Consider the following 72089-nt stretch of genomic DNA (forward strand, 5'->3'; position numbering starts at 1 on the left):
AGCGAATGGAGCACCAAGCTGCGGCGAGTCTCATTACTTTCTGGACACATACTCTCTGTGTGAGAATAGTGCTTCAGTGCGTTAAATTTTGGATCATCCACCAGAATCCCTCCGGGTAGCTTGCTTCTAGCGAATAGAGCGCCACGCAGTGGCGAGTTTCATTACTTTCTTGACACATACTGTGTATGAGCATAGTGCTTCAGTGCGTTAATTGCTTGGATCATCCACCACAATCCCTCCGAGGAGCTTGCGTCAAGCGAATATTGGGCCACGCAGAGGCGATTCTGATTACTTTCTTGACACATATTGTGGGTGAGCATAGTGCTTCAGTGCGTTAATTGGTTGGATCATACACCACGATCCCTCCGGGGAGCTTGATACAAGCGAATGGAAGGCCACGTAGCGGCGAGTCTTATTACTCTCTGCATACACTTTATGAGGGCATAGTTCGTCAGTGCGTTAATGGTTTTGATCATCAACCACAACCCCTCGGGGTAGCTTCCTTCTAGCGAATGGAGCAACACGCAACGGCGAGTCTCATTATATTCTGCATACATTTTATGAGGGCATAGTTCGTCAGTGCGTTAATTGTTTTGATCATCCACCACAATCATTCTGGGTATCTTGCTTCTAGCGAATGCAGGCCACGAAGCGGCGAGTCTCATTACTTTCTTGACACATACTGTGTATGATCATAGTGCTTCAGGGTGTTAATTGGTTTGATCATCCACCACAATCCTTCCGGGAGCTTGCTTCAAATGAATGGAGCGCCACGCAGCGGCGAGTCTCATTACTTTCTGCATACACTTTATGAGGGCATAGTTCGTCAGTGCGTTAATTGTTTTGATCATCCACCACAATCCCTGCGTGTATCTTGCATCTAGCGAATGGAGCGCCACGCAACGGCGAGTCTCATTACTTTCTTGACACATACTGTGTGTGAACATAGTGCTTCAGTGTGTTAATTGTTTTGATCATCCACCACAATGCTTCCGTTTAGCTTGCTTCTAGCGAATGGAGCGCCACGCAGCGGCGAGTCTCATTACTTTTTGCATACATTTTATGAGGGCATAGTTCGTCAGTGCGTTAATTGTTTTGATCATCAACCACAATCCTTCCGGGGAGCTTGTTTCAAGCGAATGGAGCGCCAAGCAGCGGCGAGTCTCATTACTTTCTGCATACACTTTATGAGGGCATAGTTGGTCAGTGCGTTAATTGGTTGGATCATCCACCACAATCCCTCCGGGGAGCTGGCTTCTAGCGAATGGAGCACCACGCAGCGGCGAGAATCTCGCTACTTTCCAGACATACTGTGTGTGAGCATAGTGCTTCGCTGCGATAATTGTTTTGATCATCCAACTCAATCCCTCCGGGTAGTTTGCTTCTAGCGAATGGAGCGCCATGCAGCGGCGAGTCTCATTAATTTCTTGACACATACTGTGTGTGAGCATAGTGCTTCAGTGCGTTAATTGTTTTGATTATCTACCACAATCCCTCCGGGTAGCTTGATTCTAGCGAATGGAGCGCAACGCACCGGCGAGTTTCATTACTTTCTGCATACACTTTATGAGGGCATAGTTAGTCAATGCGTCAATTGTTTTGATCATCCACCACAATGCCTCCGGGTGGCTTGCTTTAAGCTAATGGAACGCCACGCAGCGGCGAATCTCATTACTTTCCTGACACATACTGTGTGTGAGCATAGTGATTCAGTGCGTTAATTTTTGATCATCTGCCACAATCCCTCCGGGGAGCTTGCTTCAAGCGAATGGAGCGCCACGCAGCGGCGAGTCTCATTATTTTCTGCATACATTTTATAAGGGGATAGTTCGTCAGTGCGTTAATATTTTTGATCATCCACCAAAATCCCTCCGGGTAGCTTGCTACTAGCGAATGGAGGCCCACGAATTGGCGAGTCTCATTACTTCCTTGACACATACTGTGTGTGAGCATAGTGCTTCAGTGCGTTAATTGGTTGGATCTTCCACAACAATCCCCCCGGGGAAATTGCTTCAAGCGAATGGAGCTCCACGCTGCGGTGAGTCTCATTACTTTCTTCACACATACTGTGTGTGAGTATAGTGCTTCAGTGCGTTAATTGGTTGGATCATCCTACACAACCCCTCGGGGTACCTTGCTTCTGGCGAATGGAGGCCACGCAGCGGCGAGTCTCATTACTTTCTTGACGCATACTGTGTGTGATCATAGTGCTTCAGTGCGTTAATTGTTTTGATCATACACTACAATCCCTATGGGGAGCTTGATTCAAGTGAATGGAGAACCACGTAGCGGCGAGTCTTATTACTTTCTGCATACAATTTATGAGGGCATAGTTCGTCAGTGCGTTAATGGTTTTGATCATCCACCAAAATCCATCCGGGTAGCTTGCTTCTAGCGATTGGAGCGCCAAGCGGCGGCGAGTCTCATTACTTTTTGCATACACTTTATGAGGGCATAGTTCATCAGTGCGTTAAAAGCTTTGATCATCCATCAAAATCGATCCGGGTAGCTTGCTTATAGCGATTGGAGCGCCACGCAGCGGCGAGTCTCATTACTTTTTGTATATATTTTATGAGGGCATAGATCGTCAGTGCGTTAATTGTTTGGATCATCCACCACTATCCCTCCGCGAAGCTTGATTCAAGCCCATGGAGCGCCACGAAGCGGCGAGTCTCATTACTTTCTGACACATACTCTGTGTGATCATAGTGCTTCAGTGCGTTAATTGGTTGGAACATCCAACACAATCCCTCCGGGGAGCTTGCGTCTAGCGAATGGAGCACCAAGCTGCGGCAAGTCTCATTACTTTCTGGACACATACTCTCTGTGTGAGAATAGTGCTTCACTGCGTTAATTGTTTGGATCATCCACCAGAATCCCTCCGGGTAGCTTGCTTCTAGCGAATAGAGCGCCACGCAGTGGCGAGTTTCATTACTTTTTTGACACATACTGTGTATGAGCAAAGTGCTTCAGTGCGTTAATTGGTTGGATCATCCACCACAATCCCTCCGAGGAGCTTGAGTCAAGCGAATATTGCGCCACGCAGAGGCGATTCTGATTACCTTCTTGACACATATTGTGGGTGAGCATAGTGCTTCAGTGCGTTAATTGGTTGGATCATACACCACAATCCCTCCGGGGAGCTTGATTCAAGCGAATGGAAGGCCACGTAGCGGCGAGTCTTATTACTTTCTGCATACACTTTATGAGGGCATAGTTCGTCAGTGCCTTAATGGTTTTGATCATCAACCACAACCCCTCCGGGTAGCTTGCTTCTAGCGAATGGAGCAACACGCAGCGGCGAGTCTCATTATATTCTGCATACATTTTATGAGGGCATAGTTCGTCAGTGCGTTAATTGTTTTGATCATCCACCACAATCATTCTGGGTATCTGGCTTCTAGCGAATGCAGGCCACGAAGCGGCGAGTCTCATTACTTTCTTGACACATACTGTGCGTGATCATAGTGCTTCAGTGCGTTAATTGTTTTGATCATCCACCACAATCGCTCTGGGAAGCTTGCTTTTAGCGAATGGAGCGGCACGCAGTGGCGAGTCTAATTACTTTTCTGACACATACTGTGTGTGAGCATAGTGCTTCAGTAGGTTAATTGGTTGGATCATCCACCACAATTCCTCCGGAGAGCTTGCTTCTAGTGAATGGTGGTCCACGCAGCGGCGAGTCTCATTACTTTCTTGACACATATTGTGTGTGAGCATAGTGCTTCAGTGCGATAATTGGTTGGATCATAAACCACAATTCCTCTTGAAAGCTTGATTCAAGCGAATGGAGAGCCACGTAGCGGCGAGTCTTATTACTTTCTGCATACACTTTATGAGGGCATAGTTCGTCAGTGCGTTCATGGATTTGAACATCCACCACAATATCTCCGGGTGGCTTGCGTCAAGCGAATGGAGCGCCACGCGGCGGCGAGTCTCATTACTTTCTGCATACACTTTATAAGGGCATAATTCATCAGTGCGTTAAATGTTTTGATCATCCACCAAAATCCATCCGGGTAGCTTGCTTCTAGCGATTGGAGCGCCAAGCAGCGGCGAGTCTCATTACTTTTTGCATACACTTTATGAGGGCATAGTTCATCAGTGCGTTAAATGTTTTGATCATCCACCAAAATCCATTCGCGTAGCTTGCTTTAGCGATTGGAGCACCACGCAGCGGCGAGTCTCATTACTTTTTGTATATATTTTATGAGGGCATAGATCGTCAGTGCGTTCATTGTTTGGATCATCCAACCCAATGCCTCCGCGAAGCTTGATTCAAGCGCATGGAGCGCCACGAAGCGGCGAGTCTCATTACTTTCTTGACATATACTCTGTGTGAGCATAGTGCTTCAGTGCGTTAATTGGTTGGAACATCCACCACAATCCCTCCGGGGAGTTTGCTTCAAGCGAAGGAAGCGCCACTCTGTGGCGAGTCTCATTACTTTCTTGACACATATTGTGTGTGAGCATAGTGCTTCAGTGCGTTAATTGGTTGGATCATACACCACAATCCCTCCGGGGAGCTTGATTCAAGCGAATGGAGAACCACGTAGCGGCGTAGCGGCGAGCGAATGGAGTGCCACGCATCGGCGAATCTCATTACTTTCTGCATACACTTTATGATGGCATAGTTCGTTAGTGCGTTAATTGTTTTGATCATCCACCATAATCCTTCCTGGTATCTTGCATCTAGCGAATGGAGCGCCACGCAGCGGCGAGTCTCGTTACTTGCTTGACACATACTGTGTGTGAGCATTGTGCTTCAGTGCGTTATTTGTTTGATCATCCAACAAAATCCTTCCAGGTTGTTTGCTTCTAGCGAATGGAACGCCACTCAGCGGCTAGTCTCATTACTTTCTGCATGCACTTTATGGGGCATAGTTCGTCAGTGCGTTAATTATTTTGATCATCCACCACAATCCCTCTCGGTAGCTTGCTTCTAGCGAATGGAGCGCCACGCAGCTGCGAGTCTCATTACTTTCTGCATACACTTTATGAGGGCATAGTTCGTCAGTGCGTTAATTGTTTTGATCGTCCACCACAATCCCTCCGGGTATCTTGCATCTAGCGAATGGAGCGCCACGCAGCGGCGAGTCTCATTACTTTCTTGACGCATACTGTGTGTGAGCATTGTGCTTCAGTGCGTTAATTGTTTTGATCATCCACCAAAATCCCACCCGGTAGCTTGCTTCTAGCGAATGGAGGGCCACTCAGCGGCTAGTCTCATTACTTTTTGCATACACTTTATGTGGGCATAGTTCGTCAGTGTTTTAATTGTTTTGATCATCCACCACAATAGCTCCATGTAGCTTGCTTCTAGCGAATGGAGCGCCACGCAGCGGCGAGTCTCGTTAATTTCTTGACACATTCGGTGTGTGAGCATAGTTCGTCAGTTCGTTAATGGTTTTGATCATCCACCAGAATCCCTCGGGGTAGCTTGCTTCAAGCGAATGGAGCGCCACGCATTGGCGAGTCTCATTATTTTTGCATACATTTTATGAAGGCATAGTACGTCAGGGCGTTAATTGTTTTAATAATCCACAAGAATCGTTCCGGGTAACTTGATTCAAGCGCATGGAGCGCCACGAAGCGGCGAGTCTCATTACTTTCTTGACATATACTCTGTGTGAGCATAGTGCTTCAGTGCGTTAATTGGTTGGAACATCCACCACAATCCCTCCGGGGAGTTTGCTTCAAGCGAAGGAAGCGCCACTCTGTGGCGAGTCTCATTACTTTCTTGACACATATTGTGTGTGAGCATAGTGCTTCAGTGCGTTAATTGGTTGGATCAACCACCACAATCCCCCCGGGGAGCTTGCTTCAGCCAAATGGAGCCCAACGCAGCCGCGAGTCTCATTACTTTCTTCTAATATACTGTGTGTGAGCATAGTGCTTCAGTGCGTTAATTGGTAGGATCATCCGTTACAGTCCCTCCGTAGAGCTCGCTTCAAGCGAATGGAGCGCCACGCAGCGGCGAGTCTCATTATTTTCTTGAAACATACTGTGTTTGACCACAGTACTTCAGTTAGTTTATTGGTTTGATCATCCACCACAATCCTTCCGGAGAGCTTGCTTCAAGCGAATGGAGTGCCACGAAGCGGCGAGTATCGTTAATTTCTTGACACATACTGTGTGTGAGCATAGTTCGTCAGTGCGTTAATGATTTTGATCATCCACCACAATCCCTCCGGGTAGCTTGCTTCTTGCGAATGGAGCGCCACGCAGCGGCGAGTCTCATTATTTTCTGCATACACTTTATGAGGGCATCGTTCGTCAGTGCGTTAATTGTTTTGATCATCCACCACACTCCCTCCGGGAAGCTTTCTTCTAGCGAATGGAGCGCCACGCAGCGGTGAGTCTCACTACTTTCTGCATACACTTTATAAGGGCATAATTCGTCAGTGCGTTAATATTTTTGATCATCTGCCACAACCTCTCCGAAGAGCTTGCTTCTAGGGAATGGATCGCCACGCAGCGGCGAGTCTCATTACTTTCTTGACATATACTGTGTGTGAGCATGGTGCTTCAGTGCGTTAATTGGTTGGATCATCCACCACAATCCCTCCAGGGAGCTTGCTTCAAGCGAATGGAGCGCCACGCAGCGGCGAGTCTCATTACTTTCTGCATCCACTTTATGAGGGCATAGTCGGTCTGTGCGTTAATTGGTTGGATCATCCACCACAATTCCTCCAAGGAGCTAGCTTCAAGCGAATGGAGCGCCACGAAACGGCGAGTCTCATTAATTTTCTTGTCACATACTGTGTGTGAGCATAGTGATTCAGTGCGTTAATTTGTTGGATCATCCATTACAATCCCTCCGGGGAGCTTGCTTCAAGCGAATTGAGCGCCACTCAGGGGCGAGTCTCATTACTTTCTTAACACATACTGTGTTAGACCATAGTACTTCAGTTCGTTAATTGGTTGGATCATCCACCACAATCCTTCCGGGGAGCTTGCTTCAAGCGAATGGAGTGACACGCAGCGGCGAGTCTCATTACTTTCTGCATACACTTCAGGAGGGCACAGTTCGTCAGTGCGTTAATATTTTTGATGATCCACCACAATCCCTCCGGGGAGCTTGGTATTAGGAAATGGAGCGCCCCGCAGCGGCAAGTCTCATTACTTTCTTGAAACATACTGTGTGTGAGCATGGTGCTTCAGTGCGTTAATGAGTTGGATCATCCACCACAATCCCTCCGGGGAGCTTTGTTCAAGCGAATGGAGCGCCACGCAGCGGCGAGTCTCATTACATTCTGCATACACTTTATGAGGGCATAGTTGGTCAGTGCGTTAATTGGTTGGATCATCCAACACAATCCTTACGGGGAGCTAGCTTCAAACGAATGGAGCGCCACGCAACGGCGAGTCTCATTACTTTCTTGACACATACTGTGTGTGAGCATAGTGCTTCAGTGCGTTGATTGTTTTGATCATCCACCACAATCCCTCCGGGTAGCTTGCTTCTAGCGAATGGAGCGCCACGCAGTAGCTAGTCTCATTACTTTCTGCATACACTTTATGAGGGCATAGTTCGTCAGTGTGTTTATTTTTGGATCATCCAAACAATCACTTCGGGGAGCTCTCTTCAAGCGAATGGAGCGGCACGCAGCGGCGAGTCTCATTACTTTCTTGACACATACTGTGTGTGAGAATTGTTCTTCAGTGCGTTAATTGTTTTGATCATCCACCAAAATCGTTCCGGGTAGTTTTCTTCTAGCGAATGAAGCGCCACTCAGCGGCTACTCTCATTACTTTCTGCATACACTTTATGGGGGCATAGTTTGTCAGTGCGTTAATTATTTTGATCATCCACCACAATCCCTCCAGGTAGCTTGCTTCTATCGAATGGAGCGCCACGCAGCGGGGAGTCTCATTACTTTCTGGACACATACTGTGTGTGAGCATAGTGCTTCAGTGCGTTAATTGGTTGGATCATACACCACAATCCCCCGGGGGAGCTTGCTTCTAGCGAATGGAGCGCCATGAAGCGGCGAGTCTCATTACTTTCTAGAAACATGCTGTGTGTGTGCATATTGCTTCAATGCGTTAATTGGTTGGTTCATCCACCGCAATCCTTCCGGGTAGTTTTCTTCTAGCGAATGGAGCGCCACTCAGCGGCTAGTCTCATTACTTTCTGCATACACTTTATGGGGGCATAGTTCGTCAGTGCGTTAATTATTTTGATCATCCACCACAATCCCTCCAGGTAGCTTGCTTCTATCGAATGGAGGGCCACGCAGCGGCGAGTCTCATTACTTTCTGGACACATACTGTGTGTGAGCATAGTGCTTCAGTGCGTTAATTGGTTGGATCATACACCACAATCCCCCGGGGGAGCTTGGTTCTAGCGAATGGAGCGCCACAACGCGGCGAATCTCATTACTTTCTTGAAACATGCTGTGTGTGTGCATATTGCTTCACTGCGTTAATTGGTTGGTTCATCCACAGCAATCCTTCCGGGTAGCTTGCTTCTAGCGAACGCAGAGCTACGCAGCGGCGAGTCTCATTTTTTCTCCATACACTTTATAAGGGCATAGTTCGTCAGTGCGTTAATTGTCTTGGTCATCCACCACAATTCCTCCGGGTAGATTGCATCTACCGGATAGAGCGCTACGCAGCGGCGAGTCTCATTAATTTCCTGACACATACTGTGTGTGAGCATAGTGTTTCAGTGCGTTAATTGTTTTGATCATCCACCACAATTACTCCTGGGAGCTTGCTTCAAGCGAATGGAACGCCACGCAGCGGCGAGTTTCATTACTTTCTTGACACATACTGTGTGTGAGCATAGTACTTTAGTGCGTTTATTGGTTGGATCATCCACCACAATCTCTACGGGGAGCTTGCTTCAACCGAATGGAGCGCCACGCAGCGGCGAGTCTCATTACTTTCTTGACACAGACTGTTTGTGATCATAGTGCTTCAGTGCGTTAATTATTTGGATCATCCACCACAATCCCACCGGGGAGATTGCTTCAAGGGAACGGAGCGCCACGCAACGGTGAGTCTCATTTCTTTTTTGTCAAATAATGTGTGTCAGCATAGTGCTTCAGTGCGTTAATTGTTTGGATCATCTACCAGAATCCCTAAAGTAGCTTGCTTCAAGCGAATGGAGCACGACGCAGCGGCGAGTCTCATTACTTTCTTGACACATACTGTGTGTGAACATAGTGCTTCAGTGCGTTAATTGGTTGGATCATCCACCAAAATCCCTCCAGGATGCTTTCTTTAAGCGAATGGAGCGGACGCAAGGGCGAGTCTCATTACTTTCTGCATACACTTTATGAGGGCATAGTTCGTCAGTGCGTTAATTGTTTTGATTATCAACCACAATCCCGCCGGGTAGCTTGCTTCTAGCGAATGGAGCGCCACGCAGAGGCGAGTCTCATTACTTTCTTGACACATACTGTGTGTGAGCATAGTGCTTCAGTGCGTTAATTGGTTGGATCGTCCATTAAAATCCCTCTGGGTAGCTTGCTTCTAGCGAATGGAGCGCCACGCAGCGGCGAGTCTCATAACTTTCTGCATACACTTTGTGAGGGCATAGTTCGTCAGTGCCTTAATTAGTTGGATCACCAACAACAATTCCTCCGCGGAGCTTGCTTCAACCGAATGGAGCGCAACGCAGTGGCGAGTCTCATTACATTCTTGTAACATACTGTGTTTGAGCATAGTGCTTCAGTGCGTTAATTGGTAGGATCATCCATTACAGTCCCTCCGGGTAGCTTCCTTCAAGCGAATGGAGCGCCACGCAGCGGCGAGTCTCATTACTTTCTTGAAACATACTGTGTTTGACCACAGTACTTCAGTTCGTTTATTGGTTTGATATTCCACCACAATCCTTCCGGGGAGCTTGCTACAAGCGAATGGAGTGCCACGAAGCGGCGAGTCTCATTACTTTCTTGACACGTACTGTGTGTGAGCATAGTGCTTCAGTGCGTCAATTGGTTGGATCATGCACCACAATCCCTCCGGGGAGCGTGCTTCAAGCGAATGAAGCGCCACGCAGTGGCGAGTCTCGTTAATTTCTTGACACATATTGTGTGTGAGCATAGTTCGTCAGTGCGTTAATGGTTTTGATCATCCACCACAATCCCTCATGGTAGCTTGCTTCTTGAGAATGGAGCGCCACGCAGCGGCGAGTCTCATTACTTTCTTGACTCATACTGTGTGTGAGCATAGTGCTTCAGTGCGTTAATTACTTGGAACATCCACCACAATCCCTCCGGGTAGCTTGCTTCAAGTGATTAGGGCGCCACGCAGCGGCGAGTCTCATTACTTTCTTTACACATACTGTGTGTGAGCATAGTTGGTCAGTGCGTTAATGGTTTTGATCATCCACGACAATCCCTCCGGGTATCTTGCTTCTAGCGAATGGATCAACACGCAGCGGCGAACCTCATTACTTTCTTGACACATACTGTAAGTGATCATAGTGCTTCAGTGCGTTAATTGGTTTCATTATCCACCACAATCCCTCCGTGGAGCTTTATTCAGGCGAAGAGAGCGGCACGCAGCGGCGAATCTCGTTATTTTCGGCATATATTTTTGAGTGCATAGTTCGTCAGTGCGATAATTGTTATGGTCATCCACCAAACTCCCTCCGGGTTGCTTGCTTCTAGCGAATGGAGCGTCACGCATCGGTGTGTCTCATTACTTTCTTGACACATACTGTGTGTGAGCATAGTGCTTCATTGCGTAATTTGGTTGGATCAGCCACCACAATCCCTCCGGAGAGCTTATTTCAAGCGAATGGAGCTCCACGCAGCGGCGAGTCTCATTACTTTCATCATAAATTTTGAGGGCATAGTTCGTCAGTACGTTAATTGTTTTGATCATCAACCACAATCTCTCGGGGGAGCTTGCTTGTATCGAAAGGAGCACCACGCAGCGGCGAGTATTATTACTTTCTTGACATATACTGTGTGTGACCATAGTGCTTCAGTGCATTAATTGGTTGGATCATCCACCAAAATCCCTCCGGGTAGCTTGCTTTTAGCGAATGGACCGCCACGCAGCGGCGAGTCTCATTACTTTCGTGACACATACTGTGTGTGAGCATAGTGCTTCAGTGCATTAATTGGTTGGATCATCCACCACAATCCCTCCGGTAAGCTTGCTTTAACCGAATGGAGCGCCACGCAGCGGCGAGTCTCATTACTTAATTGACACATACTGTTTGTGATCATAGTGTTTCAGTGCGTTAATTAGTTGGATCATCCACCACAATCCCACCGGGGAGATTGGTTCAAGCGAATGGAGCGCCACGCAGCGGCGTGTCTCATTATTTTCTGCATACACTTTATGAGTTCATTGTTCGTCAGTGCGTTAATTGTTTTGATCATCCACAACAATCCCTCCGGGTATCTTCCTTCTAGCGAGTGGAGCCCCACGCAGTGGCGAGTCTCATTTTTCTGCATACACTTTATAAGGGCATATTTCGTCAGTGCGTTAATTGTCTTGGTCATCCACCACAATTCCTCCGGGTAGATTGCATCTAGCGGATAGAGCGCTACGCAGCGGCAAGTCTCATTAATTTCCTGACACATACTGTTTGTGAGCATAGTGTTTCAGTGCGTTAATTGTTTGATAATCCACCACAATCACTCCGGGGAGCTTGCTTCAAGCGAATAGAACGCCACGCAGCGGCGAGTTTCATTACTTTCTTGACACATACTGTGTTAGACCACAGTACTTCAGGTCCTTAATTGGTTTGATCATCCACCACAATCCTTCCGGGGACCTTGCTTCAAGCGAATGGAGTGCCACGCAGCGGCGAGTCTCATTACTTTCTCCATACACTTTATGAGGGCATAGTTCGTCAGTGCGTTAATTGTTTTGATCATCCACCACAATCCCTCCGGGTATCTTGCATCTAGCGAATGGAGCGCCACGCAGCGGCGAGTCTCATTACTTTCTTGACACATTCTGTGTGTGAGCATAGTGTTTCAGTACGTTAATTTTTTTGATCATCCAATACAATCCCTCCGGGTAGCTTGCTTCTAGTGAATGGAGGGCCACACAGCTGCGAGTCTCATTACTTTCTGCATACATTTTATGAGGGCATAGTTCGTCAGTGCGTTAATATTTTTGATCATCCACCACAATCCCTCCAGAGAGCTTGCTTTTAGGGAATGGAGCGCCACGCAGCGGCGAGTCTCATTACTTTTTGCATACATTTTATGAGAGCAAAGTTCGAGAGTGCGTTAATTGTTTTAATCCTCCACCAAAATCCCTCCGGGTAGCTTGCATCTAGCGAATGGAGCGCCACGCAGCGGCGAGTCTCATTACTTTCTTGACGCATACTGTGTGTGAGCTTTGTGCTTCAGTGCGTTAATTGTTTTGATCATCCACCAAAATCCCACCCGGTAGCTTGCTTCTAGCGAATGGAGGGCCACTCAGCGGCTAGTCTCATTACTTTTTGCATACACTTTATGTGGGCATAGTTCGTCAGTGTTTTAATTGTTTTGATCATCCACCACAAGAGCTCCAAGTAGCTTGCTTCTAGCGAATGGAGCGCCACGCAGCGGCGAGTCTCATTACTTTCTGCATACACTTTATAAGGGCATAGTTCGTCAGTGCGTTAATATTTTTGATCATCCACCACAATCCCTCCGGAAAGCTTGCTTTTAGTTAATGGAGCGCCAGGCAGCGGCGAGTCTCATTACTTTCTTGACACATACTCTATGTGTGAGAATAGTGCTTCAGTACGTTAATTGGTTGGATCGTCCATTAAAATCCCTCCGGGGAGCTTGCTTCAAGGGAATGGAGCGCCACGCAGCGGCGAGTCTCGTTAATTTCTTGACACATTCGGTGTGTGAGCATAGTTCGTCAGTTCGTTAATGGTTTTGATCATCCACCAGAATCCCTCGGGGTAGCTTGCTTCAAGCGAATGGAGCGCCACGCAGCGGCGAGTCTCATTATTTTTGCATACATTTTATGAAGGCATAGTACGTCAGGGCGTTAATTGTTTTAATAATCCACAAGAATCGTTCCGGGTAACTTGGTTCAAGCGAATGGAGCGCCACGGAGCGGCGAGTCTCATTACTTTCTGCAAACACTTTATGACGGCATAGTTCGTCGGTGCCTTAATTGGTTGGATCAACCACCACAATCCCCCCGGGGAGCTTACTTCAGCCAAATGGAGCCCAACGCAGCGGCGAGTCTCATTACTTTCTTCTAACATACTGTGTGTGAGCATAGTGCTTCAGTGCGTTAATTGGTAGGATCATCCGTTACAGTCCCTCCGTAGAGCTCGCTTCAAGCGAATGGAGCGCCACGCAGCGGCGAGTCTCATTATTTTCTTGAAACATACTGTGTTTGACCACAGTACTTCAGTTAGTTTATTGGTTTGATCATCCACCACAATCCTTCCGGAGAGCTTGCTTCAAGCGAATGGAGTGCCACGAAGCGGCGAGTATCGTTAATTTCTTGACACGTACTGTGTGTGAGCATAGTTCGTCAGTGCGTTAATGATTTTGATCATCCACCACAATCCCTCCGGGTAGCTTGCTTCTTGCGAATGGAGCGCCACGCAGCGGCGAGTCTCATTATTTTCTGCATACACTTTATGAGGGCATCGTTCGTCAGTGCGTTAATTGTTTTGATCTTCCACCACACTCCCTCCGGGAAGCTTTCTTCTAGCGAATGGAGCGCCACGCAGCGGTGAGTCTTACTACTTTCTGCATACACTTTATAAGGGCATAATTCGTCAGTGCGTTAATATTTTTGATCATCCGCCACAACCCCTCCGAAGAGCTTGCTTCTAGGGAATGGATCGCCACGCAGCGGCGAGTCTCATTACTTTCTTGACATATACTGTGTGAGAGCATGGTGCTTCAGTGCGTTAATTGGTTGGATCATCCACCACAATCCCTCCAGGGAGCTTGCTTCAAGCGAATGGAGCGCCACGCAGCGGCGAGTCTCATTACTTTCTGCATCCACTTTATGAGGGCATAGTCGGTCTGTGCGTTAATTGGTTGGATCATCCACCACAATTCCTCCAAGGAGCTAGCTTCAAGCGAATGGAGCGCCACGAAACGGCGAGTCTCATTAATTTTCTTGTCACATACTGTGTGTGAGCATAGTGATTCAGTGCGTTAATTTTTTGGATCATCCATTACAATCCCTCCGGGGAGCTTGCTTCAAGCGAATTGAGCGCCACGCAGGGGCGAGTCTCATTACTTTCTTAACACATACTGTGTTAGACCATAGTACTTCAGTTCGTTAATTGGTTGGATCATCCACCACAATCCTTCCGGGGAGCTTGCTCCAAGCGAATGGAGTGACACGCAGCGGCGAGTCTCATTACTTTCTGCATACACTTTAGGAGGGCACAGTTCGTCAGTGCGTTAATATTTTTGATGATCCACCACAATCCCTCCGGGGAGCTTGGTATTAGGAAATGGAGCGCCCCGCAGCGGCAAGTCTCATTACTTTCTTGAAACATACTGTGTGTGAGCATGGTGCTTCAGTGCGTTAATGAGTTGGATCATCCACCACAATCCCTCCGGGGAGCTTTGTTCAAGCGAATGGAGCGCCACGCAGCGGCGAGTCTCATTACATTCTGCATACACTTTATGAGGGCATAGTTGGTCAGTGCGTTAATTGGTTGGATCATCCAACACAATCCTTACGGGGAGCTAGCTTCAAACGAATGGAGCGCCACGCAACGGCGAGTCTCATTACTTTCTTGACACATACTGTGTGTGAGCATAGTGCTTCAGTGCGTTGATTGTTTTGATCATCCACCACAATCCATCCGGGTAGCTTGCTTCTAGCGAATGGAGCGCCACGCAGTAGCTAGTCTCATTACTTTCTGCATACACTTTATGAGGGCATAGTTCGTCAGTGTGTTTATTTTTGGATCATCCAAACAATCACTTCGGGGAGCTCTCTTCAAGCGAATGGAGCGGCACGCAGCGGCGAGTCTCATTACTTTCTTGACACATACTGTGTGTGAGAATTGTTCTTCAATGCGTTAATTGTTTTGATCATCCACCAAAATCGTTCCAGGTAGTTTTCTTCTAGCGAATGAAGCGCCACTCAGCGGCTAGTCTCATTACTTTCTGCATACACTTTATGGGGGCATAGTTTGTCAGTGCGTTAATTATTTTGATCATCCACCACAATCCCTCCAGGTAGCTTGCTTCTATCGAATGGAGCGCCACGCAGCGGGGAGTCTCATTACTTTCGGGACACATACTGTGTGTGAGCATAGTGCTTCAGTGCGTTAATTGGTTGGATCATACACCACAATCCCCCGGGGGAGCTTGCTTCTAGCGAATGGAGCGGACGCAAGGGCGAGTCTCATTACTTTCTGCATACACTTTATTAGGGCATAGTTCGTCAGTGCGTTAATTGTTTTGATCATCAACCACAATCCCGCCGGGTAGCTTGCTTCTAGCGAATGGAGCGCCACGCAGAGGCGAGTCTCATTACTTTCTTGACACATACTGTGTGTGAGCATAGTGCTTCAGTGCGTTAATTGGTTGGATCGTCCATTAAAATCCCTCTGTGTAGCTTGCTTCTAGCGAATGGAGCGCCACGCAGCGGCGAGTCTCATAACTTTCTGCATACACTTTGTGAGGGCATAGTTCGTCAGTGCCTTAATTGGTTGGATCATCAACCACAATTACTCCGCGGAGCTTGCTTCAACCGAATGGAGCGCAACGCAGTGGCGAGTCTCATTACATTCTTGTAACATACTGTGTTTGAGCATAGTGCTTCAGTGCGTTAATTGGTAGGATCATCCATTACAGTCCCTCCGGGTAGCTTCCTTCAAGCGAATGGAGCGCCACGCAGCGGCGAGTCTCATTACTTTCTTAAAACATACTGTGTTTGACCACAGTACTTCAGTTCGTTTATTGGTTTGATATTCCACCACAATCCTTCCGGGGAGCTTGCTACAAGCGAATGGAGTGCCACGAAACGGCGAGTCTCATTACTTTCTTGACACGTACTGTGTGTGAGCATAGTGCTTCAGTGCGTCAATTGGTTGGATCATGCACCACAATCCCTCCGGGGAGCTTGCTTCAAGCGAATGAAGCGCCACGCAGTGGCGAGTCTCGTTAATTTCTTGACACATATTGTGTGTGAGCATAGTTCGTCAGTGCGTTAATGGTTTTGATCATCCACCACAATCCCTCATGGTAGCTTGCTTCTTGAGATTGGAGCGCCACGCAGCGGCGAGTCTCATTACTTTCTTGACTCATACTGTGTGTGAGCATAGTGCTTCAGTGCGTTAATTGCTTGGAACATCCACCACAATCCCTCCGGGTAGCTTGCTTCAAGTGATTAGGGCGCCACGCAGCGGCGAGTCTCATTACTTTCTTGACACATACTGTGTGTGAGCATAGTGTTTCAGTGCGTTAATGGTTTTGATCATCCACGACAATCCCTCCGAGTATCTTGCTTCTAGCGAATGGATCAACACTCAGCGGCGAACCTCATTACTTTCTTGATACATACTGTAAGTGATCATAGTGCTTCAGTGCGTTAATTGGTTTCATTATCCACCACAATCCCTCCGTGGAGCTTTATTCAGGCGAATAGAGCGGCACGCAGCGGCGAATCTCGTTATTTTCTGCATATATTTTTGAGTGCATAGTTCGTCAGTGCGATAATTGTTATGGTCATCCACCAAACTCCCTCCGGGTTGCTTGCTTCTAGCGAATGGAGCGTCACGCATCGGTGTGTCTCATAACTTTCTGCATACACTTTGTGAGGGCATAGTTCGTCAGTGCCTTAATTGGTTGGATCATCAACCACAATTCCTCCGCGGAGCTTGCTTCAACCGAATGGAGCGCAACGCAGTGGCGAGTCTCATTACATTCTTGTAACATACTGTGTTTGAGCATAGTGCTTCAGTGCGTTAATTGGTTGGATCATCCACCAAAATCCCTCCAGGATGCTTTCTTTAAGCGAATGGAGCGGACGCAAGGGCGAGTCTCATTACTTTCTGCATACACTTTATGAGGGCATAGTTCGTCAGTGCGTTAATTGTTTTGATCATCAACCACAATCCCGCCGGGTAGCTTGCTTCTAGCGAATGGAGCGCCACGCAGAGGCGAGTCTCATTACTTTCTTGACACATACTGTGTGTGAGCATAGTGCTTCAGTGCGTTAATTGGTTGGATCGTCCATTAAAATCCCTCTGGGTAGCTTGCTTCTAGCGAATGGAGCGCCACGCAGCGGCGAGTCTCATAACTTTCTGCATACACTTTGTGAGGGCATAGTTCGTCAGTGCCTTAATTGGTTGGATCATCAACCACAATTCCTCCGCGGAGCTTGCTTCAACCGAATGGAGCGCAACGCAGTGGCGAGTCTCATTACTTTCATCATAAATTTTGAGGGCATAGTTCGTCAGTACGTTAATTGTTTTGATCATCAACCACAATCTCTCGGGGGAGCTTGCTTGTATCGAAAGGAGCACCACGCAGCGGCGAGTATTATTACTTTCTTGACACATACTGTGTGTGACCATAGTGCTTCAGTGCATTAATTGGTTGGATCATTCACCAAAATCCCTCCGGGTAGCTTGCTTTTAACGAATGGACCGCCACGCAGCGGCGAGTCTCATTACTTTCGTGACACATACTGTGTGTGAGCATAGTGCTTCAGTGCATTAATTGGTTGGATCATCCACCACAATCCCACCGGGGAGATTGGTTCAAGCGAATGGAGCGCCACGCAGCGGCGTGTCTCATTATTTTCTGCATACACTTTATGAGTTCATTGTTCGTCAGTGCGTTAATTGTTTTGATCATCCACCACAATCCCTCCGGGTATCTTCCTTCTAGCGAGTGGAGCACCACGCAGTGGCGAGTCTCATTTTTCTGCATACACTTTATAAGGGCATAGTTCGTCAGTGCGTTAATTGTCTTGGTCATCCACCACAATTCCTCCGGGTAGATTGCATCTAGCGGATAGAGCGCTACGCAGCGGCAAGTCTCATTAATTTCCTGACACATACTGTTTGTGAGCATAGTGTTTCAGTGCGTTAATTGTTTGATCATCCACCACAATCACTCCGGGGAGCTTGCTTCAAGCGAATGGAACGCCACGCAGCGGCGAGTTTCATTACTTTCTTGACACATACTGTGTGTGAGCATAGTGCTTCAGTGCGTTAATTATTTGGATCATCCACCACAATCCCACCGGGGAGATTGCTTCAAGCGAACGGAGCGCCACGCAACGGCGAGTCTCATTTCTTTTTTGTCAAATACTGTGTGTGAGCATAGTGCTTCAGTGCGTTAATTGTTTGGATCATCCACCAGAATCCCTAAAGTATCTTGCTTCAAGGGAATGGAGCACCACGCAGCGGCGAGTCTCATTACTTTCTTGACACATACTGTGTTAGACCACAGTACTTCAGGTCCTTAATTGGTTTGATCATCCACCACAATCATTCCGGGGACCTTGCTTCAAGCGAATGGAGTGCCACGCAGCGGCGAGTCTCATTACTTTCTGCATACACTTTATGAGGGCATAGTTCGTCAGTGCGTTAATTGTTTTGATCATCCACCACAATCCCTCCGGGTATCTTGCATCTAGCGAATGGAGCGCCACGCAGCGGCGAGTCTCATTACTTTCTTGACACATTCTGTGTGTGAGCATAGTGTTTCAGTACGTTAATTTTTTTGATCATCCAATACAATCCCTCCGGGTAGCTTGCTTCTAGTGAATGGAGGGCCGCAAAGCTGCGAGTCTCATTATTTTCTGCATACATTTTATGAGGGCATAGTTCGTCAGTGCGTAAATATTTTTGATCATCCACCACAATCCCTCCAGAGAGCTTGCTTTTAGAGAATGGAGCGCCACGCAGCGGCGAGTCTCATTACTTTTTGCATACATTTTATGAGAGCAAAGTTCGAGAGTGCGTTAATTGTTTTGATCCTCCACCAAAATCCCTCCGGGTAGCTTGCTTCTAGCGAGTGGAGCGCCACGCAGCAGCGACTCTCATTATTTTCTGAATACACTTTATAAGGGCATAGTTCGTCAGTGCGTTAATTGTTTTGGTCATCCACCACAATTCCTCCGGGTAGATTGCATCTAGCGGATAGAGCGCTACGCAGCGGCAAGTCTCATTGCTTTCTTGACACATACTGTGTGTGAGCATAGTGTTTCAGTGTGTTAATTGTTTTGATCATCCACCACAATCACTCCGGGGAGCTTGCTTCAAGCGAATGGAACGCCACGCAGCGGCGAGTTTGATTACTTTCTTGACACATACTGTGTGTGAGCATAGTACTTCAGTGCGTTAATTGCTTTGATCATCCACCACAATCTTTCCGGGTAGCTTGCTTCTAGCGAAGAGAGCGCCACGCAGCGGCGAGTCCATTACTTTCTTGATACATACTGTGTGAGAGCATAGTGTTTCAGTGCGTTAATTGTTTTGGTCATCCACTACAATCCCCTCGGATTGCTTGCTTCTAGCGAATGGAGCGCCACGCAGCGGCGAGCCATATTACTTTCTTGATACATACTGTGTGTGAGCATAGTGCTTCAGTGCGTTAATTTTTTGGATCATCCACAAAATCCTTTCGGGGAGCTTGCTTCAAGCGAATGGAGCGCCACGGAAGGCGAGTCTCAGTACTTTTTGCATACATTTAATGAGGGCATATTTCGTCAGTGCGTTAATTCTTTGATCATCCACCACAATCCCTCCTGGTAGCTTGCTTCTAGCGAATGGAGCGCCACGCAGCGGCGAGTCTCATTACTTTCTGCATACACTTTATGAGAGGATAGTTCGTCAGTGCGTTAATTGGTTGGATCATCCATCACAATCCCTCCGGGGAGCTTGTTTCAAGCGAATGGAGCGCCATGCAGCGGCGAGTCTTTTTACTTTCATGACACATACTGTGGTTGAGCATAGTGCTTCAGTGCGTTAATTGGTTGGATCATCCCCAACAATCCCCCCGGGTGATTGCTTCAAGCGAACGAAGCGCCACGCAACGGCGAGTCTCAATACTTTTTTGTCAAATACTGTGTGTGAGCATAGTGCTTCAGTTCGTTAAATGGTTAGATCATCCATTAGAATCTCTCCGGGAAGCTTGCTTCAAGCGAATGGAGCGCCACGCAGCGGCGAGTCTCATTACTTTGTTGACACATACTGTGTGTGAGCATTGTGCTTCAGTGCGTTAATTGTTTTGGTCATCCATGACATTCCCTCCGGTTAGCTTGCTTCAAGCGAATCGGGCGCTACACACCGGTGAGTCTGATTACTTTCTTGAAAAAAAAAAAACACACATACTGTGTGTGAGCATAATGCTTCAGTTCGTTAATTGTTTTGATCATCCACCACAATCCCTGCGTGTATCTTGCATCTAGCGAATGGAGCGCCACGCAACGGCGAGTCTCATTACTTTCTTGACACATACTGTGTGTGAACATAGTGCTTCAGTGTGTTAATTGTTTTGATCATCCACCACAATGCTTCCGTTTAGCTTGCTTCTAGCGAATGGAGCGCCACGCAGCGGCGAGTCTCATTACTTTTTGCATACATTTTATGAGGGCATAGTTCGTCAGTGCGTTAATTGTTTTGATCATCAACCACAATCCTTCCGGGGAGCTTGTTTCAAGCGAATGGAGCGCCAAGCAGCGGCGAGTCTCATTACTTTCTGCATACACTTTATGAGGGCATAGTTGGTCAGTGCGTTAATTGGTTGGATCATCCACCACAATCCCTCCGGGGAGCTGGCTTCTAGCGAATGGAGCGCAACGCAGCGGCGAGAATCTCGCTACTTTCCAGACATACTGTGTGTGAGCATAGTGCTTCGCTGCGATAATTGTTTTGATCATCCAACTCAATCCCTCCGGGTAGTTTGCTTCTAGCGAATGGAGCGCCATGCAGCGGCGAGTCTCATTAATTTCTTGACACATACTGTGTGTGAGCATAGTGCTTCAGTGCGTTAATTGTTTTGATTATCTACCACAATCCCTCCGGGTAGCTTGATTCTAGCGAATGGAGCGCAACGCACCGGCGAGTTTCATTACTTTCTGCATACACTTTATGAGGGCATAGTTAGTCAATGCGTCAATTGTTTTGATCATCCACCACAATGCCTCCGGGTGGCTTGCTTTAAGCTAATGGAACGCCACGCAGCGGCGAATCTCATTACTTTCCTGACACATACTGTGTGTGAGCATAGTGATTCAGTGCGTTAATTTTTGATCATCTGCCACAATCCCTCCGGGGAGCTTGCTTCAAGCGAATGGAGCGCCACGCAGCGGCGAGTCTCATTATTTTCTGCATACATTTTATAAGGGGATAGTTCGTCAGTGCGTTAATATTTTTGATCATCCACCAAAATCCCTCCGGGTAGCTTGCTACTAGCGAATGGAGGCCCACGAATTGGCGAGTCTCATTACTTCCTTGACACATACTGTGTGTGAGCATAGTGCTTCAGTGCGTTAATTGGTTGGATCTTCCACAACAATCCCCCCGGGGAAATTGCTTCAAGCGAATGGAGCTCCACGCTGCGGTGAGTCTCATTACTTTCTTCACACATACTGTGTGTGAGTATAGTGCTTCAGTGCGTTAATTGGTTGGCTCATCCACCACAACCCCTCGGGGTACCTTGCTTCTGGCGAATGGAGGCCACGCAGCGGCGAGTCTCATTACTTTCTTGACACATACTGTGTGTGATCATAGTGCTTCAGTGCGTTAATTGTTTTGATCATACACTACAATCCCTATGGGGAGCTTGATTCAAGTGAATGGAGAACCACGTAGCGGCGAGTCTTATTACTTTCTGCATACACCTTATGAGGGCATAGTTCGTCAGTGCGTTAATGGTTTTGATCATCCACCAAAATCCATCCGGGTAGCTTGCTTCTAGCGATTGGAGCGCCAAGCAGTGGCGAGTCTCATTACTTTTTGCATACACTTTATGAGGGCATAGTTCATCAGTGCGTTAAAAGCTTTGATCATCCATCAAAATCCATCCGGGTAGCTTGCTTATAGCGAATAGAGCGCCACGCAGTGGCGAGTTTCATTACTTTTTGTATATATTTTATGAGGGCATAGATCGTCAGTGCGTTAATTGTTTGGATCATCCACCACTATCCCTTCGCGAAGCTTGATTCAAGCCCATGGAGCGCCACGAAGCGGCGAGTCTCATTACTTTCTGACACATACTCTGTGTGATCATAGTGCTTCAGTGCGTTAATTGGTTGGAACATCCAACACAATCCCTCCGGGGAGCTTGCTTCTAGCGAATGGAGCACCAAGCTGCGGCAAGTCTCATTACTTTCTGGACACATACTCTCTGTGTGAGAATAGTGCTTCACTGCGTTAATTGTTTGGATCATCCACCAGAATCCCTCCGGGTAGCTTGCTTCTAGCGAATAGAGCGCCACGCAGTGGCGAGTTTCATTACTTTTTTGACACATACTGTGTATGAGCAAAGTGCTTCAGTGCGTTAATTGGTTGGATCATCCACCACAATCCCTCCGAGGAGCTTGCGTCAAGCGAATATTGCGCCACGCAGAGGCGATTCTGATTACCTTCTTGACACATATTGTGGGTGAGCATAGTGCTTCAGTGCGTTAATTGGTTGGATCATACACCACAATCCCTCCGGGGAGCTTGATTCAAGCGAATGGAAGGCCACGTAGCGGCGAGTCTTATTACTTTCTGCATACACTTTATGAGGGCATAGTTCGTCAGTGCCTTAATGGTTTTGATCATCAACCACAACCCCTCCGGGTAGCTTGCTTCTAGCGAATGGAGCAACACGCAGCGGCGAGTCTCATTATATTCTGCATACATTTTATTAGGGCATAGTTCGTCAGTGCGTTAATTGTTTTGATCATCCACCACAATCGCTCTGGGAAGCTTGCTTTTAGCGATTGGAGCGGCACGCAGCGGCGAGTCTAATTACTTTTCTGACACATACTGTGTGTGAGCATAGTGCTTCAGTAGGTTAATTGGTTGGATCATCCGCCACAATTCCTCCGGAGAGCTTGCTTCTAGTGAATGGTGGTCCACGCAGCGGCGAGTCTCATTACTTTCTTGACACATATTGTGTGTGAGCATAGTGCTTCAGTGCGATAATTGGTTGGATCATACACCACAATTCCTCTTGAGAGCTTGCTTCAAGCGAATGGAGAGCCACGTAGCGGCGAGTCTTATTACTTTCTGCATACACTTTATGAGGGCATAGTTCGTCAGTGCGTTCATGGATTTGATCATCCACCACAATATCTCCGGGTGGCTTGCGTCAAGCGAATGGAGCGCCACGCGGCGGCGAGTCTCATTACTTTCTGCATACACTTTATAAGGGCATAGTTCATCAGTGCGTTAAATGTTTTTATCATCCACCAAAATCCATCCGGGTAGCTTGCTTCTAGCGATTGGAGCGCCAAGCAGCGGCGAGTCTCATTACTTTTTGCATACACTTTATGAGGGCATAGTTCATCAGTGCGTTAAATGTTTTGATCATCCACCAAAATCCATCCGCGTAGCTTGCTTTAGCGGTTGGAGCACCACGCAGCGGCGAGTCTCATTACTTTTTGTATATATTTTATGAGGGCATAGTTCGTCAGTGCGTTCATTGTTTGGATCATCCAACCCAATCCCTCCGCGAAGCTTGATTCAAGCGCATGGAGCGCCACGAAGCGGCGAGTCTCATTACTTTCTTGGCACATACTGTGTGTGAGCATAGTGCTTCAGTGCGTTAATTGGTTGGAACATCCACCACAATCCCTCCGGGGAGTTTGCTTCCAGCGAATGAAGCGCCACTCTGTGGCGAGTCTCATTACTTTCTTCACACATACTGTGTGTGAGAATAGTTTGTCAGTGCGTTAATTGTTTTGATCATTAACCACAATTCCTCAGGGTAGCTTGCTTCCAGCGAATGGAGCGCCACCCAGCGGCCAGTCCCATTACATTCTTGACACGTACGGTGTGTGAGCATAGTGCTTCAGTGGGTTAAAAGTTTTTATTATCCACCACAATCCTTCCGGGTAGCTTGCTTCTACCGAATGGAGCGCTACTCAGCGACTAGTCTCATTAATTTCTTGACACATACTGTGTGAGAGCATAGTGCTTCAGTGCGTTACTTGGTTGGATCATCCAACACAATCCCTCCGGGAAGCTTGCTTCTAGCGAATGGAGCACCAAGCTGCGGCGAGTCTCATTACTTTCTGGACACATACTCTCTGTGTGAGAATAGTGCTTCAGTGCGTTAAATTTTGGATCATCCACCAGAATCCCTCCGGGTAGCTTGCTTCTAGCGAATAGAGCGCCACGCAGTGGCGAGTTTCATTACTTTCTTGACACATACTGTGTATGAGCATAGTGCTTCAGTGCGTTAATTGCTTGGATCATCCACCACAATCCCTCCGAGGAGCTTGCGTCAAGCGAATATTGGGCCACGCAGAGGCGATTCTGATTACTTTCTTGACACAGATTGTGGGTGAGCATAGTGCTTCAGTGCGTTAATTGGTTGGATCATACACCACGATCCCTCCGGGGAGCTTGATTCAAGCGAATGGAAGGCCACGTAGCGGCGAGTCTTATTACTTTCTGCATACACTTTATGAGGGCATAGTTCGTCAGTGCGTTAATGGTTTTGATCATCAACCACAACCCCTCGGGGTAGCTTCCTTCTAGCGAATGGAGCAACACGCAGCGGCGAGTCTCATTATATTCTGCATACATTTTATGAGGGCATAGTTCGTCAGTGCGTTAATTGTTTTGATCATCCACCACAATCATTCTGGGTATCTTGCTTCTAGCGAATGCAGGCCACGAAGCGGCGAGTCTCATTACTTTCTTGACACATATTGTGTATGATCATAGTGCTTCAGGGCGTTAATTGGTTTGATCATCCACCACAATCCTTCCGGGAGCTTGCTTCAAGTGAATGGAGCGCCACGCAGCGGCGAGTCTCATTACTTTCTGCATACACTTTATGAGGGCATAGTTCGTCAGTGCGTTAATTGTTTTGATCATCCACCACAATCCCTGCGTGTATCTTGCATCTAGCGAATGGAGCGCCACGCAACGGCGAGTCTCATTACTTTCTTGACACATACTGTGTGTGAACATAGTGCTTCAGTGTGTTAATTGTTTTGATCATCCACCACAATGCTTCCGTTTAGCTTGCTTCTAGCGAATGGAGCGCCACGCAGCGGCGAGTCTCATTACTTTTTGCACACATTTTATGAGGGCATAGTTCGTCAGTGCGTTAATTGTTTTGATCATCCACCACAATCCTTCCGGGGAGCTTGTTTCAAGCGAATGGAGCGCCAAGCAGCGGCGAGTCTCATTACTTTCTGCATACACTTTATGAGGGCATAGTTGATCAGTGCGTTAATTGGTTGGATCATCCACCACAATCCCTCCGGGGAGCTGGCTTCTAGCGAATGGAGCGCCACGCAGCGGCGGGAATCTCGCTACTTTCCAGACATACTGTGTGTGAGCATAGTGCTTCGCTGCGATAATTGTTTTGATCATCCAACTCAATCCCTCCGGGTAGTTTGCTTCTAGCGAATGGAGCGCCATGCAGCGGCGAGTCTCATTAATTTCTTGACACATACTGTGTGTGAGCATAGTGCTTCAGTGCGTTAATTGTTTTGATTATCTACCACAATCCCTCCGGGTAGCTTGATTCTAGCGAATGGAGCGCAACGCACCGGCGAGTTTCATTACTTTCTGCATACACTTTATGAGGGCATAGTTAGTCAATACGTCAATTGTTTTGATCATCCACCACAATGCCTCCGGGTGGCTTGCTTTAAGCTAATGGAACGCCACGCAGCGGCGAGTCTCATTACTTTCCTGACACATACTGTGTGTGAGCATAGTGATTCAGTGCGTTAATTTTTGATCATCTGCCACAATCCCTCCGGGGAGCTTGCTTCAAGCGAATGGAGCGCCACGCAGCGGCGAGTCTCATTATTTTCTGCATACATTTTATAAGGGGATAGTTCGTCAGTGCGTTAATATTTTTGATCATCCACCAAAATCCCTCCGGGTAGCTTGCTACTAGCGAATGGAGGCCCACGAATTGGCGAGTCTCATTACTTCCTTGACACGTACTGTGTGTGAGCATAGTGCTTCAGTGCGTTAATTGGTTGGATCTTCCACAACAATCCCCCCGGGGAAATTGCTTCAAGCGAATGGAGCTCCACGCTGCGGTGAGTCTCATTACTTTCTTCACACATACTGTGTGTGAGTATAGTGCTTCAGTGCGTTAATTGGTTGGATCATCCTACACAACCCCTCGGGGTACCTTGCTTCTGGCGAATGGAGGCCACGCAGCGGCGAGTCTCATTACTTTCTTGACACATACTGTGTGTGATCATAGTGCTTCAGTGCGTTAATTGTTTTGATCATACACTACAATCCCTATGGGGAGCTTGATTCAAGTGAATGGAGAACCACGTAGCGGCGAGTCTTATTACTTTCTGCATACACTTTATGAGGGCATAGTTCGTCAGTGCGTTAATGGTTTTGATCATCCACCAAAATCCATCCGGGTAGCTTGCTTCTAGCGATTGGAGCGCCAAGCGGCGGCGAGTCTCATTACTTTTTGCATACACTTTATGAGGGCATAGTTCATCAGTGCGTTAAAAGCTTTGATCATCCATCAAAATCGATCCGGGTAGCTTGCTTATAGCGATTGGAGCGCCACGCAGCGGCGAGTCTCATTACTTTTTGTATATATTTTATGAGGGCATAGATCGTCAGTGCGTTAATTGTTTGGATCATCCACCACTATCCCTCCGCGAAGCTTGATTCAAGCCCATGGAGCGCCACGAAGCGGCGAGTCTCATTACTTTCTGACACATACTCTGTGTGATCATAGTGCTTCAGTGCGTTAATTGGTTGGAACATCCAACACAATCCCTCCGGGGAGCTTGCGTCTAGCGAATGGAGCACCAAGCTGCGGCATGTCTCATTACTTTCTGGACACATACTCTCTGTGTGAGAATAGTGCTTCACTGCGTTAATTGTTTGGATCATCCACCAGAATCCCTCCGGGTAGCTTGCTTCTAGCGAATAGAGCGCCACGCAGTGGCGAGTTTCATTACTTTTTTGACACATACTGTGTATGAGCAAAGTGCTTCAGTGCGTTAATTGGTTGGATCATCCACCACAATCCCTCCGAGGAGCTTGCGTCAAGCGAATATTGCGCCACGCAGAGGCGATTCTGATTACCTTCTTGACACATATTGTGGGTGAGCATAGTGCTTCAGTGCGTTAATTGGTTGGATCATCAACCACAACCCCTCCGGGTAGCTTGCTTCTAGCGAATGGAGCAACACGCAGCGGCGAGTCTCATTATATTCTGCATACATTTTATGAGGGCATAGTTCGTCAGTGCGTTAATTGTTTTGATCATCCACCACAATCATTCTGGGTATCTGGCTTCTAGCGAATGCAGGCCACGAAGCGGCGAGTCTCATTACTTTCTTGACACATACTGTGCGTGATCATAGTGCTTCAGTGCGTTAATTGTTTTGATCGTCCACCACAATCGCTCTGGGAAGCTTGCTTTTAGCGAATGGAGCGGCACGCAGCGGCGAGTCTAATTACTTTTCTGACACATACTGTGTGTGAGCATAGTGCTTCAGTAGGTTAATTGGTTGGATCATCCACCACAATTCCTCCGGAGAGCTTGCTTCTAGTGAATGGTGCTCCACGCAGCGGCGAGTCTCATTACTTTCTTGACACATATTGTGTGTGAGCATAGTGCTTCAGTGCGATAATTGGTTGGATCATACACCACAATTCCTCTTGAAAGCTTGATTCAAGCGAATGGAGAGCCACGTAGCGGCGAGTCTTATTACTTTCTGCATACACTTTATGAGGGCATAGTTCGTCAGTGCGTTCATGGATTTGATCATCCACCACAATATCTCTGGGTGGCTTGCGTCAAGCGAATGGAGCGCCACGCGGCGGCGAGTCTCATTACTTTCTGCATACACTTTATAAGATCATAGTTCATCAGTGCGTTAAATGTTTTGATCATCCACCAAAATCCATCCGCGTAGCTTGCTTTAGCGATTGGAGCACCACGCAGCGGCGAGTCTCATTACTTTTTGTATATATTTTATGAGGGCATAGATCGTCAGTGCGTTCATTGTTTGGATCATCCAACCCAATGCCTCCGCGAAGCTTGATTCAAGCGCATGGAGCGCCACGAAGCGGCGAGTCTCATTACTTTCTTGACATATACTCTGTGTGAGCATAGTGCTTCAGTGCGTTAATTGGTTGGAACATCCACCACAATCCCTCCGGGGAGTTTGCTTCAAGCGAAGGAAGCGCCACTCTGTGGCGAGTCTCATTACTTTCTTGACACATATTGTGTGTGAGCATAGTGCTTCAGTGCGTTAATTGGTTGGATCATACACCACAATCCCTCCGGGGAGCTTGATTCAAGCGAATGGAGAACCACGTAGCGGCGTAGCGGCGAGCGAATGGAGTGCCACGCATCGGCGAATCTCATTACTTTCTGCATACACTTTATGATGGCATAGTTCGTTAGTGCGTTAATTGTTTTGATCATCCACCATAATCCTTCCTGGTATCTTGCATCTAGCGAATGGAGCGCCACGCAGCGGCGAGTCTCGTTACTTGCTTGACACATACTGTGTGTGAGCATTGTGCTTCAGTGCGTTATTTGTTTGATCATCCAACAAAATCCTTCCAGGTAGTTTGCTTCCAGCGAATGGAACGCCACTCAGCGGCTAGTCTCATTACTTTCTGCATGCACTTTATGGGGGCATAGTTCGTCAGTGCGTTAATGGTTTTGATCATCCACCAAAATCCATCCGGGTAGCTTGCTTCTAGCGATTGGAGCGCCAAGCAGTGGCGAGTCTCATTACTTTTTGCATAGAGGAGGAGGTGCAAATATGGGCTATGGTGTAAATACTGTCAATCCAAATTAAAGCTCTGTTAAGTACTGCACTCTTGTCAGAATGCGACAAGTTATTGGTACATGGCTACTCAGGTAGAGGATGCAGTTGTGAGTGAAACAGCCTCGCGTAGAACAGATAGTGCGTTTTTGTTGTTTATTGAGGGGACGAAAACTTTCGCAGGTATGTTTGTTTCATATTTTTACTTGGAAATGAGTGTATGGGGCGCCCTTTTCGCAGTGTGTCTGTTGAGTTCAAATATTAGAATTGTTGGTATTGTGTATGTTAGGTGCAGATAACACCAACAATGGTATATGGAGTATAAAATTCAGATGTGGCGTGGTGGTGTAAATATGGGCTACTGTGCCTGGTGCAAATATTGGCTACCAGCCCATATTTGCACCATGTTGATCCAAGTTTCTAATTAGTCTTTACGATTTATTTTACAGCATGCCAAGGAGCAAGCAGCGCCATGTGAAACAGAATAAATGGAAACAATGGAATAAAGAAGACATGGCGAAAGCAATTGCTGCTGTCAGAGAAAAGAAAATGGGGACACTAAAAGCTGCACAAGTGTTTAACGTTCCTCGGACAACTTTACAATCTCTTAGCAAGGACACATCTCTCTCTCCTGAAGTAGCAGCGTCGAAACCACTCGGAAGACGGACCTACTTAGGGGCGCAGCTTGAGAAGATGTTGGTGGAATATTTACTGTTTATGGAGTCTCATTTCTTTGGTTTCACGGTGACAGATTTGAGACGTCTTGCGTATCAATTAGCAGTAGTAAATGGTTTGCCTCATCCTTTCACATCAGAAGAAGCTGGTAGAGCATGGGCAGATTTATTTCTAAATCGACATAAAGAAGTTCTGTCTGTTCGCAAACCCACCGGGACCTCTTACGCGAGGGCTGTGGGATTTACTAAAGACAACGTAGAAAAATTCTTTGATATTTTGGAAGCAGCATATGCGAAACATCACTACGGGCCTGACCGTGTCTTCAACGTAGACAAGACAGGCCTTACTGTCGTGCAGAGGAAGATACCAAGTGTCATTGCGAGGAAAGGAAAGAAACAGATAGGAACGCTAACATCAGCCGAAAGAGGAGCAATTATGACGGTGGTAGTTTGTATGAACGCTCAAGGAGAGTTTATCCCATCTATGGTCATATTTCCCAGGAAAAAAATGAATGACCAACTTATGAAAGGTAAACCAATCGGTTCTATTGGTAGAGCTCATCCGTCAAGGTGGATTCAATCACACCTCTTTGTAGAATGGCTACAGCACTTCATTGAGAAGACTCATCCGACAAAAGAATCACCAGTGTTGCTGATACTGGATGGCCATTACACTCATGTTAGAAGTCTGGCCGTTATTGAACTAGCGCGGGAAAACCATATCCAAATCATATCATTGCCGCCCATTGTACTCACAAGTTACAACCGTTGGACAAAACTTTCATGGGTCCTCTCAAGCATCATTACAGTAATGAGATCAGATCTGCCCTTCTTCATTCCAATGGTCCTCTTAGTCCTTATGACATCATGGAGCCTTTCGGAAGAGCCTATTTGAAATTGCAAAGAGCAGACATAGCAGTAAATGGTGTTCGTGTTACAGGAATCATGCAGTTTAACAGGAGCATCCTCACTGACGACGATTTTGTTGTTGTGGAAACTGATGCAGGGACAACAAGCAGCGCGCCATCTACAGAAAGTCAATCCTCTTCACCAAGCAGTACTTCAGATTTACAGTCTCAAGCAGGTCCATCACAGCTCGTCAGTCCATTTCATATTGCACCTCCTCCCACCATCAAGAAGAAGACAAGCCAAAGAGGTCACAAGAGTAGCGCTGCCTCACTCATAACTGGATCCCCCTATAGGCAGTCCCTGTATGAATCCACGACATCAACTGCAAAACACCCAAAGAAAAGCAAGGAAACAATCTGCAACAAAGCAATCAACTCCTTCTAGAAGACTGGACTATGGGGAATCATCCACAGAGTCTGAAGCAACTTTCTTCGACGACAGTGATAGTGACGTGGAGTTAGATCTACCTGTTGGCGTGCAAAAACCTACAGAGGAAGATGTGCCATGCATTTTCTGTCGCAGCAACTTTTCAGCGGATACACACGGGGAACTCTGGGTTCAGTGCATAAAGTGTCACATGTGGGCACATAATGAATGCGCAGGTGTTGAATACGACGAGTATGTGTGTGACTATCATCACTAAGTGTATAGACTTATACTTGGTAGTATTGTGATATTCTGTACCACATTTTTTTTCATATTAGTATGTTTTTGTACTGGTAGCCCATATTTGCACCACCATTTCTTGAAACGTGATTTCGTAGAATGTCAGAAAAATATAAATGTACAATACTAGTGATTTGTTATTTTCAATTTTCTTTATATCATGTGTAGGAAATGTCTCATAGTCTTTATTGCAGTAATTAAATTTGCTCGACTTCCATGTATCTACGAATTATTTGCAATCAAAAAGTGGTAGCCCATATTTGCACCTTTTCCTCTACACTTTATGAGGGCATAGTTCATCAGTGCGTTAAAAGCTTTGATCATCCATCAAAATCCATCCGGGTAGCTTGTTTATAGCGATTGGAGCGCCACGCAGCGGCGAGTCTCATTACTTTTTGTATATATTTTATGAGGGCATAGATCGTCAGTGCGTTAATTGTTTGGATCATCCACCACTATCCCTCCGCGAAGCTTGATTCAAGCCCATGGAGCGCCACGAAGCGGCGAGTCTCATTACTTTCTGACACATACTCTGTGTGATCATAGTGCTTCAGTGCGTTAATTGGTTGGAACATCCAACACAATCCCTCCGGGGAGCTTGCGTCTAGCGAATGGAGCACCAAGCTGCGGCAAGTCTCATTACTTTCTGGACACATACTCTCTGTGTGAGAATAGTGCTTCACTGCGTTAATTGTTTGGATCATCCACCAGAATCCCTCCGGGTAGCTTGCTTCTAGCGAATAGAGCGCCACGCAGTGGCGAGTTTCATTACTTTTTTGACACATACTGTGTATGAGCAAAGTGCTTCAGTGCGTTAATTGGTTGGATCATCCACCACAATCCCTCCGAGGAGCTTGCGTCAAGCGAATATTGCGCCACGCAGAGGCGATTCTGATTACCTTCTTGACACATATTGTGGGTGAGCATAGTGCTTCAGTGCGTTAATTGGTTGGATCATACACCACAATCCCTCCGGGGAGCTTGATTCAAGCGAATGGAAGGCCACGTAGCGGCGAGTCTTATTACTTTCTGCATACACTTTATGAGGGCATAGTTCGTCAGTGCCTTAATGGTTTTGATCATCAACCACAACCCCTCCGGGTAGCTTGCTTCTAGCGAATGGAGCAACACGCAGCGGCGAGTCCCATTATATTCTGCATACATTTTATGAGGGCATAGTTCGTCAGTGCGTTAATTGTTTTGATCATCCACCACAATCATTCTGGGTATCTGGCTTCTAGCGAATGCAGGCCACGAAGCGGCGAGTCTCATTACTTTCTTGACACATACTGTGCGTGATCATAGTGCTTCAGTGCGTTAATTGTTTTGATCATCCACCACAATCGCTCTGGGAAGCTTGCTTTTAGCGAATGGAGCGGCACGCAGCGGCGAGTCTAATTACTTTTCTGACACATACTGTGTGTGAGCATAGTGCTTCAGTAGGTTAATTGGTTGGATCATCCTCCACAATTCCTCCGGAGAGCTTGCTTCTAGTGAATGGTGGTCCACGCAGCGGCGAGTCTCATTACTTTCTTGACACATATTGTGTGTGAGCATAGTGCTTCAGTGCGATAATTGGTTGGATCATACACCACAATTCCTCTTGAGAGCTTGATTCAAGCGAATGGAGAGCCACGTAGCGGCGAGTCTTATTACTTTCTGCATACACTTTATGAGGGCATAGTTCGTCAGTGCGTTCATGGATTTGATCATCCACCACAATATCTCCGGGTGGCTTGCGTCAAGCGAATGGAGCGCCACGCGGCGGCGAGTCTCATTACTTTCTGCATACACTTTATAAGGGCATAGTTCATCAGTGCGTTAAATGTTTTTATCATCCACCAAAATCCATCCGGGTAGCTTGCTTCTAGCGATTGGAGCGCCAAGCAGCGGCGAGTCTCATTACTTTTTGCATACACTTTATGAGGGCATAGTTCATCAGTGCGTTAAATGTTTTGATCATCCACCAAAATCCATCCGCGTAGCTTGCTTTAGCGATTGGAGCACCACGCAGCGGCGAGTCTCATTACTTTTTGTATATATTTTATGAGGGCATAGTTCGTCAGTGCGTTCATTGTTTGGATCATCCAACCCAATCCCTCCGCGAAGCTTGATTCAAGCGCATGGAGCGCCACGAAGCGGCGAGTCTCATTACTTTCTTGGCACATACTGTGTGTGAGCATAGTGCTTCAGTGCGTTAATTGGTTGGAACATCCACCACAATCCCTCCGGGGAGTTTGCTTCCAGCGAATGAAGCGCCACTCTGTGGCGAGTCTCATTACTTTCTTCACACATACTGTGTGTGAGAATAGTTTGTCAGTGCGTTAATTGTTTTGATCATTAACCACAATTCCTCAGGGTAGCTTGCTTCCAGCGAATGGAGCGCCACCCAGCGGCCAGTCCCATTACATTCTTGACACGTACGGTGTGTGAGCATAGTGCTTCAGTGGGTTAAAAGTTTTTATTATCCACCACAATCCTTCCGGGTAGCTTGCTTCTACCGAATGGAGCGCTACTCAGCGACTAGTCTCATTAATTTCTTGACACATACTGTGTGAGAGCATAGTGCTTCAGTGCGTTACTTGGTTGGATCATCCAACACAATCCCTCCGGGAAGCTTGCTTCTAGCGAATGGAGCACCAAGCTGCGGCGAGTCTCATTACTTTCTGGACACATACTCTCTGTGTGAGAATAGTGCTTCAGTGCGTTAAATTTTGGATCATCCACCAGAATCCCTCCGGGTAGCTTGCTTCTAGCGAATAGAGCGCCACGCAGTGGCGAGTTTCATTACTTTCTTGACACATACTGTGTATGAGCATAGTGCTTCAGTGCGTTAATTGCTTGGATCATCCACCACAATCCCTCCGAGGAGCTTGCGTCAAGCGAATATTGGGCCACGCAGAGGCGATTCTGATTACTTTCTTGACACAGATTGTGGGTGAGCATAGTGCTTCAGTGCGTTAATTGGTTGGATCATACACCACGATCCCTCCGGGGAGCTTGATTCAAGCGAATGGAAGGCCACGTAGCGGCGAGTCTTATTACTTTCTGCATACACTTTATGAGGGCATAGTTCGTCAGTGCGTTAATGGTTTTGATCATCAACCACAACCCCTCGGGGTAGCTTCCTTCTAGCGAATGGAGCAACACGCAGCGGCGAGTCTCATTATATTCTGCATACATTTTATGAGGGCATAGTTCGTCAGTGCGTTAATTGTTTTGATCATCCACCACAATCATTCTGGGTATCTTGCTTCTAGCGAATGCAGGCCACGAAGCGGCGAGTCTCATTACTTTCTTGACACATACTGTGTATGATCATAGTGCTTCAGGGCGTTAATTGGTTTGATCATCCACCACAATCCTTCCGGGAGCTTGCTTCAAGTGAATGGAGCGCCACGCAGCGGCGAGTCTCATTACTTTCTGCATACACTTTATGAGGGCATAGTTCGTCAGTGCGTTAATTGTTTTGATCATCCACCACAATCCCTGCGTGTATCTTGCATCTAGCGAATGGAGCGCCACGCAACGGCGAGTCTCATTACTTTCTTGACACATACTGTGTGTGAACATAGTGCTTCAGTGTGTTAATTGTTTTGATCATCCACCACAATGCTTCCGTTTAGCTTGCTTCTAGCGAATGGAGCGCCACGCAGCGACGAGTCTCATTACTTTTAGAATACATTTTATGAGGGCATAGTTCGTCAGTGCGTTAATTGTTTTGATCATCCACCACAATCCTTCCGGGGAGCTTGTTTCAAGCGAATGGAGCGCCAAGCAGCGGCGAGTCTCATTACTTTCTGCATACACTTTATGAGGGCATAGTTGGTCAGTGCGTTAATTGGTTGGATCATCCACCACAATCCCTCCGGGGAGCTGGCTTCTAGCGAATGGAGCGCCACGCAGCGGCGAGAATCTCGCTACTTTCCAGACATACTGTGTGTGAGCATAGTGCTTCGCTGCGATAATTGTTTTGATCATCCAACTCAATCCCTCCGGGTAGTTTGCTTCTAGCGAATGGAGCGCCATGCAGCGGCGAGTCTCATTAATTTCTTGACACATACTGTGTGTGAGCATAGTGCTTCAGTGCGTTAATTGTTTTGATTATCTACCACAATCCCTCCGGGTAGCTTGATTCTAGCGAATGGAGCGCAACGCACCGGCGAGTTTCATTACTTTCTGCATACACTTTATGAGGGCATAGTTAGTCAATGCGTCAATTGTTTTGATCATCCACCACAATGCCTCCGGGTGGCTTGCTTTAAGCTAATGGAACGCCACGCAGCGGCGAATCTCATTACTTTCCTGACACATACTGTGTGTGAGCATAGTGATTCAGTGCGTTAATTTTTGATCATCTGCCACAATCCCTCCGGGGAGCTTGCTTCAAGCGAATGGAGCGCCACGCAGCGGCGAGTCTCATTATTTTCTGCATACATTTTATAAGGGGATAGTTCGTCAGTGCGTTAATATTTTTGATCATCCACCAAAATCCCTCCGGGTAGCTTGCTACTAGCGAATGGAGGCCCACGAATTGGCGAGTCTCATTACTTCCTTGACACATACTGTGTGTGAGCATAGTACTTCAGTGCGTTAATTGCTTTGATCATCCACCACAATCCCTCCTGGTAGCTTGCTTCTAGCGAATGGAGTGACACCCAGCGGCGAGTCTCATTATTTTCTGCATACACTTTATGAGTTCATTGTTCGTCAGTGCGTTAATTGTTTTGATCATCCACCACAATCCCTCCGGGTATCTTCCTTCTAGCGAGTGGAGCACCACGCAGTGGCGAGTCTCATTTTTCTGCATACACTTTATAAGGGCATAGTTCGTCAGTGCGTTAATTGTCTTGGTCATCCACCACAATTCCTCCGGGTAGATTGCATCTAGCGGATAGAGCGCTACGCAGCGGCAAGTCTCATTAATTTCCTGACAAATACTGTTTGTGAGCAAAGTGTTTCAGTGCGTTAATTGTTTTGATCATCCACCACAATCACTCCGGGGAGCTTGCTTCAAGCGAATGGAACGCCACGCAGCGGCGAGTTTCATTACTTTCTTGACACATACTGTGGGTGAGCATAGTACTTTAGTGCGTTTATTTGTTGGATCCTCCACCACAATCCCTCCGGGGAGCTTGCTTCAACCGAATGGAGCGCCACAGAGCGGCGTGTCTCATTACTTTCTTGACACATACTGTTTGTGATCATAGTGCTTCAGTGCGTTAATTATTTGGATCATCCACCACAATCCCACCGGGGAGATTGCTTCAAGCGAACGGAGCGCCACGTAACGGCGAGTCTCATTTCTTTTTTTTGTCAAATACTGTGTGTGAGCATAGTGCTTCAGTGCGTTAATTGTTTGGATCATCCACCAGAATCCCTAAAGTAGCTTGCTTCAAGGGAATGGAGCACCACGCAGCGGCGAGTCTCATTACTTTCTTGACACATACTGTGTTAGACCATAGTACTTCAGGTCCTTAATTGGTTTGATCATCCACCACAATCCTTCCGGGGACCTTGCTTCAAGCGAATGGTGTGCCACGCAGCGGCGAGTCTCACTACTTTCTGCATACACTTTATGAGGGCATAGTTCGTCAGTGCGTTAATTGTTTTGATCATCCACCACAATCCCTCCGGGTATCTTGCATCTAGCGAATGGAGCGCCACGCAGCGGCGAGTCTCATTACTTTCTTGACACATTCTGTGTGTGAGCATAGTGTTTCAGTACGTTAATTTTTTGATCATCCAATACAATCCCTCCGGGTAGCTTGCTTCTAGTGAATGGAGGGCCACGCAGCGGCGAGTCTCATTACTTTCTGCATACACTTTATGAGGGCATAGTTCGTCAGTGCGTTAATATTTTTGATTATCCACCACAATCCCTCCAGAGAGCTTGCTTTTAGGGAATGGAGCGCCACGCAGCGGCGAGTCTCATTACTTTTTGCATACATTTTATGAGAGCATAGTTCGAGAGTGCGTTAATTGTTTGATCCTCCACCAAAATCTCTCCGGGTAGCTTGCTTCTAGCGAGTGGAGCGCCACGCAGCGGCGAGTCTCATTATTTTCTGAATACACTTTATAAGGGCATAGTTCGTCAGTGCGTTAATTGTTTTGGTCATCCACCACAATTCCTCCGGGTAGATTGCATCTAGCGGATAGAGCGCTACGCAGCGGCGAGTCTCATTGCTTTCTTGACACATACTGTGTGTGAGCATAGTGTTTCAGTGTGTTAATTGTTTTGATCATCCACCACAATCACTCCGGGGAGCTTGCTTCTAGCGAAGAGAGCGCCACGCAGCGGCGAGTCCATTACTTTCTTGATACATACTGTGTGAGAGCATAGTGTTTCAGTGCGTTAATTGTTTTGATCATCCACTACAATCCCCTCGGATTGCTTGCTTCTAGTGAATGGAGCGCCACGCAGCGGCGAGCCTTATTACTTTCTTGATACATACTGTGTGTGAGCATAGTGCTTCAGTGCGTTAATTTTTTGGATCATCCACAAAATCCTTTCGGGGAGCTTGCTTCAAGCGAACGGAGCGCCACGGAAGGCGAGCTTTAGTACTTTTTGCATACATTTAATGAGGGCATATTTCGTCAGTGCGTTAATTCTTTGATCATCCACCACAATCCCTCCTGGTAGCTTGCTTCTAGCGAATGGAGCGCCACGCAGCGGCGAGTCTCATTACTTTCTGCATACACTTTATGAGAGCATAGTTCGTCAGTGCGTTAATTGGTTGGATCATCCATCACAATCCCTCCGGGGAGCTTGTTTCAAGCGAATGGAGCGCCATGAAGCGGCGAGTCTTTTTACTTTCATGACACATACTGTGGTTGAGCATAGTGCTTCAGTGCGTTAATTGGTTGGATCATCCACAACAATCCCCCCGGGTGATTGCTTCAAGCGAACGAAGCGCCACGCAACGGCGAGTCTCAATACTTTTTTGTCAAATACTGTGTGTGAGCATATTGCTTCAGTGCGTTAAATGGTTAGATCATCCATTTGAATCTCTCCGGGAAGCTTGCTTCAAGCGAATGGAGCGCCACGCAGCGGCGAGTCTCATTACTTTGTTGACACATACTGTGTGTGAGCATTGTGCTTCAGTGCGTTAATTGTTTTGATCATCCACTACAATCCCTCCGGATTGCTTGCTTCTTGCGAATGGAGCGCCACGCAGCTTCGATTCTCATCACTTTCTTGAAACATACTGTGTGTGATCATAGTGCTTCAGTGCGTTAATTGGTTAGATCATCCATCACAATCCTTCCGGGTAGCTTGCTTCTGGCGAATGGAGGTCCTCGCAGCGGCAAATCTCATTATTTTCTGCATACACTTTATGAAAGCATATATCGTCAGTGCGTTAATGGTTTTGGTCATCCATCACATTCCCTCCGGTTAGCTTGCTTCAAGCGAATCGGGCGCTACACACCGGTGAGTCTGATTACTTTCTTGAAAAAAAAAACACATACTGTGTGTGAGCATAATGCTTCAGTTCGTTAATTGGTTGGATCATCCACCACAATCCCTCCGGGGAGCTTGCTTCAACCGAAATGAGCGCCACGCAGTTTCGTGTCTCATTACTTTCTTGACACATACTGTTTGTGAGCATAGTACTTCAGTGCGTTAATTGGTTGAATCATCCACCACAATCCCCCCTTGGAGATTGCTTCAAGCGAACGGAGCGCCACGAAACGGCGAGTATCATTAATTTTCTTGTCACATACTGTGTGTGAGCATAGTGCTTCAGTGCGTTAATTTGTTGGATCATCCATTACAATCTCTCTGGGGAGCTTGCTTCAAGCGAATAGAGTGCCACGCAGGGGCGAGTCTTATTATTTTCTTAACACATACTGTGTTAGACCATAGTACTTCAGTTCGTTAATTGGTTGGATCATCCACCACAATCCTTCCGGGGAGCTTGCTTCAAGCGAATGGAGTGACACTCAGCGGCGAGTCTCATTACTTTCTGCATACACTTTATGAGGGCATAGTTCGTCAGTACGTTAATATTTTTTATCATCCACCACAATCCCTCCGGGGAGCTTGCTTCAAACGAATGGAGCGCAACGCAGCGGCGAGTCTCATTACCTTCTTGTAACATACAGGACAAACAATGTGTTCTACACTTTATAAATCCAAATTTATAAACATTTCCTGCTGGCTTTGCCAAGGAAGTAGCACAAACCCATGATAAGTTTTCAATTACAGAATACAAGGATCTAGAGTTTCTAAACACAAATAATCAAGTGATTAGAGCCGTATATTCAACTAATAAATTTAATTGTAATTTTATCCATGTGATATCCAGTAAGGAGACTTTCAAGCAGGACTTGGACGCAGTTCTTAATTTCTTTTCAGAAATCTCAAAGGACCTACAGCCTAAAATAATAACAATACCAGCAGATGGGATGGGATTGTGGAAAAAGAAACCAAGCGAGGTTTTGGAGATCTTTAAGGAATATTATGGCCATTCGAAACCCAACATCACATTTGTAATGAAGGTAGAAAATACACAACTATATGTACAAATAGACTGGCAACTTAGAAAATATGACTACCAATTAAGGAAACCAGATACTACTCTTCATGAAGAAATTAGGGAGATGACAGCTAGACTCCAACTTCGCAACACGATCATCCAAGATTCATCAGGAACAATAAGTGCCAATGATAAACTCAAGGGAAATAAAATAGAAATGCAAATGCAGGAAAAACAAGAAACTATCAAAACTGAAATTGATATACCCAAGACTTTAAAGGAATGCAATTCGGATTGTCACATAAAACCAGCCAAATCAAAAGGTGAAGAGCGGGAAGAAAGAATAGGAAATAAAGATGGCGGTCACCAGGAAAGTATCGCAACGCAAACACAGAACTTGGATTTCATGGTCGGGACCAAAAGTAAACAAGAAGATCTAGGAAATCGTTCCAAACGCTCAGGAATACTTAAATCCCTAATGCGCTTCAAGAGAACGAGGGAAAATAAAACAGAGAATAGCGGAATACCGGAAATCCAAGGCAATACCATTGCGAAGGAAGCGAAGGGAACTAGGCAGGCGAAGGGAACTGACCACCAACCTGGGTGTGCCGGCGGAAGGACACAACGGACCGGGACCCACACTAAGTGCTCCGAGTGGGCCTCGGACCTCAAGTCAGCACATACTGGAACGGATAGCGCTGTACCTAGGAGAGACCAAAATCCTAAGCAATTGTACGAATCTTTCGAGACTACACTTAAACTTTCCAGATTAGAACAACCTGCAATCCTGAGGTTAGCCTTGAGACACGTAACTAGGAAAATAAAAGAAAACGGGGATCAAATAATTTTTCCTCAATCCGAAGATGAAGACCTGATGGAATTAAGTTCCAATAATCTCCCCACTGACCCAAAAGAACTATTGGATCTAGTTGACATGGCATATGCCAGGCGCAACTTAAACTTAGACCTAAATAGAATTTATATACATTTCGTCAGGTTGCATGGCCGCATGGTTTATAATCATAAGAATGAGTGGCCGAACGCATGGGTTAAAACTTATCATACATAGGATGGACCCTAACATACAAACCGCTAACTTAAAGATACTTCAAATAAACACCATGCATTCAGAGTTAGCCATGCATGAAATAATACAAACAAGTATCTCCTGGAATGCTGACATTGTCTGTATACAGGAGCCATATATAAATGAGGAGAGATTACAAGTTCCCCGACACAATATTAGGCACGTTTTTAGTGGATCAAACGCATTTGCTTCTACCTTGATTTTAAACAATAACATTCAAGTTTTATATTTAAGACATTTTAGTAATATTTGGACGAATTGCCTGCATGTAAAGCATGATAATTTGGATTTTATCTTAGTTAACTCATATTTTCAGTACTCGCTTCCTATAGACAGATTTTTGGAAGAAATTACAACAATCAGCAACACATATCCGAACAGAAAGATTTTGATCTGTGCTGATGCAAATGCCAAGTCACCTTCATGGAATTCGAGAACCCTTGACGAAAGGGGAGAAAGGCTAGAACATACAATAGGTGAATTAAACTTACACGTTATAAACAAGGAAGGGAATCCCCCAACTTACAGAAATAGAAACGGTAATGAATCTAATATAGATGTTACCTTGGTGTCCAACAACTTCATCAATGCAATAGACAATTGGTGTGTGGTGGATAATGAATCTTCCAGCGATCACCAGATAATAAAATTCAACATAAACCATTCAATAAACTTAAACGGTGTTGAAAAGGAGAATAAACTAACCTACAATGTTAAAAGATTATCATGGGAGAGATTTAATAGCCTAATTAAGTTACCGAATCTGACCTGCATAACTGAGGAAGGACTGAACAATACGGTTCAACAAATAGAAGAAGCCATCATCGAGACCATCAAGAAGCTCATCCCCGGTAATCAGTCCAAAATTAAACAGGTTGGAGGACACTACTTTTGGAACAATGAGCTACAAATCCTCAAAAGGCAATCCAGGGCAAAGAGACGGCAATACCAGCGTACCACGATCCACACTTAAAAGCAAGAAGACTAGAAGAATACTATAGGATATTAACATTATATAAGGAAAAACTTAAGGAAAGGAAGAAGAAAGTTTGGGACACCTTTGTAAAAGAAAAACTCGAGGTTGACCCATGGGGTATGCCTTACAAAATAGTAACAGAAAAAATCAGGCCGTCATTAATGCTCTTATCCATGGAAAAACAAGATGGAGAATATACCATGGGTATTGAGGAAACTATAGAACACATCATAAACAACTTGCTCCCCAATGATAATCCAAATACGGACAATCAGGAAAATACGAGATTACGACAAAAATACATGGAGTTTAACAATACAGACACTGCGGATAGCAAAGAAATTTTAACTAATAACGAAGAAGTCGGTGAAATTCTCCAAACTCTCAAAAATAACAAAGCACCCGGACCTGATAGAATAAAAGGAGAAATTTTCAAATTAAACAATCAATTCTGGACACCCTACTTGACAAAATTATTCAATAAATGTCTCGAAATCGGAGTCTTCCCTACAATATGGAAGCAAGCCAATCTTGTAATCTTGGAGAAAAGTAAATTGGATTCCCCTAGTTCACCGAAATCATATCGGCCAATCTGTTTATTAAATATTCTAGGAAAACTATTTGAGAAAATAATTGCAAATAGGATAATTTCTTGTAGAGGTGATCTAACGAACTGCAGATTGCAATTTGGTTTTAGGAAAAATAAGGGTACATCTGAGGCAATCAATTCTCTTATGGACCACATTGAGACTTTGAACGACATCGGAGAAAAATATACCATAATAATATTCGTGGATATAACAGGCGCGTTTGACAACCTCTGGTGGCCGAAGATGTTTTCAGAATTAGAAAATTTAAATGTCAATAAAGCAATTCTGCAGTTAATAAAAAGTTACTGTTCGGATAGAAGGGTCGAGTACGATGGTGGTACATTTAAAATTAAAAAAGAGATCACAAAAGGTTGCCCACAAGGATCGGTTTTGGGGCCTTTACTTTGGGACATAACGCTGCAACCAGGCCTAATTAAATTGGATAAAGAAAAGGATATTTCCGGGGTGGTCGCATACGCTGATGACCTAGCCATAATAATAAATGCCAAAACTAGGAATGACTTAGAACAAAAAGCTAATACAGCTATGCGGGTACTCTCGGAGTGGACAAAAACAGCAAAACTGGACATTTCCGCGCACAAAACGAAATACATTATGGTGAAAGGAAGGCTAAATAGAAATCCAGTAATCAGAATAGGAGACAACCCATTAAAGAGAGTTGAACATTTTAAATATTTAGGAGTATGGCTCGATGAACATCTAAACTTTGATCTTCATGCGACTAAACAAAAAGAAAAGATTATCGGTTTAGCAAACAAAATATTTTACACCATGGCTAAAGAATACAAGCTACCAGCAAAACACTTCCAGCTATATTACAAATCGATCTTTGAAGCCATTGTTTCCTATGGAGCAAGCGCCTGGAGCCATAGGATAAACGAGAACGTAAGAATAAGAAGAAAAATCGATAGTGCTCAAAGATCGATATTAATCAGGATGTCAGGGGCCATGGCCACTACACCGGTTGAAGCGTTACAAGTCATCCTTGGCATTGAACCACTTCACCTTACTATCCTAAGATCAGCCGGAAAATATTGGCAGCAAAGGCAGAATCCCGAGAAATTAGAGCAAATTTTTCAAGGAAGAATTTTAAATAACGACATTAATTTTTATGTAATTGACAAATGGCAAGAGAACTGGGATTCAAGCAATAAATCAAGAAGAGTTTTTGAAATTTTTCCAAACATTAGACAACGGCTGCAATTAGGAAATCTGGAACTAAATAAACACGTCATACAATTTCTAAGTGGTCATGGACCGTTCCGGTCAACATTTAATAAAATTGGACTGTTAGATACCAATTCTTGCGACTGTGGACAGATTCAGACACCAGATCATCTGGTGTTTGATTGTGACATGATACACCTGCCTGAAGAAGATCAACAGATAAGAAGTGAATTGCAACGTATAAGTGTAGCACATGGTGTCCTAGAATTAATCACTAATGAAGATCATAGACAGAATTTCAATAGACTATGTTCAAAGATTTTAGAGATCAATCGAGTACAAATTGGATTGGATTTAGCCAGACGAAGACAAAACAGATGAGGAAGAAACTTAGGAAACGTAACAAAATTAGTCCCTATAAATGGAATGGTTCAACGATTTGTAATATAATATCAATAAACAAATTATCATATAATGGAACTATACTATTTTAATGTGGTTTGTGTGAGTTTTTGTGTGCTGTAGTGTAGGGTGTTGTGTAGTGTTATATTGTGTCGTGTTAATTAGTTGACATCGTGCAATTTTATCATATAATTCAATCGGACTCGGAGGACCGGGAATAGATCATGGAATGTACGGAGGACCGTAGAATCAAATTTGTATAATTTTTGTGTTTGGTGTTAGTATGAAGGAGGGTAGCTCATACAGGTGGAAAATTTTTATCAACTAACAGGTGGATACCAAGAGTTTCATTTTAAAGTTACACATTTTACAAATAGTCATACAGGTGGAAAATAATTTAACAGGTGAAAACCAAAATTTTACTTCACGACCAAAAATAGTCACATAATTTTAGATAGTAAAACAGGTGAAAAATCTATCATTTTAACAGGTGAAACCAAATTTTAATTGTTTACAAAAATAACCAAGATTTTATTAAATGAGAAACCACCATAGAGCTCACTCGCTTATACAGGTAAAACCATGTTATGAATTGAATGGGATTCAACCTTGAGTTATAAGCTACCAGCGAGAGTCGTCAAGCTATGTGTACCATGTGTTGTCTTGTGTTTGTCTTGCGTGTTCATTGTAATATGTGTTTTCATCTTTATAATGTATAATAATAAAAATATTTCATTTCAGAATAAAGAAGAATATTAAAAAAATATAATAAATAATAAGCCTGTTTTAAATATTAGGAAACAGGCTAAAAAATAGCCCCACTCCCACCGTTAGGGATATACAAGAACGAAAAGAGAGAGAGATGACAAAAATAAGAAAGAGATTTACCAAAGTTAGGGGCAGATGCGTCTGCCATTAAGATCTGATTATAGGCAACGGCAGAGGTAGTGGAGGATTAAAAAAAAAAACATACAGTGTGTGAGCATAGTCCTTCAGTGTTTTAATTGGTAGGATCATCCATTACAGTCCCTCCGGGTAGCTTGCTTCAAGTGATTAGAGCGCCACGCAGCGGCGAGTCTCATTACTTTCTTGAAACATACTGTGTTTGACCACAGTACTTCAGTTCGTTTATTGGTTTGATCATCCACCACAATCCTTCTGGGGAGCTTGCTACAAGCGAATGGAGTGCCACGAAGCGGCGAGTCTCATTACTTTCTTGACACATACTGTGTGTGAGCATAGTTCGTCAGTGCGTTAATGGTTTTGATCATCCACCACAATCCCTCCGGGTAGCTTGCTTCTTGAGAATGGAGCGCCACGCAGCGGCGAGTCCCATTACTTTCTTGACTCATACTGTGTGTCAGCATAGTGCTTCAGTGCGTTAATTGCTTGGAACATCCACCACAATCCCTCCGGGTAGCTTGCTTCAAGTGATTAGAGCGCCACGCAGCGGCGAGTCTCATTACTTTCTTGACACATACTGTGTGTGAGCATAGTTGGTCAGTGCGTTAATGGTTTTGATCATCCACCAAAATCCCTCCGGGTATCTTGCTTCTAGCGAATGGAGCGACACCCAGCGGCGAGTCTCATTACTTTCTTGACACATACTGTAAGTGATCATAGTGCTTCAGTCCGTTAATTGTTTTCATCATCCACCACAATTTCTCCGTGGAGCTTTCTTCAGGCGAATAGAGCGGCACGCAGCGGAGAATCTCGTTATTTTCTGCATATATTTTTTGACTCCATAGTTCGTCAGTGCGTTAATTGGTTGGATCATCCACCACAATCCCTCCGGGGAGCTTGGTTCAAGCGAATGGAGCGCCACGCAGCGGCGAGTCTCATTACATTCTGCATACACTTTATGATGGCATAGTTGGTCGGTGCGTTAATTGGTTGGATCATCCACCACAATCCCTCCGGGGAGCTAGCTTCAAACGAATGGAGCGCCACGCAACGGTGAGTCTCATTATTTTCTTGACACATACTGTGTGTGAGCATAATGCTTCAGTGCGTTAATTTTTTTTATCACCACCACAATCCCTCCAGGTAGCTTGCTTCTAGCGAATGGAGCGCCACACAGTGGCTAGTCTCATTACTTTCTGCATACATTTTATGAGGGCATAGTTCGTCTGTGTGTTAATTTTTGGATCGTCCAACACAATCCCTTCGGGGAGCTTGATTCAAGCGTATGGAGCGCCACGCAGCGGCGAGTCTCATTACTTTCTGCATACATTTTGTGAGGGCAGAGTAAGTCAGTGCCTTAATTGGTTGGATCATCAACCACAATCCCTCCGGGGAGCTTGCTCCAACCGAATGAAGCGCAACGCAGCGGCGAGTCTCAATATCTTCTTGTAACATACAGTGTGTGAGCATAGTGCTTCAGTGTTTTAATTGGTAGGATCATCCACTACAGTCCCTCCCGGTAGCTTGCTTCAAGCGCATGGAGCGCCACGCAGCGGCGATTCTCATTACTTTCTTGAAACATACTGTGTTTGACCACAGTACTTCAGTTCGTTTATTGGTTTGATCATCCACCACAATCCTTCCGGGGAGCTTGCTACAAGCGAATGGAGTGCCACGAAGCGGCGAGTCTCATTACTTTCTTGACACATACTGTGTGTGAGCATAGTGCTTAAGTGCGTCAATTCATTGGATCATGCACCACAATCCCTCCGGGGAGCTTGCTTCAAGCGAATGAAGCGCCACGCAGCGGCGAGTCTCGTTAATTTTTTGACACATACTGTGTGTGAGCATAGTTTGTCAGTGAGTTAATGATTTTGATCATCCACCACAATCCCTCCGGGTAGCTTGTTTCTTGAGAATGGAGCGCCACGCAGCGGCCAGTCCCATTATTTCTTGACTCATACTGTGAGTCAGCACAGTGCTTCAGTGCGTTAATTGCTTGGAACATCCACCACAATCCCTCCGGGTAGCTTGCTTCAAGTGATTAGAGCGCCACGCAGCGGCGAGTCTCATTACTTTCTTGACACATACTGTGTGTGAGCATAGTTGGTCAGTGTATTAATGGTTTTGATCATCCACCACAATCCCTCCGGGTATCTTGCTTCTAGCGAATGGAGCGACACGCATCGGCGTGTCTCATTACTTTCTTGACACAGACTGTGTGTGAGCATAGTGCTTCAGTGCGTTAATTGGTTGGATCATCCACCACAATCCCTCCGGGGAGCTTATTTCAAGCGAATGGAGCTCCACGCAGCGGCGAGTCTCATTACTTTCATCATACATTTTATGAGGGCATAGTTCGTCAGTACGTTAATTGTTTTGATCATCAACCACAACCTCTCGGGGGAGCTTGCTTCTATCGAATGGAGCACCACGCAGCGGCGAGTATTATTACTTTCTTGACACATACTGTGTGTGAGCATAGTGCTTCAGCGCATTAATTGGTTGGATCATCCACCACAATCCCTCCGGGTAGCTTGCTTTTAGCGAATGGAGCGCCACGCAGCGGCGAGTCTCATTACTTTCATGACACATACTGTGTGTGAGCATTGTGCTTCAGTTCGTTAATTGGCTGGATCATCCAACACAATCCCTCCGGGGAGCTTGCTTCTAGCGAATGGAGCGAAACGGAGCGGCGAGTCTCATTACATACTCGTACACATACACATACAAAAAAAGCATACTGTGTGTGATCATAGTTCTTCCGTGCGTTAATTGGTTGGATCATCCACCAGAATCCCCCCGGGGAAATTGCTTCAAGCGAATTGAGCGCCACGCAGGGGCGAGTCTCATTACTTTCTTGTCACATACTGTGTGTGAGCATAGTGCTTCAGTTCCTTAATTGGCTGGATCATCCAACACAATCCCTCCATGGGAGCTTGCTTCTAGGGAATGGAGCGCCGCGGAGCGGCGAGTCTCATTACTTTCTTGACACATACTGTGTGTGAGCATAGTGCTTCAGTGTGTTAATTAGTTTGATTATCCACCACAATCTCTACGGGGAGCTTCCTTCAAGCTAATGGAACGCCACGCAGCGGCGAGTCTCATTACTTTCTTGACACATACTGTGTGTGAGCATAGTGTTTCAGTTCGTTAATTGTTTGGATCATCCACCACAATCCCCCCGGGGAAAATGCTTCAAGCGAATGGAGCGAAACGGAGCGGCGTGTCTCATTACATACTCGTACACATACACATACAAAAAAAAACATACTGTGTGTGATCATAGTTCTTCCGTGCGTTAATTGGTTGGATCGTCCACCACAATCCCCCCGGGGAAATTGCTTCAAGCGAATTGAGCGCCACGCAGATGCGAGTCTCATTACTTTCTTGTCACATACTGTGTGTGAGCATAGTGCTTCAGTTCGTTAATTGGCTGGATCATCCAACACAATCCCTCCATGGGAGCTTGCTTCTAGGGAATGGAGCGCCGCGGAGCGGCGATTCTCATTACTTTCTTGACACATACTGTGTGTGAGCATAGTGCTTCAGTGTGTTAATTAGTTTGATTATCCACCACAATCTCTACGGGGAGCTTCCTTCAAGCTAATGGAACGCCACGCAGCGGCGAGTCTCATTACTTTCTTGACACATACTGTGTGTGAGCATAGTGTTTCAGTGCGTTAATTGTTTTGGTCATCCACCAGAATCCCTCCGGGTATCTTGCTTCTAGCGAAAGGAGCGCCACGCAGCGGCGAGTCTCAATACATTCTTGACACATACTGTGTGTGAGCATAGTGCTTCAGTGCGTTAATTGTTTGATCATCCACCACAATCCTTCCGGGAAGCTTGCTTCAAGCGAATGGAGCGCCACGCATCGGAGAGTCTCATTAATTTCTTGACACATACTGTGTGTGAGCATAGTGGTTTAGTGCGTTATTCGGTTGGATCATCCATCACAATCACTCCGGGGAACTTGCTTTAAGCGAATGGAGCGCCACGCAACGGCGAGTCTCATTACTTTCTGCATACACTTTATGAGGGCATAGTTCGTCAACACGTTATTGTTTTGTTAATCAACCACAATCCCTCGGGGGAGCTTGCTTCCATCGAATGGAGCGCCAAGCAGCGGCGAGTCTCATAACTTTCATGACACATACTATGTGTGATCATAGTTGTTCAGTGCGTTAATTGGATGGATCATCCACCACAATCCCCCCGGGGAAATTGCTTTAAGCGAATCGAGCCCCACGAAGCGGCGAGTCTCATTACTTTCTTGACACATACTGTGTGTGAGCATAGTTGGTCAGTGCGTTAATTGTTTTGATCATCCACCACAATCCCTCCGGGTATCTTGCTTCTAGCGAATGGAGCGACCCGCAGCGGCGAGTCTCATTACTTTCTTGACACATACTGTAAGTGATCATAGTGCTTCAGTCCGTTAATTGTTTTCATCATCCACCACAATCCCTCCGTGGAGCTTTCTTCAGGCGAATAGAGCGGCACCCAGCGGAGAATCTCGTTATCTTCTGCATATATTTTTTGAGTCCATAGTTCGTCAGTGCGATAATTGTTATGGTCATCCACCAAACTCCCTCCGGGTAGCTTGCTTCTAGTGAATGGAGCGCCACGCATCAACGTGTCTCATTACTTTCTTGACACAGACTGTGTGTGAGCATAGTGCTTCAGTGCGTTAATTGGTTGCATCATCCACCACAATCCCTCCGGGGAGCTTATTTCAAGCGAATGGAGCTCCACGCAGCGGCGAGTCTCATTACTTTCATCATACATTTTATGAGGGAATAGTTCGTCAGTACGTTAATTGTTTTGATCATCAACCACAATCTCTCGCGGGAGCTTGCTTGTATCGAATGGAGCACCACGCAGCGGCGAGTATTATTACTTTCTTGACAAATACTGTGTGTGAGCATAGTGCTTCAGTGCATTAATTGGTTGGATCATCCACCACAATCCCTCCGGGTAGCTTGCTTTTAGCGAATGGAGCGCCACGCAGCGGCGAGTCTCATTACTTTCATGCCACATACTGTGTGTGAGCATAGTGCTTCAGTTCGTTAATTGGCTGGATCATCCAACACAATCCCTCCGGAGAGCTTGCTTCTAGCGAATGGAGCGCCACGGAGCGGCGAGTCTCATTACATACTCGTACAAATACACATACAAAAAAAAAAACACATACTGTGTGTGATCATAGTTCTTCCCTGCGTTAATTGGTTGGATCATCCACCACAATCCCCCCGGGGAAATTGCTTCAAGCGAATTGAACGCCACGCAGGGGCGAGTCTCATTACTTTCTTGTCACATACTGTGTGTGAGCATAGTGCTTCAGTTCCTTAATTGGCTGGATCATCCAACACAATCCCTCCGGGGAGCTTGTTTCTAGCGAATGGAGCGCCACGGAGCGGCGAGTCTCATTACTTTCTTGACACATACTGTGTGTGAGCATAGTGCTTCAGTGTGTTAATTGGTTTGATCTTCCACCACAATCTCTACGGGGAGCTTCCTTCATGCTAATGGAATGCCACGCAGCGGCGAGTCTCATTACTTTCTTGACACATACTGTGTGTGAGCATAGTGTTTCAGTGCGTTAATTGTTTTGATCATCCACCACAATCCCTCCGGGTAGCTTGCTTTTAGCGAATGGAGCGCCACGCAGCGGCGAGTCTCATTACTTTCATGACACATACTATGTGTGACAATAGTTCTTCAGTGCGTTAATTGGCTGGATAATCCACCACAATCCCCCCGGGGAAATTGCTTTAAGCGAATGGAGCGCCACGAAGCGGCGAGTCTCCTTAATTTCTTGTCACATACTGTGTGTGAGCATAGTGCTTCAGTTCCTTATTATGCTGGATCATCCACCACAATCCCTCCAAGGAGCTTGCTTCTAGCGAATTTAGCGCCACGCAGCGGCGAGTCTCATTACTTTCATGACACATACTGTGTGTGATCATAGTTCTTCAGTGCGTTAATTGTTTGGATCATCCACCACAATCCCCCCGGGGAAATTGCTTCAAGCGATTCGAGCGCTACGCAGCGGCGAATCTCATTACTTTCATGACACATACTGTGTGTGAGCATAGTGCTTCAGTGCGTTAATTGTTTTGATCATCCACCACAATCCCTACGGGGAGCTTCCTTCATGCAAATGGAACGCCACGCAGCGGCGAGTCTCATTACTTTCTTGACACATACTGTGTGTGACCATAGTGGTTTAGTGCGTTATTTGGTTGGATCATCCACCACAATCACTCCGGGGAGCCTGCTTCAAGCGAATGGAGCGCCACGCAGCGGCGAGTCTCATTACTTTCTGCATACACTTTATGAAGGCATAGTTCGTCAGGACGTTAATTGTTTGATAATCAACCACAATTTCTCGGGGGAGCTTGCTTCTATCAAATGGAGCGCCAAGCAGCGGCGAGTATCATTACTTTCATGACACATACTGTGTGTGATCATAGTTTTTCACTGCGTTAATTGTTTTGATCATCCACCAGAATCCCTCCGGGTAGCTTGCTTCTAGCGAAAGGAGCGCCACGCAGCGGCGGGTCTCATTATATACTTGACACATACTGTATATGAGCATAGTGCTTCAGTGCGTTAATTCCTTGATCATCCACCACAATCCTTAAGAAGAGCTTGCTTCAAGCGAATGGAGCGCAACACAGCGGCGAGTCACATTAGTTTCTTGACACATACTGTGTGTGAGCATATTGCTTCAGTGCGTTAATTGGTTGGATCATCCAACACATACCCTCCGGGTAGCTGGCTTCTAGCGAATGGAGCGCCACGCAGGGGCGAAATGAAAAATGAAATGAAATCTGTAAGTTTTACGTGCCACGGTTATGCCGGTTAGGCTAAAGGAGACGGTGATAATGAGAGATGAGTGAAATGGTGGAATGAAGAAAGTGGGAGGAAACGGGAGAACCCCGAGAAAACCCACGAGCACGGTGTTTGTCCACCACAAAGTTCACTTGGCGGGGGCTGGGATCGAACCCGGGACCCCAAGCACCAGAGGTGAACGCTCTACCACTGAGCCACCGCGCCCCCCTCTACCACTGAGCCACCGCGCCCCCCACGCAGCGGCGAGTCTCATTACTTTCATGACACATACTGTTTGTCATCATAGTACTTCAGTGCGTTAATTGGTTGGATCATCCACCACAATCTCCCCGGGGAAATTGCTTCAAGCAAATCGAGCGCCACGCAGCGGCGAGTCTCATTACTTTCTTGTCACATATTTTGTGTGAGCATAGTGCTTCAGTTCGCTAATATGCTGGATCATCCACCACAATCCCTCCAAGGAGCTTGCTTCTAGCGAGTGGAGCGCCACGCAGCGGCGAGTCTCATTCATTTCTTGACACATACTGTGTGTGAGCATAGTGCTTCAGTGCGTTAATTGTTTTGATCATCCACCACAATCACTCCGGGGAGGTTGCTTCAAGCGAATGGAGCGCCACGCAGCGGCGAGTCTCATTACTTTCTGCATACACTTTATGAAGGCATAGTTCGTCAGCACGTTAATTGTTTGATAATTAACCACAATCCCTCGGGGGAGCTTGCTTCTATCGAATGGAGCGCCACGCAGCGGCGAGTCTCATTACATTCTTGACACATACTGTGTGTGAGCATAGTGCTTCAGTGCGTTAATTGGTTGCATCATCCACCAGAATCCCCACGGGGAGCTTCCTGCAAGCTAATGGAACGCCAAGCAGCGGCGAGTCTCATTACTTTCTTGACACATACCGTGGTGAGCATAGTGTTTCAGTGCGTTAATTGTTTTGAACATCCACCAGAATCCCTCCGGGTAGCTTGCTTCTAGCGAAAGGAGCGCCACGCAGCGGCGAGTCTCATTAAGTTTTTGACACATGGTGTGTGTGAGCATAGTGCTTCAGTGCGTTAATTGTTTGATCATCCACCACAATCCCTCCGGGGAGCTTGCTTCAAGCGAATGGAGCGCCACGCAGCGGCGAGTCTCATTAGTATCTTGACACATACTGTGTATGAGCATAGTGGTTTAGTGCGTTATTTGGTTGGATCATCCACCACAATCACTCCGGGAGCTTGCTTCAAGCGAATGGAGCGCCACGTAGCGGCGAGTCTCATTACTTTCTTGACACATACCGTGGTGAACATAGTGTTTCAGTGCGTTAATGGTTTTGAACATCCACCACAATCACTCCGGGAGCTTGCTTCTATCGAATGGAGCGCCAAGCAGCGGCGAGTCTCATTACTTTCATGACCCATACTGTGTGTGATCATAGTTCTTCAGTGCGTTAATTGGTTGGATCATACACCAGAATCCCACCGGGTAGCATGCTTCTAGCGAAAGGAGCGCCACGCAGCGGCGAGTCTCATTACATTTTTGACACATACTGTGTGTGAGCATAGTGCTTCAGTGCGTTAATTGGTTGGATCATCCACCACAATCCCCACGGGGAGCTTCCTTTAAGCTAATGGAACGCAACGCAGCAGCGAGTCTCATTACTTTATTGAAACATACCGTGGTGAGCATAGTGTTTTAGTGCGTTAATTGTTTTGAACATCCACCACAACCCTCTCGGTAGCTTTCTTCTAGCGAATGGAGCGCCACGCTGCGGCGAGTCTCATTACATTCTTGACACATACTGTGTGTGAGCAAGTGCTTCAGTGCGTTAATTGTTTTGATCATCCACCAGAATCCCTTCGGGTAGCTTGCTTTTAGCGAATGGAGGGCCACGCGGCGGCAAGTTTCTTTACTTTCTTGACACATACTGTGTGTGAGGAAAGTGTGTCAGTGCGTTAATGGGTTCGATCATACACCAAAATCCGATTGGGTAGCTTGCATCTAGCGAATGGAGCGCCAGGCAGCGGCGAGTATAATTACTTTCTGCATATACTTTATGATGACATAGTTCGTCAGTGCGTTAAATGTTTTGATCAACCACTACAATCCCTCCGGTTAGCTTGCCTTTAGCGAATGGTGCGCCACGCTGCGGCGAGTCTCATTACTTTCTTGTCACATAGTGTGTGTGAGCCTAGTGCTTCAGTGCGTTACTCGGTTGGATCATCAACCACAATCCCTCGGGGGAGCTTGCTTCTATCGAATGGAGCGACACTCAGCAGCGAGTCTCATTACTTTCTTGACATATACTGTAGGTGATCGTAGTGCTTCAGTGCGTTAATTGGTTGCATCATCCACTACAATCCGTCCCTAGAGCTTTCTTATAGCGAATAGAGCGGCACGCCGTGGCGAGTCTCGTTATTTTCTGCATATATTTTATGAGTGCACGTTAATTGGCTTGATAATCCACCACAATCCCCCCGGGGAAATTGCTTTAAGCGAATGGAGCGCCACGAAGCGGCGAGTCTCCTTAATTTCTTGTCACATACTGTGTGTGAGCATAGTGCTTCAGTTCCTTATTATGCTGGATCATCCACCACAATCCCTCCAAGGAGCTTGCTTCTAGCGAATTTAGCGCCACGCAGCGGCGAGTCTCATTACTTTCATGACACATACTGTGTGTGATCATAGTTCTTCAGTGCGTTAATTGTTTGGATCATCCACCACAATCCCCCCGGGGAAATTGCTTCAAGCGATTCGAGCGCTACGCAGCGGCGAATCTCATTACTTTCATGACACATACTGTGTGTGAGCATAGTGCTTCAGTGCGTTAATTGTTTTGATCATCCACCACAATCCCTACGGGGAGCTTCCTTCATGCAAATGGAACGCCACGCAGCGGCGAGTCTCATTACTTTCTTGACACATACTGTGTGTGACCATAGTGGTTTAGTGCGTTATTTGGTTGGATCATCCACCACAATCACTCCGGGGAGCCTGCTTCAAGCGAACGGAGCGCCACGCAGCGGCGAGTCTCATTACTTTCTGCATACACTTTATGAAGGCATAGTTCGTCAAGACGTTAATTGTTTGATAATCAACCACAATCCTCTCGGTAGCTTTCTTCTAGCGAATGGAGCGCCACGCTGCGGCGAGTCTCATTACATTCTTGACACATACTGTGTGTGAGCAAGTGCTTCAGTGCGTTAATTGTTTTGATCATCCACCAGAATCCCTCCGGGTAGCTTGCTTCTAGCGAAAGGAGCGCCACGCAGCGGCGGGTCTCATTATATTCTTGACACATACTGTATATGAGCATAGTGCTTCAGTGCGTTAATTCCTTGATCATCCACCACAATCCTTAAGAAGAGCTTGCTTCAAGCGAATGGAGCGCAACACAGCGGCGAGTCACATTAGTTTCTTGACACATACTGTGTGTGAGCATATTGCTTCAGTGCGTTAATTGGTTGGATCATCCAACACATACCCTCCGGGTAGCTGGCTTCTAGCGAATGGAGCGCCACGCAGGGGCGAAATGAAAAATGAAATGAAATCTGTAAGTTTTACGTCCCACGGTTATGCCGGTTAGGCTAAAGGAGACGGTGATAATGAGAGATGAGTGAAATGGTGGAATGAAGAAAGTGGGAGGAAACGGGAGAACCCCGAGAAAACCCACGAGCACGGTGTTTGTCCACCACAAAGTTCACTTGGCGGGGGCTGGGATCGAACCCGGGACCCCAAGCACCAGAGGTGAACGCTCTACCACTGAGCCACCGCGCCCCCCTCTACCACTGAGCCACCGCGCCCCCCACGCAGCGGCGAGTCTCATTACTTTCATGACACATACTGTTTGTGATCATAGTACTTCAGTGCGTTAATTGGTTGGATCATCCACCACAATCTCCCCGGGGAAATTGCTTCAAGCAAATCGAGCGCCACGCAGCGGCGAGTCTCATTACTTTCTTGACACATACTGTGTGTGAGCATAGTGCTTCAGTGCGTTAATTGTTTTGATCATCCACCACAATCACTCCGGGGAGGTTGCTTCAAGCGAATGGAGCGCCACGCAGCGGCGAGTCTCATTACTTTCTGCATACACTTTATGAAGGCATAGTTCGTCAGCACGTTAATTGTTTGATAATTAACCACAATCCCTCGGGGGAGCTTGCTTCTATCGAATGGAGCGCCACGCAGCGGCGAGTCTCATTACATTCTTGACACATACTGTGTGTGAGCATAGTGCTTCAGTGCGTTAATTGGTTGCATCATCCACCAGAATCCCCACGGGGAGCTTCCTGCAAGCTAATGGAACGCCAAGCAGCGGCGAGTCTCATTACTTTCTTGACACATACCGTGGTGAGCATTGTGTTTCAGTGCGTTAATTGTTTTGAACATCCACCAGAATCCCTCCGGGTAGCTTGCTTCTAGCGAAAGGAGCGCCACGCAGCGGCGAGTCTCATTACTTTCTGCATACACTTTATGAAGGCATAGTTCGTCAGCACGTTAATTGTTTGATAATTAACCACAATCCCTCGGGGGAGCTTGCTTCTATCGAATGGAGCGCCACGCAGCGGCGAGTCTCATTACATTCTTGACACATACTGTGTGTGAGCATAGTGCTTCAGTGCGTTAATTGGTTGCATCATCCACCAGAATCCCCACGGGGAGCTTCCTGCAAGCTAATGGAACGCCAAGCAGCGGCGAGTCTCATTACTTTCTTGACACATACCGTGGTGAGCATAGTGTTTCAGTGCGTTAATTGTTTTGAACATCCACCAGAATCCCTCGGGGGAGCTTGCTTCTATCGAATGGAGCGACACTCAGCAGCGAGTCTCATTACTTTCTTGACATATACTGTAGGTGATCGTAGTGCTTCAGTGCGTTAATTGGTTGCATCATCCACCACAATCCGTCCCTAGAGCTTTCTTATAGCGAATAGAGCGGCACGCCGTGGCGAGTCTCGTTATTTTCTGCATATATTTTATGAGTGCACAGTTCGTCAGTGCGATAATTGTTATGGTCATCCACCAGACTCCCTCCGGGTATCTTGCTTCTAGCGAATGGAGCGCCACGCATCGGCGAGTCTCATTACTTTCTTGACACATACTGTGTGTGAGCATAGTGCTTCAGTGCGTTGATTGGTTGGATCATCCAACACATACCCTCCGGGTAGCTTGCTTCTAGTGAATGGAGCGCCACGCAGCGGCGAGTCTCATTACTTTCATGACAAATACTTTGTGTGATCATAGTTCTTCAGTGCGTTAATTGAATAATAAATGCATTTTATAAAATTCCTGGAATGAAAACCGGAATAGGAAGACGCTACTCTTGTTTTGTGTTTAGTGTTTAGTGTCAGTGCTAGTGTCATATTGTTAATTGTGTGTCCTATATGTGAATGTTTGTTGCGATCTCAAGAAATAAACAAATCTATATATATAAAAGAGAACGCACAAATCCTTTGTTCCCTCATCACGCTAATACGGCTGAACCAATTTCTTTCATTTTTGGGGGGTTATTAGGATTTGGACCCTAGATGGTTTTTATCATATCACTTTAATTTTTAATTACCAGTGTCTTGAGATAATTGACCATTCAAGTGTCCATACGTACAAATCCTTTGTTATTAGTTCATCATAGGTAAAAATAAACGTATTTTTATGCAACCCGCATGACCGTGTCACTCAGCGGGTTAACATAAATGACAGGCGATATAATGTTAACATTTACTGCAATCTACTATGGTTTTTATCATATCACTTGAAAGCGAAAAAGTAAAAATTATCTAAGTAACAAAGTTTATTGCGTTCCGGGGTGACCGCAGCGAAGCGGGGCGGGTTAACATAAATGACAGGCGATATAATGTTAACATTTACTGCAATCTTCTATGGTTTTTATCATATCACTTGAAAGCGAAAAAGTAAAAATTATCTAAGTAACAAAGTTTATTGCGTTCCGGGGTGACCGCAGCGAAGCGGGGTGAACGCTGCTATCTTATATATAAAAGAGAACGCACAAATCCTTTGTTCCCTCATCACGCTAATACGGCTGAACCAATTTCTTTCAATTTTGGGGGGTTATTAGGATTTGGACCCTAGATGGTTTTTATCATATCACTTTAATTTTTAATTACCAGTGTCTTGAGATAATTGACCATTCAAGTGTCCATATCGTACAAATCCTTTGTTAGTTCATCATAGGTAAAAATAAACGTATTTATATGCAACCCGCATGACCGTGTCAATCGGCGGGTTAACATAAATGACAGGCGATATAATGTTAACATTTACTGCAATCTACTATGGTTTTTATCATATCACTTGAAAGCGAAAAAGTAAAAATTATCTAAGTAACAAAGTTTATTGCGTTCCGGGGTGACCGCAGCGAAGCGGGGCGGGTTAACATAAATGACAGGCGATATAATGTTAACATTTACTGCAATCTTCTATGGTTTTTATCATATCACTTGAAAGCGAAAAAGTAAAAATTATCTAAGTAACAAAGATTATTGCGTTCCGGGGTGACCGCAGCGAAGCGGGGTGAACGCTGCTAGTAATAACATAAAAAGAAGTAATAAAAGACAGGAAAAACTCTGAAGAAATTTGTACAAACCAATATTTGTTTCGCACTGTGTCTCTTGTTGTTATATTGTTATTAATGTATATTCTTTTTAATTTACTTTCAGGTGGCGGTAAAGGAAGCAGCCCAAAATAGTGCAAAAAAAAAAAAATAGTTTTTAATGAATGACAAATGATAAAAAAAAGAAAATTTATCTTTTATATATATGTAATATTCTTTTATAGGTTTGTCCGTTTTTTTTGTAAAAAAAGAAAATAATAATAATAAAAATGAAATAAAAAAAATAAAAAAGGTACATTAAAGGGCATGGTTTAAAGTATTAGATGCCATGCTAGTAAAATATGCCTCACCTCAACCTGCTGAGGAATAATAGCCGAAAAAAAGAGAGAGAGATACACGAAAATAAAAGTAAAGAGAGAAAATAAAGGCAGAGGCAAAGTTGCGACTGCCCTATAATAAGTCCAAAAGTAATTGGCAACGGCAGGGGAATGTGGAGGCCTTAAAACAAAAAAAAAAAAAAAAACAAAACAAACAACGTGCGTTAATTGGTTGGATCATCTACCACAATCCCCCCGGGGAAATTGCTTCAAGCGAATCGAGGGCCACGCAGAGGCGAGTCTCATTACTTTCTTGTCACATACTGTGTGTGAGCATAGTGCTTCAGTTCGTTAATTGGCTGGATCATCCACCACAATCCCTGCGGGGAGCTTGCTTCTAGCGAATGGAGCCCCTCGCAGCGGCGAGTTTCTTTAATTTCTTTGCACATACTGTGTGTGAGCATAGTGCATCAGTGCGTTAAATGTTTTGAACATTCACCAGAATTTTTCCGAGTAGCTTGCTTCTAACGAATGGAGCGCTTCGCAACCGGCGAGTTTCATTACTTTTTTGACACATACTTTGTGTGAGCATAGTGCTTTAGTGCGTCAATTGTTATGATCATCCACCACAATCCCTCCGGGTAGCTTGCTTCTAGCGAATGGAGCGCCACGCAGAGGAGAGTCTTATCACTTTCTTGACACACACTGTGTGTAAGCATAGTGCTTCAGGGCGTTAATTTGTTGGATCACCCACCAGAATCCCTCCGAGTAGCTTGCTTCTAAAGAATGGAGCGTCACGCAGCGGCGAGTCTCATTTTTTTCGGCATACACTTTATGAGGGCATAGTTCGTCAGTGCGTTAATTGTTTTGGTCTTCCACCACGATCCCTCCGGATAGCTTGCTTCTAACGAATGGAGCGCGACGCAGAGGAAAGTCTTATCACTTTCTTGCCACATACTGTGTGTGAGCATAGTGCTTCAGTGCGTTAATTGTTATTATCAACCACCACAATCCCTCGGGGTAGCTTTCTTCTAGCAAATGGAGCGCCACGCAGCGGCGAGTCTCATTTTTTTCGGCATACACTTTATGAGGGCATAGTTCGTCAGTGCGTTAATTGTTTTGATCTTCCACCACGATCCCTCCGGATAGCTTGCTTCTAACGAATGGAGCGCGACGCAGAGGAGAGTCTTATCACTTTCTTGCCACATACTGTGTGTGAGCATAGTGCTTCAGTGCGTTAATTGTTATTATCATGCACCACGATCCCTCCGGGTAGCTTGCTTCTAACGAATGGAGCGCCACGCAGCGGCGTCTCATTACTGTCTTGACACATACTGTGTGTGAGCATAGTGCTCCTGCGCGTTAAATTTTTGGATCATCCACCCCAATCCCTCCGGGTAGCTTGCTTCTAGCGAATGGAGCGCAACTCAGCGGCGAGTCTCACTAATTTCTGCATACGCTTTATAAGGCGATAGTAGGTCAGTGCGTTAATTGTTTTGATCATCCAACACAATCCCTCCGAATAGCTTGCTTCTAGCGAATGGAGCGCCACGCAGAGGGGAGCCTCATTACTTTCTTGACACATACTGTGGTTGAGCATAGTGCTTCAGTGCGTTAATTGTTATGATCGTCCACCACAATCCCTCCGGGTAGCTTGTTTCTAGCGAATGGAGCGCCACGCAGGGGCGAAACTCATTACTTTCTGCAAACACTTTATGAGGTCCTAGTTCGTCAGTGCATTAATTTTTTTGTTCATTCACAAAAATCCCACCGGGTACCTTGCTTCTAGCAAATAGATCGCCACGCAGCGGCGTCTCATTACTGTCTTGACACATACTGTGTGTGAGCATAGTGCTTCTGCGCGTTAAATTTTTGGATCATCCACCCCAATCCCACCGGGTAGCTTGCTCCTAGCGAATGGAGCGCAACCCAGCGGCGAGTATCACTAATTTCTGCATACACTTTATAAGGCGATAGTTGGTCAGTGCGTTAGTTGTTTTGATCATCCAACACAATCCCTCAGAATAGCTTGTTTCTAGCGAATGGAGCGCCACGCAGAGGGGAGTCTCATTACTTTCTTGACACACACTGTGTGTGAGCATATTGCTTCAGCGAGTTAATTGATTGGATCATCCACCACAATTCCTCCGGGCAGCTTGCTTCAAGCGTATGGAGCGCCTCGCAGCGGAAAGTCTCTTTAATTTCTTGACACATACTGTGTGTGAACATAGTGTTGCAGTGCGTTAATTCTTAGGATCATCCGCCACAATCCCTCCGGGTAGCTTGCTTCTAGCGAATGGAGCGCCACGCAGAGGAGAGTCTTATCACTTTCTTGACAATTACTGTGTGTGAGCATAGTGCTTCAGTGCGGGAATTGGTTGGATTATCCACCACAATCCCTCCGGGTAGCTTGCTTCTGGCGAATGGAGGGCCACGCAACGACGAGTGTCATTACTTTCTCGACACACACTGTGTGTGAGCATAGTGCTTCAGCGCGCTAATTGGTTGGATCATCCACCACAATTCCTCCGGGCAGCTTGCTTCAAGCGAATGGAGCTCCTCGCAGCGGAGAGTCTCTTTAATTTCTTGACACATACTGTGTGTGAACATAGTGCTGCAGTGCGTTAATTCTTAGGATCATCCACGCCAATCCCTCCGGGTAGCTTGCTTCTAGCGAATGGAGCGCCACGCAGAGGAGAGTCTTATCACTTTCTTGACAATTACTGTGTGTGAGCATAGTGCTTCAATGCGGGAATTGGTTGGATCATCCACCACAATCCCTCCGGGTAGCTTGCTTCTAGCGAATGGAGGGCCACGCAAGGACGAGTCTCATTACTTTCTTTGCACATACTGTGTGTGAGCATAGTGCTTCAGTGCGTTAATTGTTTTGATCATCCACCACAATCCCTCCGGGGAGCTCGCTTCAAGCGAATGGAGCGCCATGCAGTGGCTATTCTCATTACTTTCTGCATACTCTTTATGAGGGCATAGTTCGTCAGTGCGTTAATTGTTTTGATCATCCAACACTATCTTTCCGGGTTGCTTGCTTCTAGCGAATGGAGCGCCACAAATCGGCGAGAATCTCGCTACATTCCTGACATACTGTGTGTGAGCACAGTGCTTCGCTGCGTTAATTGTTTTGATCAACCAACACAATCCCTCCGGGTAGTTTGCTTCTAGCGAATGGAGCGCCACGCAGCGGCGAGTCTCATTAATTTCTTGACACATACTGTGTGTGAGCATAGTGCTTCAGTGCGTTAATTGTTTTGATTATCCACCACAATCCCTCCTAGTAGCTTGATTCTAGCGAATGGAGCGCAACGCACTGGCGAGTTTCATTACTTTCTCCATACACTTTATGAGGGCATAGCTCGTCAATGCGTTAATTTTTTTGATCATCAACCACAATGCCTCCGGGTGGCTTGCTTTAAGCTAATGGAACGCCACGCAGCGGCGAATCTCATTACTTTCCTGACACATACTGTGTGTGAGCATAGTGCTTCAGTGCGTTAATTTTTGATCATCTGCCACAATCCCTCCGGTGAGCTTGCTTCAAGCGAATGGAGCGCCAGGCAGCGGCGAGTCTCATTACTTTCTCCATACACTTTATAAGGGAATAGTTCGTGAGTGCGTTAATATTTTTGATCATCCACCAAAATCCCTCCGGGTAGCTTGCTTCTAGCGAATGGAGAGCCACGAAGCGGCGAGTCTCATTACATTCTTGACACATACTGTGTGTGAGCATAGTGCTTCAGTGCGTTAATTGGTTGGATCATCCACCACAATCCCTCCGGGTAGCTTGCTTCTACCGAATGGAGGCCACGCAGCGGCGAGTCTCATTACTTTCTTGACACATACTGTGTGTGAGCATAGCGCTTCAGTGCGTTAATTGGTTGGATCAACAAACACAATCCCTCCGGGAAGCTTGCTTCAAGCGAATGGAGCGCCACGCAGCGGCGAGTCTAATTACTTTTTGCATACACTTTATTAGGGCATAGTTCGTCAGTGCGTTAATTGTTTTGATTATCCACCACAATCCCTCCGAATGGCTTGCTTCTAGCGAATGGAGCGCCACCCAGAGGCGAATCTCATTACTTTCTTGACACATACTGTGTGTGAGCATAGTGCTTCAGTGCGTTAATAGTTTGGATCAACTACCACAATCTCTGCGGGGAGCTTGCTTCAAGCGAATGGAGCGCTAAACAGGGGCGAGTCTCATTACTTTCTGCATACACTTTATGTGGAAATTCTTCAAAAGTGCGTTAATTGTTTGAATCATCCATAACTATCCTTGCGGGTAGGTTGCTTCCAGCGAATGGAGCGCCACGCGGCGGCGAGTCTCATTACTTTGTGCATACACATTATAAGGGCATAAATCTTCAGTGGGTTTATTGGTTGGCTCATCCACCACAATCTCTCCGGGGAGCTCTCTTCAAGCGAATGGAGCGACAAGCAGCGGGAAGTCTCATTACTTTTTGCATACACTTTATGATGGCATAGTTCATCAGTGCGTTAAATGTTTTGATCGTCCACCACAATCCCTCCGGGTAGCTTGGTTCTAGCGATTGGAGCGCCACGCAGCGGCGTGTCTCATTACTTTTGTATACATTTTATGAGGCCATAGTTCGTCATTGCGTTAATTTTTGCATCGTCCACCACAATTCTCACGGTAGCTTGCTTCCAGCGAATGGAGCGCAACCCAGCGGCGAGTCTCATTACATTCTTGACACATACTGTGTGTGAGCATAGTGCTTTAGTGGGTTAATAATTTTTTATTATCCACCACAATCCTTCCGGGTAGCTAGCTTCTACCGAATGGAGCGCTACGCAGCGGCGAGTCTCATTACTCTCTTGACACATTGTGTGTGAGAGCATAGTGCTTCAGTGCGTTACTTGGTTGGATCATCCAACACAATCCCTCCGGGGAGCTTGCTTCTAGCGAATGGAGCACCAAGCTGCTGCGAGTCTCATTACTTTCTGGACACATACTTGGTGTGTGAGAATAGTGCTTCAGTGCGTTTATTGCTTGGATCATCCACCAGAATACCTCCGGGTACCTTGCTCCTAGCGAATGGAGCGCCACGCAGTGGCCAGTTTCATTACTTTCTTGACACATACTGTGTACGAGCATAGTGCTTCAGTGTGTTAGTTGGTTAGATCATCGACCACAATCCCTCGGGAGAGCTTGCTTCTAGCGAATGGGACGCGATGCAGCGGCGAGTCTCATTACTTCCTTGAACATTACTGCGTGTGAGCATAGTGCTTCAGTGCGTTAATTGGTTGAATCATCCACCACAATCCCTCCGAGGAGGTTGCGTCAAGCGAATGGAGCGCAACGCAGCGGCGAGTCTTATTACTTTTTGCATACATTTTATGAGGGCATAGTTCGTCAGTGCGTTAGTTGTTTTGATCATCTACCACAATCCCTCCGGAGAACTTGTTTCAAGTGAACGGAGCGCCACGCAGAGGCGAGTCTCATTACTTTCTTGACACATACTGTGTGTGAGCATAGTACTTCAGTTTTTTATTTTTTTTGATCATCCAACACAACACCTGTGGTTAGCTTGCTTCTAGCGAATAGAGGCCACGCAGCGGCGAGTCTAATTACATTTTGCATGCACTTTATGAGGAAATAGCACGTCAGTGCGTTAATTGCTTGTATCATCCACCACAATCCCTATGGTTAACTGGCTTCTAGCGAATGAAGCGCCACGCGATGGCAAGTCTCATTACTTTTTGCATACACTTTATTAGGGCATAGCTCGTCAGTACGTTAATCATTTCGATTATCCCCCACAATCCCTCCTGGTAGCTTGCTTCTAGCGAATGGAGTGCCACGCAGCGGCGAGACTCATTACTTTCTTGACGCATATTGTGTGTGAGCGTGGTGCTTCAGTGCGTTAATTAGTTGTATCATCTATGACAAAACCCTCCGGGGAGCTTGCTTCGAGATAATGGAGCGCCACCAGCGGCGAGAATCTCGTTACTTTCTTGACGCATACTGTGTGTTAGCATAATGCTTCACTGCGCTAATTATTTTGATCATCCAACACAATCCCTCCGGGTAGTTTGCTTCTAGCGAATGGAGCGCCACGCAGCGGCCAGTCTCATTATTTTCTTGACACATACTGTGTATGAATGTAGTGCTTCAGTGCGTTAATTGGTTTGATCATTCACCACAATCCCTCCGGGTAGCATGCTTCTAGCGAACGGAGCGCCACACAGCGTCGAGACTCATTACTTTCTGCATGCGCTTTATGAGGGCATAGTGTTTCAGTGCGTTAATTGATTTGATCATCCACCACAATCACTCCGGGCAGTTTTCTTCTAGAGAATGGAGGGCAACGCAATTGCGAGTATCATTACTTTCTGCATACCCTTTATGAGGGCATAGTTCGTCAATGCATTAATTGTTTTGATCATCCACCACAACCCCTCCGGGTAGCTTGCTTCTAGCGAATGGAGGGCCACGCTGCGGCAAGTGTCATTACTTTCTTCACACATACTGTGTGTGAGCATAGTGCTTCAGTGCGTTTTTTGGATGGATCATCCAACACAATCCCTCCGGGTAGCTTGCTTCTAGTGCATGGAGCGCCACGCAGTGGCGAGTCTCATTACTTTCATGACATATACTGTGTGTGATCATAGTTCTTCAGTGCGTTAATTGGTTGGATCATCCACCACAATCTTTCCGGGGAAATTGCTTCAAGCGAATCAAGCCCCACGCAGCGGCGAGTCTCATTACTTTCTTGTCACATACTGTGTGTGAACATAGTGCTACAGTTCGTTAATTGGCTGGATCATCCACCACAATCCCTCCGGGGAGCTTGTTTCTAGTGAATGGAGGGCCACGCTGCGGCAAGTGTCATTACTTTCTTCACACATACTGTGTGTGAGCATAGTGTTTCAGTGCGTTAATTGCTTAGATCATCCACCACAATCCCTACGGGGAGCTTCCCTAAAGCTAATGGAACACCACTCAGCGGCGAGTCTCATTACTTTCTTGACACATACTGTGTGTGAGCATAGTGCATCAGTGAGTTAATAATTTTGATCATCCACCACAATCACTCCGGGGAGCTTGCTTCAAGCGAATGGAGCGGCACGCAGCGGATAGTCTCATTACTTTCTTGACACATACTGTGTGTGAGCATAGTGGTTTAGTGCGTTAATTGGTTGGATCATCCACGACAATCACTCCGGGGAGCTTGCTTCATGCGAATGGAGAGCCACGCAGCGGCGAGTCTCACTACTTTCTGCAAACACTTTATAAGGGGATAGTTCGTCAGTGCGTTAATTGTTTTGATCATCCACCACAACCCATCCCGGTAGCTTGCTTCTAGCGAATGGAGCGCCACACAGCGGCGAGTCTCATTACATTATTGACACATACTGTGTGTGAGCATAGTGTTTCAGTGCGTTAATTGCTTAGATCATCCACCACAATCCCTACGGGGAGCTTCCTTAAAGTTAATGGAACGCCACGCAGCGGCGAGTCTCATTACTTTCTTGACACATACTATGTGTGAGCATAGTGCATCAGTGCGTTAACTGTTTTGATCATCCACCGCAATCCCTCCGGGGAGCGTGCTTCAAGCGAATGGAGCACCACACAGCGGCGAGTCTCATTACATTCTTGACACATACTGTGTGTGAGCATAGTGCTTCAGTCCGTTAATTGTTTTGATCATCCACCACAATCCATCCGAGTAGCTTGATTCTAGCGAATGGAGCGCCACGCAGCGGCGAGTCTCATTGCTTTCTGCATAAACTTTATGAGTCCATAGTTCGTCAATGCGTTAATTGTTTTGATCATCCACCACAATCCCTCCTGGTAGCTTGCTTCTAGCGAATGGAGCTCCACGCACTGGCAAGTCTCATTACTTTTTGCATAATCTTTATTTGGGCATAGTTCGTCAGTACGTTAATTGTTTGAATCATCCACCACAATCCCTCCGGGTAGCTTGCTTGTAACGAATGGAGCGCCACGCAGCGGCCGGTTTTATTACTTTCTTGACACATACTGTGTGTGACCATGGTGCTTCAGTATGTAAATTTTTTGATCATCCACCACAATCCCTCCGGGTAGCTTGCTTCTAGCGAATGGAGCGCCACGCTGCGGCGAGTCTCATTACTTTCTGCATACACTTTATGAGGCCATAGTTCTTTAGTACGTTAATTGTTTTGATCATCCACCACAATCCCTCCGGGTAACTTGCATGTAGCGAATGGAGCGGAATGCAGCGGCGAGTCTCATTACTTTCTTCACACATACTGTGTGTGAGCATAGTGGTTTAGTGCGTTAATTGGTTGGATCATCCACGACAATCACTCCGGGGAGCTTGCTTCAAACGAATGGAGCGCTACGCAGCGGCGAGTCTCACTACTTTCTGCATACACTTTATAAGGAGATAGTTCGTCAGTGAGTTAATTGTTTTGATCATCCACCACAACCCATCCCGGTAGCTTGCTTCTAGCGAATGGAGCGCCACACAGCGGCGAGTCTCATTAAATTCTTGACACATACTGTGTGTGAGCATAGTGTTTCAGTGCGTTAATTGCTTAGATCATCCACCACAATCCCTACTGGGAGCTTCCTTAAAGTTAATGGAACGCCACGCAGCGGCGAGTCTCATTACTTTCTTCACACATACTGTGTGTGAACATAGTGCATCAGTGCGTTAATTGTTTTGATCATCCACCACAATACCTCCGGGGAGCTTGCTTCAAGCAAATGGAGCACCACACAGCGGCGAGTCTCATTACATTCTTGTCCCATACTGTGTGTGAGCATAGTGCTTCAGTGCGTTAATTGTTTTGATCATCGACCACAATCCATCCGAGTAGCTTGATTCTAGCGAATGGAGCGCCACGCAGCGGCGAGTCTCATTACTTTCTTGACACATACTGTGTGTGAGGATAGTGCATCATTGCGTTAATTGTTTTGATCATCAACCACAATCCATCCGAGTAGCTTGATTCTAACGAATGGAGCGCCACGCAGCGGCGAGTCTCATTACTTTCTGATTAAACTTTATGAGTGCATAGTTCGTCAATGCGTTAATTGTTTTGATCATCCACCACAATCCCTCCTGGTAGCTTGCTTCTAGCGAATGGAGCGCTACGCGCTGGCAAGTCTCATTACTTTTTGCATAATCTTTATTTGGGCATAGTTCGTCAGTACGTTAATTGTTTGAATCATCGACCACAATTCCTCCGGGTAGCTTGCTTGTAACGAATGGAGCGCCACGCAGCGGCGAGTCTTATTACTTTCTTGACACATACTGTGTGTGAGCATAATGCTTCAGTGCGTTAATTGTTTGGATCTTCCAGCTCAATTCCTCTGAGGAGCTTGCTTCGAGCGAATGGAGCGCCACGCTGCGGCGAGTCTCATTACTTTCTGCATACACTTTATGAGGCCATAGTTCTTTAGTACGTTAATTGTTTTGATCATCCACCACAATCCCTCCGGGTAACTTGCATGTAGCGAATGGAGCGGAATGCAGCGGCGAGTCTCATTACTTTCTGCATAGAATTTACGAGGGCATAGTTCGTCAGTGCGTTAATTGTTTTGATAATCCACCACAACCCCTCCGGGTAGCTTTCTTCTAGCGAATGGATCGCCAAGCAGCGGCGAGACTCAATACTTTCCTGACACATACTGTGTGTGAGCATAGTGCTTCGCTGCGTTAATTGTTTTGATCATCCAACACAATCCCTCCGGGTACTTTGCTTCTAGCGAATGGAAGGCCACGCAAGGGCGAGTATCATTACTTTCTGCATACACTTTATGCGGGCATAGTTCGTCAATGCGTTAATTGTATTGATCATCCAGCACAACCCCTCCGGGTAGGTTGATTCTAGCGAATGGAGGGCCACGCAGCTGCGAGTCTCATTACTTTCTTGACACACATTGTGTGTGAGCATAGTGCTTCAGTGCGTTAGTTGTTTTGATTATCCACCACAATCCCTCCGGGTAGCTTGATTCTAGCGAATGGAGCGCCACGCAGCGGCGAGTTTCATTACTTTCTTGACACATACTGCGTGTGAGGATAGTTCGTCAGTGCGTTAATTATTTTGATCATCCAGCACAATCCCTCCGGGGAGCTTGATTCAAGCGCATGGAGCGCCATGAAGCGGCGAGTCTTGTTATTTTCTGCATACACTTTATAAGGGCATAGTTCGACAGTGCGTTAATATTTTTGATCGTCCACCACAATCCCTCCGGGGAGCTAGCTTCAAGCGAATGGAGCGCCACGTAACGGCGAGTATCATCACTTTCTTGACACATACTTTGTGTGAGCATAGTGCTTCAGTGCGTTAATTCTTTTGATAATCCACCACAATCCCTCCGGGGAGCTTGATTCAAGCGAATGGAGCGCCACGCAGTGGCTAGTCTCATTACTTTCTGCATACACTTTATGAGGGCATAGTTCATCAGTGCGTTAAATGTTTTGATCATCCAACACAATCGCTCCGGGTAGCTTGCTTCTAGCGAATGGAGTGCCACGCAGCGGCGAGTCTCATTACTTTCTGCATACACTTTATGAGGGCATAGTTCGTCAGTGCGGTAATTTGTTGGATCATCCAACACAATCCCTCCGGGGAGCTTTTTTTTTTTTTAAATCCTCCACTACCCCTGTCGTTGCCCAGATCTTAATGGCAGACGCATCTTAATGGCAGGTGGGAAGCTTGCTTCAAGCGAATGGAGCGCCACGCCACGGCGAGTGTCATTACTTTCTTGACACTTACTGTGTGTGAGCATAGTGCTTCAGTGCGTTATATGTTTGGGTCATCCACCACAATTCCCCTGGTGAGCTTGCTTCTAGCGAATAATGCGCCACGCAGCGGCGAGTCTCATTACGTTTTTGAAACATGCTGTGTGTGAGCATATTGCTTCTGTGCGTTTATTGGTTGGATCATCCACCACAATCCCTCCGGGGAGCTAGCTTCAAGCGAATGGAGCGCCACGCAACGGCGAGTCTCATTACTTTTTTGACACATACTGTGTGTGAGCATAGTGCTTCAGTGTGTTAATTGTTTTGATCATCCAACACAATCCCTCTGGGTAGCTTGTTTCTAGCGAATGGAGCGCCACGCATCGGCTAGTCTCATTACTTTCTGCATAAAGTTTACGAGGGCTTAGATCGTAAGTGCGTTAATTGTTTTGATCATCCAACACAATCCCTCTGGGTAGCTTGTTTCTAGCGAATGGAGCGCCACGCATCGGCTAGTCTCATTACTTTCTGCATAAAGTTTACGAGGGCTTAGATCGTAAGTGCGTTAATTGTTTTGATCATCCACCACAATCCTTCCGAGTAGCTTTGTTCTAGTGAATGGAGCGCCACGAAGCGGCGATGTTCATTACTTTTTGCATACACTTTATGAGGGCATAGTTCGTCAGTGCGATAATTGCTTGGATCATCCACCACAATCCCTCCGGGGAGCTTGCTTCAAGCGAATGGAGCGCCACGCAAGGGCGAGTCTCATTACTTTCTGCATACAATTTATGAGGCCATAGTTCGTCAGTGCGTTAAAAGTTTTCATCATCCATCACAATCCCTCCGGGTAGCTTGCTTCAAGCGAATGGAGCGCTACGCAGCGGCGAGTCTGATTACTTTCTTGACACATACTGTGTGTGAGCATAATGCTTCAGTGCGTTAATTGGTTGGATCATCCACCACAATCCTTCCGGGGAGCTTGCTTCAAGTGAATGAAGCGCCACGCAGCGGCGAGTCTCATTACTTTCTGCATACATTTTATGAGGGCATAATTCGTCAGTGCGTTAATTGTTTTGATCATCCACCACAATCCGTCCGGGTATCTTGCATCTAGCGAATGGAGCGCCACGCAGCGGCGAGTCTCACTCCTTTTTGGACACATACTGTGCGTGAGCATAGTGCTTCAGTGCGTTAATTGGTTGCATCATCCACCACAATCCTTCTGGGGAGCTAGCTTCAAGTGAATGGAGCGGCACGCAGCGGCGAGTCTCATTACTTTCTTGACACATACTGTTTGTGATCATAGTGCTTCAGAGCGTTAATTGAATGGATCATACACCACAATCCCTCCGGAGAGCTTGATTCAAGCGAATGGAGAGCCACGAAGCGGCGAGTCTTATTACTTTCTGCATACACTTTATGAGGGCATAGTTCGTCAGTGCGTTAATAGTTTTGATCATCCACCACAATATCTCCGGGTAGCTTGCGTCAAGCGAATGGAGCGCCCCGCGGCGGCGAGTCTCATTACTTTCTGTATACACTTTATAAGGGCATAGTTCATCAGTGCGTTAAATGTTTTGATCATCCACCAAAATCCATCCGGGTAGCTTGCTTCTAGCGATTGGAGCGCCAAGCAGCAGCGAGTCTCATTACTTTTAGCATACACTTTATGAGGGCATAGTTCACCAGTGCGTTAAAAGTTTTGATCATCCATCAAAATGCATCGGGGTAGCTTGCTTCTAGCGATTGGAGCGCCACGCAGCGGCGAGTCTCATTACTTTTTGTATATATTTTATGAGGGCATAGATCGTCAGTGCGTTAATTGTTTGGATCATCCACCACAATCCCTCCGCGAAGCTTGATTCAAGCGCATGGAGCGCCACGAAGCGGCGAGTCTCATTACTTTCTTGACACATACTCTGTGTGAGCATAGTGCTTCAGTGCGTTAATTGGTTGGAACATCCACCACAATCCCTCCGGGGAGTTTGCTTCAAGCGAAGGAAGCGCCACTCTGTGGCGAGTCTCATTACTTTCTTGACACATATTGTGTGTGAGCATAGTGCTTCAGTGCGTTAATTGGTTGGATCATACATCACAATCCCTCCGGGGAGTTTGATTCAAGTGAATGGAGATCCACATAGCGGCGAGTCTTATTACTTTCTGCATACACTTTATGAGGGCATAGTTCGTCAGTGCGTTAATGGTTTTGATCATCCACCACAATCTCTCCGGGTAGCTTGCGTCAAGAAATGGAGCGCCACGCGGCGGCGATTCTCATTACTTTCTGCATACACTTTATAAGGGCATAAATTTTCAGTGGGTTTATTGGTTGGCTCATCCACCACAATCTCTCCGGGGAGCTCTCATCAAGCGAATGGAGCGCCAAGCAGCGGCGAGTCTCATTACTTTTTGCATACACTTTATGAGGGCATAGTTCATCAGTGCGTTAAATGTTTTGATTATCCACCAAAATCCATCCGGGTAGCTTGCTTCTAGCGATTGGAGCGCCACGCAGCGGCGAGTCTCATTACTTTTTGTATATATTTTATTAGGGCATAGTTCGTCTCTGCGTTAATTGTTTGGATCATCCACCACAATCCCTCCGCGGAGCTTGATTCAAGCGCATGAAGCGCCACGAAGCGGCGAGTCTCATTACTTTCTTGACACATACTCTGTGTGAGCATAGTGCTTCAGTGCGTTAATTGGTTGGAACAACCACCACAATCCCTCCGGGGAGTTTGCTTCAAGCGATTGAAGCGCCACACTGTGGCGAGTCTCATTACTTTCTTCACACATTCTGTGTGTGAGGATAGTTCGTCAGTGCGTTAATTGTTTTGATCATCCACCACAATTCCTCAGGGTAGCTCTCTTCCAGCGAATGGAG

This window comes from Thermobia domestica, chromosome 6, assembly GCF_964235325.1.
Source record: "Thermobia domestica chromosome 6, izTheDome1.hap1.1, whole genome shotgun sequence".
Taxonomy (NCBI): Eukaryota; Metazoa; Arthropoda; class Insecta; order Zygentoma; family Lepismatidae; genus Thermobia; species Thermobia domestica.